At 39.8% G+C, this 72,089-nt stretch overlaps 2 protein-coding genes across 2 annotated transcripts; both read right to left on the bottom strand.

Annotated features, from left to right (window-relative positions):
• Window positions 1-8,921: 8,921 nt before the first annotated feature.
• Window positions 8,922-23,285, bottom strand: LOC149298653 (iron-responsive element-binding protein 2-like). The gene is made up of 21 exons (XM_089487121.1): window positions 23,192-23,285; window positions 21,728-21,893; window positions 19,850-19,987; window positions 19,331-19,546; window positions 19,157-19,226; window positions 18,570-18,753; window positions 18,033-18,172; window positions 17,456-17,627; window positions 17,084-17,181; window positions 16,506-16,622; window positions 15,829-15,988; window positions 15,135-15,270; window positions 14,737-14,821; window positions 14,497-14,653; window positions 14,144-14,268; window positions 13,907-14,011; window positions 12,422-12,564; window positions 12,102-12,249; window positions 11,261-11,383; window positions 10,767-10,952; window positions 8,922-9,032 (listed from the first exon to the last, which is right to left on the bottom strand). The coding sequence occupies exons 1-21, from the start codon at window positions 23,229-23,231 to the stop codon at window positions 8,922-8,924; spliced, it is 2,820 nt and encodes a 939-aa protein (XP_089343247.1). The 5' UTR covers window positions 23,232-23,285.
• Window positions 23,286-33,771: 10,486 nt separating this feature from the next.
• On the bottom strand, window positions 33,772-41,031 carry LOC149298652 (cellular retinoic acid-binding protein 1-like). Its single transcript, XM_089487195.1, has 4 exons — window positions 40,962-41,031; window positions 39,493-39,671; window positions 36,883-36,996; window positions 33,772-33,822 (listed from the first exon to the last, which is right to left on the bottom strand). The coding sequence occupies exons 1-4, from the start codon at window positions 41,029-41,031 to the stop codon at window positions 33,772-33,774; spliced, it is 414 nt and encodes a 137-aa protein (XP_089343321.1).
• Window positions 41,032-72,089: the final 31,058 nt, after the last annotated feature.

The following is a 72,089-nucleotide window of genomic DNA, read 5'->3' as shown; positions in this document are numbered from 1 at the left end:
TGTGCAGGTCAGGGGGCATCTAGGAAATAGTGATCACAATATGATGCATTATAACTTGTCCTTCAATAAGGGAACTCTTAGAGGAGCCACAAGAACTATGCACTTTAGGAGGGCAAAGTTTGATCAACTAAGAGAAGCCCTTAACACTGTAAATTGGGAAAATGTCCTCAAAAACAAGAGTACAGACGCTCAATGGGAGATTTTTAAGAATATCTTAAATTCTCACTGTGAAAGGTACATACCGTATGGGAATAAAAGAGTCAGGAACAAGAGAAAACCAATGTGGATAAATAAAAATGTAAAGGGGGCAATAAATGGCAAAAAAAAGGCATTTAAGCTACTAAAACAGGAAGGCAGTGAGGAAGCACTAAAAAGCTATCGGGGAAAAAATAAAATATGTAAAAATCAGATAAAAGCAGCAAAATTGGAGACAGAAAGACTCATTGCCAAAGAGAGTAAAACAAACCCCAAAATGTTCTTTAACTATATAAATAGTAAAAAGGTTAACAATGAAAGCGTTGGCCCCTTAAAAAGTAATGAGGGAGAAGTTATAGACGGGGATCAGGAAAAAGCTAATCTATTAAATATATTCTTCTCTGCTGTATTCACAGAGGAAAATGAAATGCCAGGTAATATACAGCAGGATGAGATAACTGCCCCAGTACATGTCGCCTGTCTAACCCAGGAAGAAGTGCAGTGCCGCCTAAAAAAAATCAAAATAGACAAATCACCAGGTCCAGATGGCATTCACCCCCGCGTTCTAAGGGAGTTAAGTAATGTAATAGACAGACCCCTATTTCTAATATTCAAGGACTCTATAGTGACAGGGTCTGTTCCCCAGGACTGGCGCATAGCAAATGTTGTGCCAATATTCAAAAAGGGGGCAAAAAGTGACCCGGGGAATTATAGGCCTGTTAGTTTAACTTCTGTTGTGTGTAAACTGTTTGAGGGTTTCCTAAGAGATGCTATTTTGGAGTATCTCAATGAAAATAAGTGTATGACTCCATATCAGCATGGGTTTACAAGGGATCGGTCCTGTCAAACTAACCTGATCAGCTTTTATGAGGAGGTGAGCTCAAGACTGGATCGGGGTGAATCGCTGGATGTCGTATATCTTGATTTTTCCAAAGCATTTGATACGGTGCCACATAAAAGGCTCGTACATAAAATGAGACTGCTTGGGCTGGGGGAGAATGTGTGTATGTGGGTAAGTAACTGGCTCAGTGATAGGAAACAGAGGGTGGTTATTAATGGTACATACTCTGAGTGGGTGACTGTTGCTAGTGGGGTACCACAGGGGTCAGTTTTGGGTCCTATTCTTTTTAATATATTTATTAATGACCTTGTAGAGGGATTGCATAGTAAAGTATCAATCTTTGCAGACGATACTAAGCTCTGTAACGTGGTTAACACAATAGAGGACAGCGCACGATTACAAATGGATCTGCATAGGTTGGAGGCTTGGGCTGGGATGTGGCAGATGAGGTTCAACACAGATAAATGTAAGGTTATGCACATGGGGAAGAAAAATCCAGGCTGGGAATATGTATTAAATGGGAAAACACTGGGGACGACTGACATGGAAAAGGACTTAGGAGTTTTAGTTAACAGTAAATTTACCTGTAGCGACCAGTGTCAGGCAGCTGCTGCTAAGGCAAATAAAATCATGGGGTGCATCAAAAGGGGCATAGATGCCCACGACAAGGAAATAATTCTACCCCTGTACAAGTCACTAGTCAGACCACACATGGAATACTGTGTACAGTACTGGGCACCAGTGTACAAGAAAGATATAGTGGAGCTGGAGAGGGTTCAAAGACGGGCAACCAGAGTAATAAGGGGAATGGGAGGACTACAGTACCCAGAAAGATTATCAGAATTGGGGTTATTTAGTTTGGAAAAAAGACGGCTTAGGGGGGACTTAATAACTATGTATAAATATATAAGGGGACAGTACAGAGATCACTCCCAGGACCTATTTATACCCAGGACTGTATCTATAACAAGGGGACATCCTCTACGGTTGGAGGAAAGAAGGTTTCTACACCAGCACAGACGGGGGGTTCTTTACAGTAAGAGCGGTGAGATTATGGAACTCTCTGCCAGAGGAAGTGGTAATGGTAAACTCAATAAAAGAGTTCAAAAGGAGCCTGGACGTGTTTCTTGAAAGCAATAATATTACAAGTTATGGATATTAGATTAATAGGGACAGAACGTTGATCCAGGGATTTATTCTGATTGCCATATTTGGAGTCGGGAAGGAATTTTCCCCCTGGTATGGGGCAATTGGCATCTGCTTCATAAGGGTTTTTTGCCTTCCTCTGGATCAACACAGTAGGGACACAATATGTATATAGGTTGAACTTGATGGACTTTGGTCTTTTTTCAACCTTATGAACTATGTTACTATGTTACTATATACACATACCGTATTTGCTTGAATATAAGATGCCCCCCGCCCCAGAGAAAATGCTCTGAAAAATCTCTCGTCTTAAATTCAAGGTTGTCTCAATCCAACCTCGAATAGAGGTCTGACTATAAGACTAAGCTCCAGATCCCCCACAGCACTGCAGGGGACCTGGACCCTCCTCTCTGGTAGCCGGTGACCATCTGTGCATGCTGCCCAGTACTTGCACTGGCGTGACAGGACCTTCCAGCACTGCATCATAGAAGCCCGGCAGAAGTGCCAGGCAGCAGCATAGGTTGTCTACACGCATTGCGAAGACGTCTACGGGCAAGTCTGGGGATGTATTAGTAAGTCTGGAGGGGCAGAGTGGCAAGCCTGGGGTCAGATGTGCATAACTGGGGGGCAGATTGGCAAATAAAAGGAAATAAAAACAAGAAATGCATTTTTCTCATAGTTTTTATTAAATATAAAAAAAAGTTTACATGTGTATGAGTATTTATTAGTAAAACATTTTCCTATAGGGTAGTCTTATATTCAGGCTTTTTCCCCCTAAATATTCAATTTTTGCGGGGTCGTATTATAATCAGGGTCATCCTATAATCGAGCAAATACTGTGTATATACACACATTTTTATTACACTAAATCTAAACCTTCCAGTCTTTATTTGCTTGGTGGATGTATTTCACACTTAATTCTTAATTATCCCTTCCTGGGAAGTACCAATAAATATCTTGTTTCAGTGCCTTCAGACTTTACCAAGAAAGCCCATTTTTGAACTAGCTGGCAGACATGAAATTAACTCTGCTATTAATCTCTGCTCCAACAATACAGGCTGTAAATTAATCTCAGCTAAGCCATATTATCAATTTAATGTTTAATGGAACTGAAAACTTGGCAGTAGTGGAAGGCACAGCAATAGAAGCAGTGAAATTTTTGTGTGAGGTAGTCGTTAAGATCTGTGGCCGTTAGGATGAGCAGATAGCTCCTCTCACTTAGAAAACTACATAGGGGAGGTCATGATAGCGATTCCTTTCTCTCTCGCTATCCCTCTCTCTCCTTAAAGAGTAATCTAGTCATAGTGCTTTTAGTAATTTGGGTACACCAGCCCACACAGTTCTCAAAGTTGGTACACAAGGTAGGCGTTTGAGGATACAAGCTACAGAGCTGAGGGAGCAATGGTGTAAAACTCCTGGAGTGCCAGGCAAGATGTGTTGAGGGGCCCCTCTTGTTTTGGGTTGAAAAGTTTTTAACTTGTATGCACTTATATAATACAGGCACAATGTAAAACACCTTGTCAATGGTCAGTAATAAAATATTACACATCATTAACAGCAGATTAGGGACTGTTTCAAAGCACCGACTTCTGCACCGAGGAACTTTGGGGGGCCCTGCAGGGTACTTTTTAAATTGTTGGTGCTGAAACTTTGTAAGCCCTTTCGTAGACCCTCTCCTACATTGTTCTGGTACCGCCCAGTGTTGCAAAATATAATTATAGCTACAAAATGCGGCTCCAAACAACCACAGCAAAAACTACCTCACCACTGCTACCTGTTTTGTCCTTTTTAAAGAATTTCATCCCATATATCACACCATACCCATACCTAGAATTAAATAAGGAGATATAAAATAAATAGTTGTGAATGGTTTCATGCTGTTAAAATCTTATGGTGCTATGTAAGCTGAATCTACACAGATCACCACCTGGAATCACACTTGTGCTATACTTCTTTCAAAAGACAACTTGCTACTTTTGAAGGAAACAATTAAGCACTATATCTATAGCAATCTTTACCGACAATCATAGAACATCACACTTATTTATTATCGTATGGAACGCGATATGTAACACTGGAAAGCAAACTAAAAAAGAAGTCATTAACATCCTTGTAGCTTTTTATGTATTTAACACAAAACAAAAAACAACCCATTTTGATTTTCATCATGATCCAAACACACTGCTCATAGATTAAATTCTAGGGAACATGTACAGTATTAAAAATACACTAAACGCAAGGCATGTACTCACGTCCTGGGTGTAGGTGAGGACTCCATCATGCTGCCTCTGTGAGGTGTAAGGTGTGTCTGCAAACGGCTTCCAACCAGGTGAGAACAGAAGGACGGGCATCATGTTAATAGTCAAGAACAAATAAGCAGTGTTTCACAATGAATGGCAGTAAATGGGGAGTTTTCTTAGATATGCTGGCCCAACAAAGAGGATAGTTTTACAGTCGGTACTAGGATCAATCTTTAGAAGCACTCACTGTTGAACATTTACATCTATACAATATTTTTCATATCCTAAAATAGCCATGTGAGAAAACAGAGGTGGTGTTGGATGGACATTTTATTTGCTACACAAGTAGGTTTAAACATGAAATCATAAAACCTGACGGCAGATAAGAATTATTCAGCTCATATAGTCTGTCCCTTATTTCTGCTGTAAAGACTCACATTTTAACCAGTCATTGGTCTTCTTACATTTAGGCTAGCCATATGCCTAAACCATATATATTTAAATTCCCCCACTGTGGTAACCTATAACACTTCTGCCAGGAGGCTCTTCCACCCATCCACCACCCAACTCAGTAAAGGAAAACTTCATTACACTGCATCTATGCTTTTTACTCTCTAGTTTCAGACTAGAATACTCTTGCGTCCTCATGTTTATCATTTAAAATACCGTATTTGCTCTGAAAAATACCCCTCGTCTTATAATCGGGGTCGTCTTATAATCAGACCTCAAATAGGTCTGACTATGAGACGACTAAGATCCAGATCCCCCGCAGCTGCAGGGGACCTGGATTCTCCTGGCTCTAACCCCCCCCCCCCAGTCTAACCGGTGCTTCTGAGACCCCGGTGTGTAGCCGGGGCAGTGTGTAGATGTCTACGCGATTCACGTAGACAACTTACGCTGCAGCCGGAAGGAGCAGACCTTCCCCAGCTGTCAGAGATCAGAGTTCCCCGCACCGGTACCGCGTAGACATCTACACGCTGCCCCGGCTGCATGACAGGGGAGTCAGAAGCACCGGTAAGTTTGGGAGGGGGCAGGGGAGTGTTAAATGGGGGGCATAGGGCATTTCTGGAGGAAGAGTGTTCTATGAAATGCCTTTTAACCCCCCCTAATGCCACTCTGCCTCCAGAAATGCCTTTTTAACTCTCTATACGCCACTCTGCCTCCTGAAATGCCTTAAAACCTCCCTATATGCCACTCTGCCCCATAATATGCCTTTTAACCCCCTTAATGCCAGAGTGACATATAGGGGTATAAGGCATTTCTGGAGGCAGAGTGGCACATAGGGGGTCAAAAGGCATATCATGGGGCACAGTGGCATTTAGGGTTAAAAGGCATATCATGGAGCACAGCGGCATATAGGGGGTATAAGGCATTTCTGGGGCAGATGTGCATAACTGGGGGGGCAGGTTGGAAAATAGAAGGAAATAAAACAAAAATATTTTTCTCAATCATAGCTTTTATTAAAAAAATTGTTTACATGAATTAACATTTACTGGTAAAACTTTTCCTATATGGTCGTCTTATATTCAGGCTTTTTCTTTTTTTCCTAAATTACCATATTTGCTCGATTATAAGACGACCCTGATTATAAGACGACCCCCCAAAATCTGAATATTAACTTAGGAAAAAAAGAAAAAGCCTGAATATAAGACGACCCTAAAGGAAAAAAGTTTTACCAGTAAATGTTAATTCATGTAAACTATTTTTTTAAATAAAAGCTATGATTGAGAAAAATATTTTTTTTGTTTTTATTTCCTTGTATTTTCCAACCTGTCCCCCAGTTACGCACATCTGCCCCCAGGCTTGCCACACCAATATGGCACTGTGGCCCATGATATGCCTTTTAACCCTCTATATGCCACTGTGCCCCATGGTATGCCTTTTGACCCCCTATGTGCCACTCTGCCTCCAGAAATGCCTTATACCCCTATATCCCATTCTGGCATTTAGGGGGTTAAAATGCATATTATGGGGCAGAGTGGCATATAGGGAGGTATAAGGCATTTCAGAAGGCAGAGTGCTCTATTAAATGCCCCCTTAACGCCACTCTGCCTCCTGAAATGCCTTATACCTCCCTATATGCCACTCTGCCCCATAATATGCATTTTAACCCCCTAAGTGCCAGAGTGGCATATAGGGGTATAAGGCATTCCAGAAATGCCCTATGCCCCCATTTAACACACACACACACACTTACCGGTGCTTCCAATTTCCTGCTGTAGTGCCAGGGCAGCGGGTTGACGTCTCCTTCCGCTGCAGCCGGAAGGAGGTGGAGTTGGCAGCGGGGTTTGTCTGCGTCCGTCGCGCATACCTTCCCCGGTGCGGGGAACTCTGATCTCTGACAGCCGGGGAAGGTATGCGCGACGGACGCAGACAACCCCCGCTGCTAGCCACACCTTCCGGCTGCAGCGGACGTTGTCTACGCGGATCGCGTAGACGTCAACCCGCTGCCCCGGCAATACAGCAGGAAGCACCGGTAAGTGTGTGTGGGGGGGTGTTAAATGGGGTGGGGGGGGGAACAGGAGGATCCAGGTCCCCTGCAGCGGTGCGGGGGATCTGGATCTTAGTCTCATAATCAGACCTCTATTTGAGGTCTGATTAGAAGACGACCCCGATTAGAAGACGAGGGGTATTTTTCAGAGAAAAAACCTCGTCTTATAATCGAGCAAATACGGTAATATTCAGATTTGGGGGGGTCGTCTTATAATCGAGCAAATACGGTAAATCATAAGCCCTCAATCTCTTCTGTCCTGCAAGATGTGCATGCTAATTAATACATAGGTTTAATTGAGTTGTTGTTCCAACAAAAGGAACTGCTACTTCATCAATCTTCTTGACTAAGTGGTTTTAGTAGTTGGGCTAGGTAAAGTACACCTCTAATTACTGAAAGGGTTAACCTTACCCTGCTCTGGTTAGGCTGCCAGTTTTCTTATCTCAAGGAGACATTGTATGACATTTCAGCAAGCTGTATTTGTTAAAGTACTTATCAGAAAAGACTATGTGGTCTATAAGGAAAGATCAGACAGATGCATAGTTTTAGAGAGCAGCATTACTCTTGCTGCTTTGTTGACATTACCGATGAGGGAAGAAAGCACAGGATTCCGCTACTGTTTGACTTAGTAAATGGCTTAAAAGCCACAATCAAATTGTCAAAGAAAACCCTGATAAATGAACAAATAATACAGCTGAAATACCTCACACCTCTCAGGAGAGAAATGTAGCTAATTGCTTTACAGAATAAATGATTATCCAAGCTTCCTGGAAGGCCAGAATTCAAACTAAGTGACACAACAGCCTTTTAAATAAAGGCTAAAGGTACACTCCAGCCCTCACATGCACTGTAATGTACACAATAGGTGGGTGTCTAAATGAACCCCATTTCCCATTACTCGTGACTTTATGAAACCTGCAGAATAATAACAAAAAACATACAGGTTTATTCACTCTGAATAACCAACACCAACATGTTTCCCCAGGAAGAGGAGCTGTAATGACCATGTATAATGCATTACTATACATTACACAGGGCCAACCAACCTCTTCCTGCAGCAAAGGCTCACTGGGGTTGGACCTTCATGGTGTTTAGTAAAGGCTAGACACTGAAATAACGCTCCTTTTGATATAACAGACCTCAATTTGGTGGATAGGGCACATTTTCACGTCTTGGGTGACACTTAACATAATAAAACCAGTGGAGGACCAAGGGAGCGTTCTGTCAACTGAGCGACTGATCTGCAGCCTTACTACCTACAGCTAGGGCAAAGTCATGTTGGTTAGCGACGCTTGCGGAGATCCTAGAGTGCGAGATACGATTGGCATTTCAGCCATGTATTTTCTTAAGCTATAGTCTCACCTTTGTATTTTTAATTAGTTAGAATCAATCCTTTTCCACTTACTTTGGTCACAGTATCAATATATCATGCCACAGACACTACAAATGTATCTTATCATTCACCTTGAAGCATTTAGATTTGCAAGAGTACAAAGAAATAATAAGATTTTCATTATCTTTATTTTATTACATAACATCCCGAACATCGAGTTCTTTTAGCAGAACAAAAGTAAATAAATCAAATCATTCCATAGGCAGCTTAGGAGTCAGAAAATTCATGAACCTGCAAGCTTTGCGGAAGAATCAGATTCAGTTCTTTTTCTTTCATAAAATACCACCTCTCGCGATAAAAAATAGCTAACAGAATTCCATGAAATTGCCATTTTGGGATATTATGTATAAGCAGTGCATGAGCGTCAATTGATGTGGGTTCATTCAGCATCTCCACTGGCAAAAGTATCTGTGATAAGTTCATGTAGACGGACAAACATCCTTCACCACTCCAGTGGGCTTACAGAGGACATGCCTGCAGCACCAGTCTTACCCTGAAAGCAGTGGAAGAAGGTTACTGCTTTCCCCAAAATCCTTTGTCTCCTGGAAGTTTAGTAAAGGGGAGCGGGAGGCAGCAATACCACCATGTGCTGACATTTGCATCCTTGGTATGGGATTATAAATATTTCCTGGCCACATAATTTAATATTCCTCCATGTTGATAGAACGTGACTTCTACTTCTTTGTCAAAGGCTGCAATCACACGGAACACCTTCCCACTGTTTGTCTGAAGAAAGAATATATTCATTAGCATGTTTTAATGTATTCAATATAAATTACACAATGTCAAGATGCAGCCTGTTCGACACAACTATTTTTTTTTTTTAATAACAAGGCTATGTTTAAAATAAAAAAGCCTCATACTAAAAACAGTGTAATTACCGTAATTGCTCGATTATAAGACGACCCCCAAAATCTGAATATTAATTTATGAAAAAAAGAAAAAGGCTGAATATAAGACGACCCTATAGGAAAAAAGTTACCAGTAAATGTTAATTCATGTAAACTATGTGAACAATTGTTTGCTAATAAAAGCTACGATTGAGAAAAATATTTTGTTTTTATTTCCTTTTTTTCAACCTGCCCCCACAGTTATGCACATCTGCCCCTGGCCTGCCACTCTGCCCCAGAAATGCCTTATACCCCATATATGCCACTGTGCCCCATGATATGCCTTTTAACCCTCTAAATGCCACTGTGCCCCATGATATACCTTTTAACCCTCTATGTGCCACTCTGCCTCCAGAAATGCCTTATACTCCTATATGCCAGTCTGGCACTTAGAGGGTTAAAAGGCATATTATGGGGCAGAGTGGCATATAGGGAGGTATAAGGCATTTCAGGAGGCAGAGTGGCATATAGAGGGTTAAAAGGCATTTCTGGAGGCAGAGTGGCATTAAGGGGGTTAAAAGGCATTTCACAGAGCACTCTGCCTCCAGAAATGCCTTATGCCCCCCATTTAACACTCCCTCCCCTCCCTCCTCCAAACTTACCGGTGCTTCTGAGTCCCCTGTTGCTTAGTCCGCGCAGCGTGTAGAGCTTTACGCGCTTGAGCGGAAGTTGTCTACCCGAATCGCGTAGAGCTCTACACTCTGCCTGGACTAAGCACCGGGGACTCAGAAGCACCGGTAAGTTGGGGGGGCATAACACAGGATGATCCAGGTTCCCTGCATCTGAGTCCCCGGTGCTTAGTCCGGGCAGCGCGTAGAGCTCTACGCGAATCGCATAAAGCTCTACATGCTGCCCGGACTAAGCATCGGGGACTCAGAAGCACCGGTAAGCTGGGGGGGGGGGGAAATAACACAGGAGGATCCAGGTCCCCTGCATCGCTGCAGGGGATCTGGATCTTAGTCTCACAGTCAGACCTATTTGAGGTCTGATTATAAGACGACCCCGATTATAAGACGAGGGGGATTTTTCAGAGCATTTGCTCTGGAAAAAACTTCGTCTTATAATCGAGCAAATACGGTACCATATAAGGGCCTGGTATAATGTATAAAATGAAGAGCAAATGTGAAGAAATTGGCTTTTTAATGCATTCTGTCTAGCGTTTTATTCTTCACTACTTTAGTGACATGATTTTTTATGTATAACTCTCGCTATGCTTAATTATGCACTATTTTTGTCCACGGTTATCAATACCCAAGTTATTTCCCTAAAATCTGCTAATATGCTTAAAAAGTAAACAAAAAAATAAAAACCTCCTTGTATATTTACTAATAAGTCTTTGAGCACTTATTTTAACAATTGTTTTTTCGTACTATAACATTTTAGTACTATATCATTTCCATGTTTGCTAACCTAAATGGATATTTTAATATACCCTCAGGTTGACCAATATATGATTGGGTATCTTATTTGCATAAGTGATGAAACATCGAATTCAGGAACACAATTTTTCTAACAGCACCTTATTTGTGATGATATGATGATTCTCTAAAAAGGATGTAGAATTACATACCTTGACCTCCAGTGTATCTTTTGGTGACAACTCCACTGGAATTGATATAGAATACTGTTCTTTCCCTGAAAGGTCCAGGGATTCTGCATTTTCTCCAGGAAAAAACTGAAGAGGAACAATGCCCATACCCACTAAGTGGTCTTTGTGGATTTTCTCATAACTTTCAGCTATTATAGCTTTGACACCCTAGAAATAGAAACATACCACCTTTACAGCCATTACAAATTATAACAAGGCACTGTCTTTCCCACAAGCTGAGGATTCCCAGACCAAACTAAGGCCTTCCTGGGCTAAGCCTAACCCCCAACCAGGTTCAGCCTTCACAGACCAAGCCTAACTCAAAGCCCAGCCTCCCCAGATCATACACTCTAAAACACAACCTGCATTTACTCAACATGAATGTACGACAACCTCAGCCGTTACTACATGTAAAACTTTGGAACAAAGCATGTGCATATTTTAGACATAAAGCAGTTTAGTTATTGTGCACTTACCAGTAAATAGGGTCCTTTAGCAGCCCAGTCTCTTGAGCTTCCTGAACCATATTTTTTACCTGCTATAATGATAAGTGGGATGTCTGCTTTTTGATATAGTTCTGCAGCATCAAATACATCCATCTGCAACACAGCAAAAAACACAGTAGTTTAGGCATCTATATTTTTTCAAATCTCTGTGTTAATGTTTAATCATGGACAGGGCCGGCCCGACAATAGAGCCGAGTGGGGCAAGCCCTTTTTTTTTTTTTTTTTTTAAAGCGAAAGAGAGAGAAAGGTGCCCCTCGCTCTCTCCTCTGCGGCGAGTCTTCCTGTTCGGTCTCGGTGCCGGCTTGTAATGCTGAGTGCCGGAAGATTGATATGCCAGCATTACATTCTGGCATATCAAGGTAGGGACATCAGTTTAACCTTGCCCATGTACACAATCGAGATGCCAGCCTCCACAGCACACATCCTTCTGAGCAACGTGCTGCCATATGACATCTTATCCCATCACCGATGCAACATAAATACACCAGTGACTAGGAATTGCATTCTTGCGCTTAGAGTATCACCTGCAGGACACACAAACCGGTTCCATACAGGGATGGTTAGTTCGTCCAGCAGACGTCTCTATACATAGCCGTCTTTTCTTTTTCTGCTTTGCTGGGAGACAGGAGCTCAGTGGGGTCGCATGTCCCCGCATCAGTAAGCTCAGCAGCTTCTGGTGCTTCCATTTTGTGGCTGGCTCCTGTGGTGGGCTCAGAATTTGCCAAGCCCTGGGTTAGGGAGGAATCATCTTAATATGAAATATTTTATACTACACTTTTATTAACAACATATTGTGCTGGCTATTACTTACAGTTTGTCCAGAAGGGAAATGGATGGTTTTTGGCCCCATTTTGCCAATGAGTTTATTAAAAAGCTTCATGTTTGCAAAGGTCCCCCGAGTCATCACAGCGTCGTTACCTCTTCGGGCTCCATATGAATTAAACTCCCGTGGTGCTAGGCTGCAAAGCAAATAAGACACAAATATTTCAAAAACATAGCTAAATATTGCCTGTGTTTCACATGTAACATTATGAATTTCATGTTGAAATTGGCCACCAAAATTGTCAAGGAAGTTTATTGACAGAGCTCTGGTGTAGGTATATAACTGCCTTTGCCTAAAACAAAACTCACTTCTTCTGGATCAGGTACTTGGCAGCTGGGCTTGTACGAGGGATGCTTCCTGCGGGCGAAACGTGGTCTGTGGTCACTGAATCTCCTAAATAAAGCAATACATGTGCTTTCTCGATGGGCTGCTGAGGTGAGGGGAATTTATCCTGTAAGAGACAGAAGTGGGCTAAGACATAAAGCAGCAATACTACAATGTGACAGGGATAACATTTCAAAGATGACGCCATAAATGAAGGCAAAAGGCATACAGAGATATCTAAGGAATTCAACAGCATTTATATTGAAAAAAAGCAAACAATAAAACTCCATCCATATTCTTTCTTCCACATGAACAAAAAACTACGGAACGATGCCGTTCAAGATAATACTTAAACCTACGTGCTCTGCAAACAATAGAGGTATCAGCTGAAGGCCTCTGAAGCATTCTGCATACTAATACACTTATTGTTGGCTGGGGATAAGACATACTGCTTAAAGAGCCACAGTTTACCATACCCGAGTCAAATCAGCTACTGTAAATACAAGCAAGGAAACAGATTTAACATATATTTTATAGAAAAATAGACTGATGACAGATAAGAACCATTACACCAATCTAGTCTAGCCATGTCTTGCAGCTGCCACAGGGTCGGGGCCTCTAGGCGACCCATGCGACCTGCGGTCCAGATCAGAAGAATCCTTTCTAAACAATTTTGAACAAGTACGAGGAGACAGGAACATGACGAGACCCCGCAGTGTGCAAGCAGACAGACAGGAAGCTGCTGGAGAGAGGAGAGGTAAGCGGGGCATGTATGTATTTTTTATATATTATATATGTGTGTATATATATATTATATATATATATACACACACACCGTATTGGCCCGAATATAGGCCACACTTTCCCCCGGGTGCGGCCTATATTCGGGGTCTAGCGTCCGACGCCCGGGACATGCAGTTCCTGTCGCCGGGCAGGCAGCAGGGTTAGGATACAGATTCCCCCGCAGCGGTGCAGGGGACCCGTATCCTACTCTCTGATACGCTCAGACAGCCTCCCCTGCCGGCACTTTCCACGAGGGGAGTCCCGGCAAGGGAGATTGTTAAAGCACATCGTGCAGACGTGCCGGCAGCGGAGGTTGTTTACGTGCATCGTCACAGCCGGTGAACGTCCGCACGGTGCTTTTTACCTCTGCCCCCAAGACTTACCAGAGCAGACTCCCGGGTGTCTTGCAGGGCCGGAGGGGGACATCTACGCAATACGCGTATACAACTCCCGGTGCCGGCACTCAGCGGAAGCAAATAAGGCCCTTGATCCCAATGTGTTATATTCAGTAAAGCGTTCACCTATCCCATGCACGTTTAAATAGCTCAATGTAAACAACTCTACAACTGCTGGGTGGCTGTTCTACTTATCTACGATCCAGTCAGTGAAGGCTATGTGTTTGGACAGTGAGGCACAAAAGGATGAATACAGAAAATACAACATAGACACTCTTTGCGTACACTTACTAATTTGTAGAAAAAGGGAGGGCTCCTGATATAAGTCGATCTGAGATCCCAAGGAAATAAAGGGCTTTCTGGAGCATCTAGTAAGTTCCACCTTGTACTTTGCTTCTGGAAAAAATGGAGATTGGAAAGGTAATTAACTGCAGATGTAGGTATGAATAGATCTGGTGGCTAGATAATTTCCTGTGAGAAATTAGATCACACAATATTCTAATGTCAGTATATACATCAGGATTCTACCTCTATTTTCACTTTTAGCTCTTTGAACATGGACGGTATCACAAGGTTCTCCTCCACCTGCAAAACTTCCTCACGACTTGGCCATATATCTCGCAGAAAGACCTGCTCGCCTTTAGCATTTATGCCTGCGAAAAAAGTTATTTTACAAACAGAAAATCCCATATACTCCATAAGAAACCAGATGCAATATAGTGGCAGCAAGAAAGCATGTTTCACATTGATATGAAATGTGGCTCATGTGCCTATGTTTTTCGCCACAAAAAAAACAAAAACAGGAAGCTACACAGTAATGCTGCAGTTTAATACCACCAATACGTTCCTGTTCCTGTTCTACAGTATGTATTCTCACTCACCTAATGCTTCTGTCTGCAGATCAGTGTTCACAGTACCAGCCAGAGCATACGCCACAACTAGAGGTGGTGAAGCCAAGTAATTTGCTCGGACGCAACTACATCGAAGTCCCTCAAAGTGTTTGCTTCCAGAGTAAACGCCACATGCCACCAACTCACCCTGAAAATAAAATCCAAGTTAAACATGTCACAAATTACCAGTACCTAAATACATATATAAAAACACACAAACTGTCCACTTACCTCTTTAATAGCCGTGACAATTTCCTCTGGTAAAGGGTTTGTGTTCCCCACACAACGCGAGCAGCCATATCCAATTATATCAAACCTGGACCAGGCACACACAGCAGTGCATTAGAAATATACACCCAGTTTAGCAAAAAAATTGTAATGGCTGAATAACTGGCAATATAAGCAACGGGATACCACAACTTCTAATATCTGTTGTTTCTTGTTTGACACTTTGGAAACTTTGAGGACGAAATTTACTCAGTAGGTTAGACACAATCAAGGAACAGCAAATGAATAGCATGCTGGAGAGAAAGCAAGGGCAAGTACGTCTCATGCAGTTCAAATAAACTGATATGAACAATGGTTCTTGCATGATTATTTGAAAATATTACCCATAATCCTCCACTTACCCCAGCTGGCTAAGGTATGGCAGCACTCCACTGGCAGTGAGGTAGTGTGTGACAGTTCCACTCCCAGGAGACAGACTAGTTTTTATGTACGGCTTCACTGTGAGTCCAGCTTCCACAGCTTTCTTAGCTAACAAGCCTGTAACCAAAAGATCATAAAGGTTACAGAATCGTGAAGCATATATTTTTATTCACTCCCAAATATAGTTTGATGGCAGTCACTAACTGTTCTTATAAACTGTATGTCTCTAAAATATCATCTTTTAGTATGAATTTTTCACACTTATATTTAGCCAAAGTGTGCCGATTTTAACATCATTGAAACTGTATTAAATGCAATTAATCAATTGCCAACATGAGAACAAATGTGCTCAATCACTAATAACCCAACTGAAGCATTCAATCTATCCTCACAACCTGCAATCTGGTTTTCCTCGTCTTTGAGATTTCCTGGCCAACGATTTATCTACGTGACCTTAACTACAATCAAATTATCCACGCACAAGAAGCCCCTTACTTTGTGTCTTATTCCTCCTCAACCACCTAATAGATTGTAAGCTCTCGAGAGCAGAGCCCTCTTCTCCATATGTCCCAGTAGGCATTCACTGTGTCAATCTTGTGTTCTTCCTCATCGTAATATACAATGGATTCTGTTGGTGCTCTATAAATAAAATGTTATAATAATTCACGCACTTACCTGCAGTCAGCATGACTGAGGGATTACAGTTGTTAGTGCAGCTGATCACAGCAGCAATAAGAACAGATCCATGTCCCAAACAGTACTCTGAACCTCCAAATGTCACAGGTACCACCAGGTTTTGTTTTTCTACTGGAATCTGGAAGCCTCTTAATACAGCCTGGGTAAAAAAAAAACCAAAAAAAACATTTCAGTTTTTGCATGATCTAATTGTAAGGAATCGCCAGCAAAACACAATGGTATCCTTAGTGGTGAAAAAGAACTTAGGAAGACAGTCACCGATTTGACCTCTAAAAAGCGTGTGACCCATGAAGTTGGATAAATAGAAAAAAATGGCAAAACAGATGAACTCTTGTAAATACACTTCACCAGTAAAAGTCAGTATGTCCCATGCAAGTGTAGCATACAATAACAAATTACTGTATTTTAAAGGGAACTACAACATATGATACGTGAAGATATCAAACGATGAACACAGCTAAGGTGAGGGAGCAGCGAGAAGGCAGCCTTGCGGGACTGCGCAGGAACTCTGCAGTTCAGGTAAGGAGGTGGGCGTGATTGGCGGGATTGGAACACCCACATTGCGGGAGCGGGCAAAAAATCAGCGCACAGGGCTCTACACAGGCTCAGCCCAGGTGTGCCAGCATAGAATAAAATCTGAATCTAGAATTACTAACCTTTTCATTCAGACAATTTCCAAAATCTTTCTTCATGTCTGCCACAGATACTCTGTCCTGAGGTTTCTTAGGTCCGCTCACATATGGGACAATGGAGTTCAGGTTAATCTCTAAAACCTTAACAGGGAAAATTATTTACCGATGTAGCAGTTTATAATTAAACCCTTCTGGTCTAACATTGTTACGTTACAAATTATAAACAAGGTTCTTTAAAAGCACAGCTCTTAATGAAACATACGGACCCCAGAACAGGAATTTGGCTTTAAATAAGCAAAATGCAACTGAATGAAATAACTATGAATTAAATAAAGATATTAAATTCTCTTTTTGTCTGTACATATTTAGGTGTTTTTCTCAAATATGTTCATTTTTTTCACACACTTAAATTTTTTAAGCACCAGTAGTCAAGATAATTTAATTTTATAGGTAATTCAAAAGTTCAGATCTTTAAGACCTGAGCGTCGGAGTACTTTTGTTGGCTAATGTGGCAGTGTTTTTCGCTAATGTGACTAAAAAGACTATGGGAGGGATACAAAAGTACATTCTGAAAATACAATTGCTGTTCTCTTAGGCAATACCTTAGAATATTCTGGATATTTGGAAGTATCCTCGTGTCTTAGCAACTTCACAGCTTTCAAATAACCTTCAAATATTTTGAGATTCTGTGGATCAAAACCTACAAAGGAAATAAACAAAGCAATCAAAATGACAAATCCCTGGATGCATACACACACACACATTATATATATATATATATATATATATATATATATATATATATAATCTCCATATGTATACATACATAAGAAGATCACAAAACCAGAAACATACATTTGTAATTCAAAGTCTCGCCACTTGCTTTACAGTATTACTGCAGTCCAGAACATGGTTTATTGTGTACAATGTAAATTCACTTTTAAATTAAAATTTGAAATCTATACAATATTTACCAGTCTGCTTCAGGTGACAAAGGGTTACAGTATCCACAGGGAAGAAGGCAACAGTGGCCCCATATTCTGGACACATGTTGGCTATGGTTGTGCGGTCAGCTACTGAGAGTTGGGAGATCCCTTCCCCAAAGAACTCCACAAATTTGCCAGCTACACCAGACTGTCTTAAGTGCTGTATGAAAGAAGAAGACAGGATTGGTGACCATTAACCACTTATATTATTACAGAAATTAAAAAGGTACCATAATACAACGTAAAAATAACGTTTGCAGCCACAACAACATGCACACAGATACGCATACAAAACAAGGCAGAAATCCTGTTTACAAATACAGGCAAAAACTAATGAATACGTAATATAAATAAATGAAATATTAAAGACGCTGCTCCCTAAAGCAAGAAGTGCAATTCAGCTCTGGAGTTGCAGCTTCTCTTAAAAGGTAAGCAAGTTTTTGTTGTTTTTTTTAACAGATTTCTTTTTGGTGGTGCTGTATAGGACACTGCATTGTCACTTTAATAAAAATAACAACATAAATCACTCTTTTCATGTGGACAATAGATTTACGTGTCAGTTCACCTTTGTGATGCTTAAAACAACATCTATGGAAGTAGCAAAGGGGCTAGCGGTGCCTGTTAGTTTACATCCAATGACATCCGGCAAGGTCAGTGTAACTGGCATTCCCAGCATGGCGGCTTCAGACTCTATTCCTCCCACACCTGTACGAGAAAGATAGTTTAAATACACATGAGAAGGAGTCTGGTTGCTATAAGAGAAAAACTCACTGATTGGTCAACTAAAATGCATTTACCATCGTGCTTACAATAATTGTGCATGACAACAATGATCAAAGGTCAACAAAGATTGCAAAGGTCCAAGGAACCCTAGGCTATTCCTTCACAACAGAAGAGACAATTGAGGAAGATTTGCAATATCATAGGAATACACAAAGAGAACAGGTTGAAACAAGTCACGCAAAAACAGAAAAGTTGGAGAAATTTAAAAAATGAAATGAAATGTAGTTCTTACAGCAGATTAGCCAAAAAGAAAATTTACTAAACAAAACCAAGTAACATCGCCTTCAATTAACACCAAAGAGTCTTAGCAAGTACTCACCCAACCCCAGGATTCCAAGGCCATTTACCATGGTGGTGTGGGAGTCTGTGCCCAGTACACTGTCTGGATAGATAAGACCCTTCTCCTCCATTACCACACGGGATAGGTACTCAAGGTTCACCTGGTGCACTGTTCCAGTTTCTGGAGGGATCACAGTCACATTTTGGAAAGCCTTGGAGCACCACTGAGCACAAAGAGAAGGATAGTTTATAGAGTTGCATTTAGTCCACAGAGAAAGATAAACTGGAACTCAGGCTCTTGCACTGAATTAAGTGGACAATACGCTATCAGTTATTATATATGGTGGCACACTATACACTTATAATAAGCAGAAGCCTACCTTAAATAAAACACAAAACATATTTTAAATCATACAGAGAAAAAGCAGCTAATGTAATATGACCTCAAATTTGTGGTACATAATGAAATCTCACAGCTCTATGGTAAAAGGGCACCTCCAAGATAAAGCATTCCTAAATCTCCTGATGTTATCAAATATTTAATCCCAGATTTATCTCATGTCAACCCCCTTTTGATGAAGGAAAATAAGCATCTGTGTATGTACACTCAGGCCTTCTGCACGGTACCTTGAAAAACTGAAGCCTTTCTTTATTCCGGTTGAACTCCGTCTCAAGACTTTTTAATGCAGCTTCCGGCCTGATAAGAAGAATAATTCTGTATTTACAATATAGACCATATGAAAAGTCATTTCATTGTTAAATAACGTACGATTTAAGCCATATTCATATTGTGTATCTTACTCTGGAATTGGTTGCAAGTGGAAAGGACACAGCATAGGTGTGTTCTCAATTTGCTCCTTAGAGTTCTTGCTTGAAGATCCTGAATCACACGCTCCTTTGCATCCATTCGGACTTCTGCAGTGGGGTTTACGTCCAGGCATTTTTGCAGGTGAAAGTTTGGTGGCTGGTTTGCTTGTTTCAATTGGTGAAGCAGTAGGGACAGTTTGTGCCGTATTGCTGGGGTAAATAAAGAAAATTCATACTTCTCACATGAAAATGTTTTCATAGGCTTATATAGATTTAGCATCTTGGATGCTGTATTGTGGCTTAAAGCTGCCCAGCATATCTGATTTAAGGGTATTTTCAAATACAGGTGTACTTGTTAGAGAAACTTTACATGAAAGGAAACCCTAGTTTCCCATTTAACGGCCACACATCTGTACCACAGTTCTAACAGATGTACTAGAATTCCACAACTACACAGCTGAAAATGATTTATACTGAATATCATTGTGTGGACAATTCTAAAGATTGATATACCATTTAGTGACATCCAGCAGCAGAGAGTGGTCTACAATGAGGTTTGTAGGACAGACTGGATTGACTTGCTTGTAATCTCTCCCCAATTTCTTCACTGCATCTCTCATTGCAGCAAAATCCACCATTGCAGGAATCCCTCTAGATAATGAAAACAAGTTTGTAGTTCAGCTGAAATAATGGTTCTTGCAATGTATTTTTACATTCACTGCAGTCAAGGCTCGCTCTCATGCTCAGCCAAGATCATCACAACCAGATATACGGTAGCAAGAAAAAGTAAATGTACCCTTTGGAATTACCTGGTTGCCTACATCCAAGTCAAAAATATAGGCAAACACAATGTGCTTAAGCTACTATCACACAAACAATAATAATATTTCATGTCTTTATTGAACACACTCATTAAAACATTAACAGTGCTAGTGGAAAAAGTAAGTGAACCCTTGGATTTAATAACCGGTAGCACCTCCTTTAGCAGAAGTAACCACAAACAAGTGCGTTCGGGAGGAATTTTAGACCGTTCTTTACAGAACCGCTTACGCTCATCCATATTCTTAGGAAGTCTGGTAGGAACATATAATGGGTTGGGCTCTGACTGGGTCACGCTAAAAGGTGGATTTAAAAAAAAAATGTAGTAAATGTATTTTGATGTTTAGGGTCATTGTCCTGCTGCATTACCAAACTTCTACAGAACTTCAGTTGGTGGACAGTCACCCTGACAATGATGGGACGCTGTCTAGGCTCTGAGGTAGCAAAGCAGCCCCAAATCACGATGCTGCCTCCACCGTACTTCATTGTTAGGATGATGTTTTCATGTTGGTATGCAATGCCCTTTTTATGCCATATGCAGTGCTGCGTCTTCTTGCTAAACAAGTTAACCTTAGTTTCATCAGCCTACAAAACATTTTCCCAGTAATGTTGTGGAGTGCTCTTTGACTGTATTTAGAGAGCACCAGCTTCTTTCTGTGGTGTCAAGCCATGGACACTATGCCTGTTCAATGTTTTGCGTATGTTAGACTCATGAACAGAGCATTAATCAGTTCCAATGATTTCTTCAAGCCTTTAGCTGTTACACTAGGTTTTTTGGTTTTTTTTGTTTGTTTTTTAAACTCCTTGAGCATTCTGCATTGTACCCTTGGAGTCATCTTGGTTGGTCATCCGCTTCCAGGGAGCGTAGCCGGCGTACTAAATTGTTTCCATTTATAAACAAATTGTCTGAGGACTAAAGAATATGTAAACTCTTTAAAATGACTTTGTAACCCTTTCCACTTTATGCAAATCAAAAATTCTTTATCGTAAGTCTTCTGAGATTTCTTTTTTTGCGAGGCATGGTTCACATAAGCAAACACTTCTTGTGAATAGCAAACTTAAAATGTTAGTGGTTTTTTAAAGTCAAAATAGCCCTAAAACACACCTCCAATTAACTTTTGTTGAAGTTATTAGCCTAGATGTTCTTTTTCCAACCCATACTGTGAATGTTTGAATGATGTATTCAATATTTTGTGTATCAGTTAAAACAGCCCATGTTTGTCCAAATTTTAACCAAGAACAAGATCAGACCATAGTTTAAGAAAAATCTACACATTTAATTCCAAAGGGTTCACTTAATTTTTCTTGTCACTGTACATAGGTAACTTTGGAGTGCTTTAGAGGCAATCAATGCACTGTTATTCTATTACAGCACACAGTTCAGTTGCCAATAAAAGGTTGGATTTTGTGACTTAAATTAGAATATAACTTTAATATCATATAAAAATATGCCAATCGTTAATATCTGATGTATGATAGGAAGAAAATTACACAATGGGTCTTTACAGTCACATGCACCTTCTGACACAGGCAAAATTTTTATTTATTCATTTAACAGAAGTTGATGCTCACGTAAAATCCTGCAAGAGGACACGGCCTGGCAAGAAGGGGACTTCTCTACTTTCACATTTTGTTTTCCAATTCAGAATGTTCATGGCATCCTGTGGCTTTATCAGGACTCCATCGCAGTTGCGCACTACAGCTTCCAGCACCACACGCATACAGTAAGGCAAGGAGTCTGCCATAACAAGATACATATTAGGCTTTAAGCTATCAGATATGTCACAGGTGTAAAGAATGAAACAGGTGGCCAAAGGTGCATAAGAAAAATATGTGCAGATGTTCATTGTTTTATGTTGTATCATGGAGAGGTGCGGAATCATAATATTTAGATAATTTAAGTAGAATCCAGTGTTGTGTTTATTTCTAACTTTGGTAGACTATAGAGTTCCTAAAGAGTATCAATAAAGCAATCCATATAACTCATAAAAAAAAAAAAAAAAAAAAAGCACGTACCTCCTCTGGGCTGAGGAGTCTCAACGCCGATAGGGTGCGTGACGCAGCCAATCGTTGGTAGTGCACTGCTCTCATTAAAATTAATAGAAGTGTTTTCCACCCATGCAGATGGTGCATCTCATTAGACCTTGCCCCCAAGACTTCTGCAGAGTCAGCACTGGAGCTGACTGGCGGTGAGTGTATCATGTGCCAGATGTGTTATACATATTGGTGGTAAATTGATGATATACAAAAAGGTGTTTACCTAATTGTTTCCATTCCCATTGCGACGAGATATTTTTTCCCCCATTATTTTGTCATGTAATGAATAAACGTATTTGTTGTTATTGCTCTTCGTGGTCCTAAGTCCAAGTTTTGTGTAAAAGTGTATCATTGCTTTACATACTTTTATACATCATTCACATGCCTTTTGTACAGAACCAAGAGTAAAATATGTAGCATTATGTCACAGTGTATTAATAAACTTAAAAGGAAGCTGGTTACGCCAAAGTTAAATTGTAAAACAAGGTCCAAGTTTCTTAAACAAACACTTCCTAAGAAAGTTTATATGTCATTCTCCATTTCCCAATTGCTGCATGGGCATGCGCTAACAATAAAACAGGTTGTCGTTCTGCAATAAACCATGTGCCCAGGAACAGTTGATATAGATCTGCATGGTAGTGCAACACGTGCATAGAGCGAGTCCACAGCAGAACACAACCAGAGGGAGAAAAGCAAATATGATCCCAGATAAGCAATACAACATGGATCTTAAAAGGTAAAAACCCTCAGCACTTTAATACTACAGACAGATTACCAGATTTAATTTTCTACATTTTACAAGAATAAAAAGTGTTTTTAATTCTTTCAAACTGGGAATGTCCTAGTTTGGAATCTCAAGGAACCAAATGTCCTGTAGAAGGGCATGCTTACAAAGTGTATCCAGTGCTATGTAAACCCCTTCAGATAGATGTAGCTACACTGGATCTAGATGGTTAAGCTACATTTAGTTGATTTACTAGTTCTTTACAGATCACTCACCATACTCAGCAGCCTGGAGCTTAGACACATTGAAAAACATCTTGTCAGAACTGCCAGGGAGAGGCTCCAATAGATACTGAAAAGGATTTTCTGAGGATGGGAAAAAGCACACATTTTCAAATAAAACTCAAAATCACATGTGCAAGTTAATAGACAAAAGTATTATATATTAAAAAGAGGGATATACACACAGTGCCAGCTGTATATTCAGCAGCGTGACACACCTCTCAATCTAAAGAAGTACCAATATACAGCACAGCGGTACGGTGCGCTACCAGATTGGGGATCATCCTATGCGGTTCAGTAATATGTATGTAAGAAAAATGAAAAACAGAGGATCTCGTGGCACAATAAAAGTATGTGTATATCCGTGTATAAGGAAATTCAGATGTTCAGTTTTTAGGGCAGCTTACTGTTTTTGTTGCTCCATTGTGCCATTCATTTTTTTTTTCCATATATATGACTGAACTGCATTGGATACTCCCCTGCCATGTACATGAGTTTTAAGTATAATGCACCTTTGGTGTGATTATAAGGTGCAATCTGGTAGTACACCATAGCACTCTGTTTGTAGTATTATATTAGCAGGGTCTTACTAATATTTAATTTTAAGTAAACTGCAATGCTTGTCAATTTGATGGTAATCAGGGAGGACCTCCCTCCAACGTCAGGGGGCAGTCCTGGCCGCGTCCCGCAAGGGAAGGCTCCGAGTAGCCGGAGCCCAGAAATTCCCAGTTATGGATATCTAGCATTTGCGTTTAGTAAGTTATTGTATGCTCCAAGGCTCTAGAATGATGTAAGCAGTGCTATCTCACACTGAACAGCTACAGCTACTCTGTAACTACACACGCAGATATCATGCACTTATTAAGTACCTGCCATGCTGGTGTGTCTTATCCTTGGCTTGTCTGTAGGATCTTCAGTCTCACACGCCTGAGCAAAAATAAAATGCGAAACAAGGTGAGTTTGAGTTTTTGGGTCTTTTCAGCCATCACTACTGCAAGATAGGATACAGAATAAAACAGCAACAGAACACAAATGTTAACTATAAAGAAAGGTGTACTTTATTAGCGGCACAAGAAAACTCTAGTGATAGGTGTAGATTGCGCTCCAACGGCAGATCTTTATTGTGGCTTCAAGCAGCCAATGAGTGGCCTCTGATTTCCCAGATTTTCCCTAAGGTATGTACTTATTACTTCTATATGCATTTATCATTCAGAGGACTTCCTAGCACACTGGATTTTCCCTTAATTTGTATATTATATTTTTTTCTTTTACCTGAATACCGGTTATATTTTTTTTTGTAAGAAATAGGCAGACCAACTTTTTAAAACGTGAACTGCCTCATACCCTAAAGCATTGTCTGGGGACAAAAAGGTGGTGTTTTTTTTGTTGTTTTTTTAAACCATTTTAGAATACATTCTAAAAAAAAAAAAAAAAAAAAAAAAAAAAGAGAAAAGAAAAATGTGTAATCCCTTAATCTGATTATATACTGGGAGGATATTGTAAAATCCCTCACGCTGCTGCAAGATCTCTGTAAAAAACACATTCCACAAACTGTTTTGCTTGCAGCCTTGAGAATCTGGCATGTTTCCCAAACTGATTTTGAAGCATCCATAATGCTTTCACGACTGGTATTTTATTACATATACATATAGCTGCACTGTATGTCAGGCTTGCATTTGGAACAGAAAGGATGTAGGCGAAAACAAGCACATAAATGTATTTCTTCATAACAATCTATACATACTGTCATAAACTTCCATGGGAAGGATTTGGACCCTGTTGGCATGATAGTACATTTTATTATCTGTGTAAAACTACAGAGCCTAAAATATTCTACATTAAGATACAACAAAAGGGGATGAGGCACGGCAAACAAACCCTGTGTGAATAAAATAAAGTGCTAAGTATTGGGGATGCATGAGTTGCAAATACTCATTCATTCAGTCACACTTATCCCCCCCAGCAGCATTCATAACAATTACACCTAATACACTCAAACCAACACTGCTAAGGGGTGACAATGTTAAACATTAAGGAGTTCCCAAGGAGGGTAATGTAATAAATGCGCTGTTTATGGAGCAAGAGATGCCATAAAGAACAGCAGCAACAAGACTAACCAAGCTTCCTCATACTGCTGTGCTAGGACATTTAGACAATGTCAAAACATAGCAACACACAAACACTCAAGGTAAGTGAAGTATGTTACATATGTTCATTGTTTGTTGTGTACGACTGACTATTATAGAGCATTTACCTTAAGTAACTTATAATTGTCCCGGTATCATTAATCAGTAGTCTACATGTTTTAATGAGAGCAACATTAAAGTAAATCCGGTGCTAAATGGAAACTAGTCTTATAGTAATGGATTGTACTGGATACTATACAATGTTTAACCAAATAGCTGATGTACATTGAGTATTTGAGAGGACCCAAATACATTAATTGCTTATTTCTGCAGAATATAACAAGCATTCCTTATATGATTTTTTTTTTAAAATGACATGACATTTAAGATATCAGTTAAGATGTTTAGTTTTCGTACATATAAATATTTCAGCAAAAAATGTCTGGACTCTGTTGGCATGACAGGGTCATTCTAGATGTACAGAACTAGAAAGCACAGGATTTGAAAACACGGCAGATTAAAACACACACACAAGAAGTTTTTGACTGATCGGTTGCCAGTTTAAACGATAGGCTATTTGGCAAATTCAGACTATTCAAAACATGCATAAAAGGGCACATGAAAAGTCTATTTTGGTCTTACTTACACCATGCGCAATTAAGGCAAAAAGGTAAAATTAGATTTGTCGAGATACCGACTAGACACACTATGAGCTTAATAATAAAGAAATAATGGTTTTATATCCGATTAAAAAAAAAAAAAAACTATTAATATGTATACCTGTAATTCTAACAACTAAACCCGGAGAAAAATCTTTCCTTCAGCTCAGTTGGCTTGACATCCAACTAAACTACACGCAAATATACCTCAACAGGTTGAACGTTATCAGCATCTCCTGGGATGTAGTAGCAATAACCATTCAACTTACTGACAACGCAGCAAACAAAAATGAATCAAGGCCACATTCTATTTACATAGAGGAATTATTTGCATAAATTAAGTTAGATCTTTGACAAACAGTGTTCTCCACCAATTGTGTGGTGGAGCCAATGAACCTGAACACTTTGGGCCGGACACTAGCCTCCTAGTCTATCAGTGTTAAAATGGTCCAACATTACAGGTCAGCAAACAGAGTAATGAAGCACTGAGGATCAAAGGCGGCAAAGAACATGCAATGGAGCAAGGAACAAGTGGCCATCTGGGCAAGTCAATGTTAAATAGAGTGGGGGTACACGGGGGTCGTAAAGAAACACATTTGGCGGAGAAGGGGGTCCATGTGACATATGGTATATTGCCCATGGGATAAAAAATTATAAAAGGGACAAGAGAGATCATCACACGGAGCCAAGCAAAGACTGGGAAGCGGATGGAGAAAAGCAATACATAACGGGGCAGTGATACGTGACAGCAGGCCAAGAAAGCAAAAACATCGGTAAAACACCAAAGCAGTAAAGAAATAGCGGGCCACAGCAAATAACATAAAGAGTAACTGCCATTACGAAGCCATTTCTCACCAGACGAGCAGGCGATGCCCCCGTCTCCTCGTCACCTGCGGTAGCCATGTTGACACCACAGCCGCAGCCTGTCACCGATGACGTGAGGAGCAACCCCTTTTTTCCAATAACTTTATTGAAAACGGCAACTGAACAACTCCCTACAAACAACTTTATTGTAAAAAAAACAACAAGATCTTGGCTTTGTAAACGTACGGAAGTGTCGAGGTTCAATGCTTTCTTATTTGCACGCAAGCATTTGGTAAATATATATTATAGCTGTCCAGAATATGGTACTATTGCTACAGTTTTAACTTATGTATGTGAATATGTATATAATGTGTTAATTGGCTGAAATCCAAAATACACAAACATACTTGTAATCACAATAATATTCAAATATTCCATTTTGATATAGCAAATTAGGGTTTTCATATTATATATAATAACATGAAATCAATGGAAAAATATGGGGCTTTAGACTTTAGTATCCCTTAAAAGGCATTTTATTTGGCAATCACTGTAAATATTTGGGATCCTTTAGCATAATAATGATCTTGTACATACCTTGCTAGATATCTCCTCCGCTGATAATCACACATAATGTGATCAAGAATGAACGGCTAAATATCCTTTCCCCCTGATCACTGTGATCAGCAGGCAAGGACATCAGAGTGAGATGATGGAGAATCCTTCCTCTCCGAAAATGAATACATTTTGCATAAATAAATAAAACTAATACCTATTGAAAGGGACACCAATGATGCCACAATGAAATAATCAGGGTTACCGTCTACATACAGGAGAGATCCAACAAAGATCCCAATGGGATCTCAAGTCCGGTGAAGAGCAGTTCAAAATAAACTCAATATTAAAAAAGAAAGAAACAAAACTCCTTTCAAGTAGAAAGAAATACAAATTTAAAAATTAAACCTTCCCTTCCCACCAACTCAAAACTATTAGTGTGTAATGAGGCGTGTAGTATCTAAGGAAACATTTTCACACTCTAAAACATAAAAAGTTTCATTCAGTTTCCATCCACTTTTAATATGTTAGTCCAAATAATTATTGTGGAATATGCATACCTTGGAACTTAGCTACCAGGTGCTCCAACTGGAAGGATGGTGCTAACTGGCTGTGTAGGCAGCGCTAGGCCTGCATAAGCTAAGGCTGGCTAGTCATGGTGGCAGAGTGGACCCTGACATTCTTCAGTAGGAGGGAAAGTGAGCTGGGACTGGTTGTGGCTGAATACCGCTTCTCAACTGAAGAAAAGGTAAAATGTCTATGACTATGGGAAGCAGGGCTTCACTTGGAGGCTCCAAGTCAAAAATGTGGAGTTCCCAGGTATGGTAACATGTAGGAATATGGTTTCAGATTAGAGTTAGTACACTCACATTCACCTAATGGAAGCCGAAATTACATTTTTATCTATAGCTGTGTGGTCTGTTTACATTTTTGTGTGGTCTAATTTGCAAGTCCCACTTTCCCAACCCCCAATAAAATACTGTGCAGGAGATGTGTTAGGCCAAACACATCCTCGTGCATGCAATATACTCACCTTCAGTCAGCTCCAGCACTGGCTCTGGTGGACTCTGCATGCTGGGGTCCGTTCAGACTCACATACAGGGATGTATCCTTGCCTAGGGTGGCATGTCCAGGTAGCCGCCAGTCCCCCTGGTACAAAACAGGGAAGTTGATCGCACTCTTGAAAGATCAAGCCCCCCCAGTGTTCCACTGCACAATAGCCCAGTTAAATATAGAGATCTTTGCTCTCCCAAGCCTGCCTAATTAGGCACAGCCACCATAGACTTAATTAAAATGCTCTGTGTGCCTTTAATGCATAGGGGGAAATTCTGATAAATAATTGGATTGGAAGGGAGAAAATAGGTACGGGGGAACAGTGTGAGAGAACTGGTTATAGTAGACTACAGAAGGTGGGAAAGAGAGGTTAAAAAGGCTGGTAGGCTCACATGCATGTATATAAACAAAATTACATACAGACACACTTAGGCTTAGACAGGAACATACATATATAATAGCAGCTACACAGAAAACAGAGAACGTGTTTTTTTTTTGTATCAATGTAGCTAATGTATTAGGTTTCCCTAATATCAGTACACAAGCCGCATGGTCATTCACATATGGTTGCCCTGGTAGCAGCAGATAAACAGTGGGGTTTCTGGGGAACCCCCAGGTTCGTCCTGCTTACTACTGTTCCATTTACATATTTGTCTGTACTGGTGCTTGTTGTGCAGGGTCCACTTGGTGCATGGCTCGTCTGGGTCTGGGGTATTTGCAGAGATATCTTTAAGAAGCTACTTTTATAGTCATGCGTTGGAGGCCCTTTACTTGACTAGGCCCAGAGTTCTTGTGGCCTGACCCCTTGTCAACAGTCATAAACTGTGCAGGTGGGCTCTTGGATCCACATGCATGTGTTTAAGTTGGGATATCTCTGAATAAAGACTTGTGTTTAAGTGGCTGCGTATGCAGTGGCGCATTCCGGCCTAGGTCTAGGGCGGCAGTTCCAGGGGGTCGGCAGTTCCACTGTCGCTACTACTCGGTGGGCCTGTTCCAAGGATCTCCCCAACTGGGAGAGGGCTATGCCAAGTCAGAACGATCCTCCATAGTTTCCTTTTGCAATGTGATTCCTTTAACAGTAGAGCGCTGGGATATGATGTCATAACCCAATTCCCAGGAGAAAGGTTATCGATAAGAGTGTATTTTGAATGAGGTGCCAAGAGCAGCTGGAAAAGCAATCCATAGCTCCCAACATTTCCTTTTCTGCAGGACAGTCCCGATATTCAAGCACTGTCCCACTGTCCTGGGTAGCTGCCCCACTATCCTGCTTTTGTGTGCAGTGGGGAACATGGGCTGCTTGTGGAGATTCTCTGAGCAGTCCAGGGTGGTGAAAAAGCAGTCAAGCTCTGTCCCACCAAGCTCTAGAGCTCAGCGGGATTTGGGGCCAGAATCCCGTGGTCCTGATGTAATTCACTGGTGTCTGGGGAACTGTAGAATTCATATTGTGCATGCGCAGGATTGTGTGCAGTAGCGCTACCTCCTAAGCCCCGTCCCCCAGGCATCCCGATTCGCCGAGGATAGAATTTGGGAGGTATGCCCTCACAGATGTGCCAATATGAACACCTAAAATATTTGCAGGTATGGCAAACCCAGCTAATCAAAAGTGATGATGAGGTTACTCATAAAGTACAAAGTTTCATATCTTTAAAAACAGTCCTACTTATGCAGTAACCAATGTAATGTGCATGCTGGCTGGGCCATTGCATAGGCTGCTCTTCTGAAAACATAATTTAAAAAAAAAAAGTTTTTTAATAGAATTGCTTGTTGAGAATAACTTCATTTTAAAACACAAAGGCTAAAGTATATACTATTTCACCAAAATGAACCGTGCATTCTGGGCTTCTGGGTTCCCAACAGGAAGTGTTTGAAACATCAACTATGTCAAATTAGTAATACTACTAAGAAGCACGCAGTGTGTGTTTCTCTCATACTAGAGCTGCTTTGGCTGTATTCTCAAATTTACCCAGCAGATGGTACTCGGAGCATTTTACTAAATTCAGGCTAATGGCAAATTAAATTATACAATGGAAGGTACACTCCAGCCATCATATGAACTTAGATGTCTTAGATGTATGATACCTGAGTGTCGCCTTATATTCCAGGTCCAGCGTTTGTTTGAATGAGACCTCCCATGCACATGCTTTGGAAATGATCTTGTTGATTCATGCTAGTGATGGGCAACTTCTAGCTGCCAAAACTGGCACAAATCTCGAAGGGAGGAGGGGATGGTGTGCATTTAAGAAGTTTTAGGCACGTAAAGAAAGCATGTTAAGGTACTTACTAAATGTGTTTAAGATGATAATGATGAGTAATAAGGATTAAAGGACCATTGTGTCTGTTCCTTGGTTTGGTATAATAAGATTCTAAATAACTCAGAACTACATATCTCAGACTTGCAAACTGATTACGAAAAGGTAGGGGCTCTTATGAAAACAGATCATTTTGTACATGTTAGACTCATAAGATAATGATTCATATTTGATAACTAATCAATAATATACTGTTTTTGACTTGATTCAAGTTTAGAAGATATATTTTCTGTATTATCCTATGCACTGCATGACTTATATAGGTATCTTGTAGATTGTGGTTTTTTTTACAATAAATAATATTGTGATTAACTATCGTGATGGTATAATATCTCATTTTGAATTATAGTTTTTGGCAGGATCTGAAAGGATTTAGGATCAGAGATAAAATATAGGGTATCTCTTTATATTAATATTGTGGTTGTGGTCCTACAATAATTAATAGTGTCAGCATTTTGTGTACGTGATAGAATATTGGTTTTGCCTATTTTATTTCATTAATATTCCTAACAACTACGGGGCCCGAAGTGTGCCAAGAAAATGTCCCCTACACCATTACACTACCATCACCAGCCTGAACTGTTGATACAAGGCAGGATGGATCCATCCATGGATCCATAATTTTTTTTACCCCAAAGTTTGACCCTGCCATCTGAATGTCTCAGCTGGTATCGAGACTCATCAGACCAGGCAACATTCTTCCAGTCTTCCATTGTCCACTTTTGGTGAGCCTGTGCGATTGGTAGCTGTTCTTAGCTGACAGGAGTAGCACCCGGTGTGGTCTTCTGCTGCTGTAGCCCATCTGCTTCAAGGTTCAACGTGTTGTGCATTCAGAGATGGTATTCTGCATACCTTGGTTGTAACGAGTGGTTATTTGAGTTACTGTTGCCTTTCTGTCATCTCAAACCCGTCTGCCCGTTCTCCTCTGACCTCTGCTATCAACAAGGCATTTTCGTACACACAACTGCCACTCACTGGATATTTTCTTTTTTTGGACCATTCTCTGTAAACCCTAGAGATGGTTGTGCGTGAAAATCCCAGTAGATCAGCAGTTTCTGAAATACTCAGACCAGCCCGTGTGGCACCAACAACCATGCCACGTTTAAAGTCGCTTAAATTCCCTTTCTTCCGCATTCTGTTGCCCGGTTTGAACTTCAGCATGCCTAAATCCATTGAGTTGCTGCCATGTGATTGGCTGATTAGCTATTTGTGTTTACAAGCAATTGAACAGGTATATCTAATAATGTGGCCAGTGAGTGGGTGTTGTTTGCACAGCAATTAGAAAATGCTTTTATGAAACACATGTCAAAGGATGTAAGTAAGATGACTTCAACCTTATGATTGACACTAATTTTACTCAGAGTCGGCTTTTTATGTAATAGAGCCTGGGGCAAGCTTCTTCTCCATGGGTCCCCAGAAATAATCTCCAGAAATGATTTGTCCGTTGTGTACCTGCTGCTTGGAGCTTGGACAGAACATCACGTCTTGGTGCTGAAAAAGTCTGTGGTGGTGATAGCACATATTTGTATCTCCAGTCTGTGATGGCTGTCGAAGGCCCAAAGCTGCAGCCTCAATGGGTCAGTAAAGTCATCTTTGGGCTCAGGGCGTCTGCAACGTTTTCCATGTGTTAAAGACCATCCTGATTTTATTGATTATCACACCCGAAGTTACTGCAAAAGCTATATTTGCAAGTGATACTACTTACTCCACTTTTGTATCACTGGTTATCACTGATCAAAAAAAAGGATTTATATTGAAATAACTTTATTGAAACACAAAGTACATGTCATGGAAATGATTCACCAATCAAAGGCGCGGTACACAATACAAATAACTTTCTGCAAGGAATGGATTTTGACATTGTTGGGATCTTGCTGTGATCTCAAGATCTTTCTGTTACAGAGTGGATAAAAGGCAAACTGTGTATTAAATGAAACCTTGGTTCTGACAGGTGGGTCAAGTATAACGGTAACATACTCCATGATCATTTAAGCCTTTTGTCAACCTGATAAGCAAAATTCACAGCCCTGATCGCAATTCTTTATTCACTGATCTGTGATGTCTTCACTTCATCATGTTCACCAATTCATCTGCTTTACATTCTATATGTGAATTAAGTTGTCTGATACTTCTATTTGAGGCTATATACCCATTGCATAAAAAACTAACTTATATTAGTCATGAACTTGCTTATTTGAAGAATTCATTTTATTTCCATTACTCCCACTAAGGATCTTAGAACTGTATAAAATAAAGTTGATTTATTAAAAATTAGAATTATATTTTAATGAACCAACAAAATCGTTTTCCTGTATCTTCATTCCGCTTCATGTCTGAGAGGCTTCATTTTTAATGAATGCAAAGTTCAATGTAAGTTTTAGGTTGCAAGAATCGCTAAACAGTTTATGGACCTCAAGAGTATGTGAAGATATTAAAAAGGTTACCATTTTTAATGGAATTGTTAAAAAGACATATGTTCTGGCTAAGCTCTTAAAACTCATACGATTTCAGAAGATGGCAATGCTCTCATTACTATGGGGTCTTGGGGTCTACATACTGCTTCTTATACAAGCGGGTTTACTAAATAAAGGAACTCATTTAGATGCCTCAAGAAGGTCTTATCTGGTGTCTGTTGTCTTTAGGTTATTTTGGCCTTTGAAAAAGAACTACGGATATCTACGTATACTTTATATACCAGTATCAGACAACTTGGAAAATGTCAGTCCTTGGCAGGAAACATATTCACTGGCTTTATAATGCAAAGCAGTGCCTTGCAGTATTACATTGATCCATAGCACCATTATACAATGCAGAAGCTGATGAGCTGTCAAGAGGGTAGAGAAAAACTTCATTGCTGTTTCCCAAAATTGTCAGAATATGAGTCAACATCCTATTATTACAGAGACAACATGTTTTAAGACTGCAGTCTGATCACTAGAGAATGGAAGTACCGGTATTTTTCTTTATCCTAAAACATACAACGAGTGGGTCGGTGTGACAGGAAGATAATCCCTAAATTACTGGAGGAAACCATAATTCCTTTTTTTGTGTCTGGATGAGCTTTTGCTTCATGCCCTCACGTATATTCTTGTACAGACCACATCATCAGCTCCAAATGTCTGCAACACACAAGATACATTATTTTGCAGGAGTGTAAACAAACATTTATTATGACATGAGGTATAAATGGCGGATATGTTTTTGTTTTGTAAAAGTTATCTCCCCATGTAGAGTTGGTTGGAGTGTATATAGTCAATGCATTTTTTTACTAAGCCATTAACTGCAGTTAGATGTCTGTTTGTAATGTAATTTTCTTAATATGCGAGCATGGAATTGGAAACAGTTGTGGAAAGTACTAAGGGTTTTAAATGCTAACTTACTAATAGGAAATAAAATTAGGTGCCTAGAACTATAGATCATCAAATCCCACGTTGGTACTGAGAAATACATTAAAATGTATATGGTTAGTGTGGGTTTTAGTTGTTTAGTTGCTGTCATCCCAAAGTAAAATCATGAAGTCATAAAACACCTTGCAAAGCCCAAATATTAGATGTTAAATTCTAGTTGATGCAATGCATTGTTTTAGATTATTTTTCTACAATAATAAAAATTGTTCTTTCTGCTGATGTATGATGTAAAAAAATACCATAGATAATAGGTTATATTATCATAATCTGATCCCTAAGACTGTCAGGTTGACAGGATATTGAGTACAAATACATGTTTAACAACAATGGCTAATACTGTAGTTATTCCACCGTATGGAGTCATATTGTTAAAGTAGGGAACCTGCTATGGGGCAAAAACTGTAAGACATAAGAGACAGTGTTCTCACTTTTTAGAACAGATGGAAGCGATATTCACATTAATATAGTTTCTAATATTTTGCTGAAATTATGCTTACCCACAGGTATAATAAATATAATGTTGTAGAATATGTCAGGATATCCCAAAAGAGTGATACCCAACAGGAACTATTCCAACTGTTGCTAAACTGTACTTTTCATGATCCTTAGCTAGCATGTGGCATCCCAAAGACTATTTGAGAGCTTTGGGAGTCGCAGGACAATGATTCAAAGACAAGGGATTCCAAATCATAGAGACACTAGGCTATCATAAGTCCATCCTAAATTCAACCATTCTACCTATTCTTTTTTATTCTTTTTGCTTTTGATACAAAAAAACCCAAATTAACCCACCTGTATGTTCTGCTATTGTGAAAACAAATCCAGACCCTTTTTAAAGGCATCCATTGCATTTGATAATACCACCTCTCTTGGCAGTGAATTCCATAATTTTATTGTTCTTACTGTAAAGAATCCCTTCCTTTGTTGTATTTGAAATCTTTGCTCTTCCAGTCAATTGTTCTTTGTACATTTCTGTTAATGAGCAGGTCACTGCAGGGCTCTTTATATCGGGTTTGCACATATTTATACAATGTTATTCATCTTGCAGATTCCTTATGCAGTTAAATAAATGGCTATTAATAGGTGATAAAGTCTTTGTTATGCCTTGATGCGAGTCACTCCTCTAACTATAACTACCAAAACCCAGCTATCCATCATTTATAGTTTTAAATGTTGCATGACAGCATTCTGTTTTATGAAAGTATCAAAAATTATTTTTAGAAGGAGCAGAAAAACTAGTTTTATATCAGGGATTAGGTATTTTGATGAAATGTAAGGAAGTTTTTACTTTACTGAGAGGGTGATGGATAAGTGGATCAGCCTCCTAGCAGAAGACAGAGATTTAACAGAAAAAGGGAACTTTAACACGCATAAAATTGTGGCATATGGCTATCCTGAATCTAAGACGAGACCAAGTACTGAGTAAGGTGAGTAAGGAATAAATGTGTAGTCTGGCCAAATGGTCCTTATCTGCCATTAGATTATATGTTTCTATTCTTATAATGTTATTTTATTCATATTATTTAAAGCCCATACGGTTTTGTTGTTCTTTAGAAGGACCTGCCTTATATTTATTATTTTTAAACCAAAAATAATAACAGTGTGTGTGTGAAACAAATGTATTCATTTTATCTATTACAACTAGAGAAAGAACCCATTCTCCTCATTAATGACATTATCAAGATTCCTGGTTTAACATCGGATTGCTGCCTGACATGGAAGGTTTAGAGGAACACAAATATTTTTTTTGAATAATTTTTGTGAGAAGGGTAAAAAAGATAATCAAGGCAATTTTTGAAAGGAAAAGGTTTTTTTAATGAGCACAAAAACAATGACCTATTTGCGCGTGGATAATGTTAATGAGTGTTTGGTCAGTCAACAAAGACCTCCTTGTGTTAATGTGATGTTCTTGATGACCTGGCTGTCTGGTCATTTATGAAGTAAATACTAATGAGAAGCATTAATATCCTGAGTGCAAATGCAGGCATGTGATTTAATGAACTCTTTGCCACAAATGGCCACAGAGGTGTAAGACTGCACTGGATGCGCTAATTCAGCAGAGCAAACTTACAAAACCAGTGATATACACACTGATGAGAATTGCACTTTAACATGATGTGAGGCTTTTAGTAATAGGAAATTGAGTTTAGAAATATGTACCATTAGACCAAAAGGTCAAGTACATATCTGTCATTTTTGTAGGACCATCCCTGTTCAGAATGCCATTGAGCTACAAGTGTGTTACCTTTGGTTAGTTTCTCGGTAGCTTAGGAACATATTCCGGGGTAGTAGTTAAGGAACATATTCCAGTTCTGCAACCTATGGTCCTCTGTCTCCCTGTAGACATTTCTCCAGAGAAACTTCTCTGAAAGTTGAGCCTCTTTCAGCTCTACTGAAAGCACATATCTAAGGGCTCTCAAGCTATTATGGTCCCTGTTGCACTAATGAATAATTTGTTGACACATTGTCACTGGCTACATATGTATTTGCGCTCTTAATACTGGTGTCCTGTTAATGTCATGGGTTCAAACAATGAGGGTCCCAGGTCTGAAACATTAGTTACTGATTTCAGTAAATGTGGTATATTGTAAAATTTTGTTTTGATGTCTTTTTTTTTTACTTTTCTATTATAAAGTGTAGTTAACTTCTTTAATCCAATCTGCAAACCTGTCACGTTGGCATACATGCACACACAGTAGCAGACTGAAACAGTTTAGCAGGCATATGCCCTTGATTGATGGGCCAATTTGGGAAATCAATAAGATGCCTCACCAGAATGAGCTCATCTCCCAGCAGTTCCCGGGTCCAGTATGTCCTGGGGCCTGTTCCCTCCACAAGTGTCTGCTTACAGTAGATCTTATTTTCCTTCTCCCAAACAGGAGAACTCTATGGAAGAAAAAATGATACTGGGAAACATAAATGGACATACCAGCCATAAGCTGCAAGAATAAGGTATAGTTAAAATGAGAACATTACACATTTCTGTCATTTTCTAACTGATTCAAATAAAAAAGAAATATGATAAATGATGATCTATTTTTTTAAAGTAACTTTACTACTGTAAACGCCTGAGTATAATATGCACATGTAATTTACAATTAATTTAGCATAATATGCAGTTTCCTAAAAAAAAGGTACAATTTTATACATGAGATTGTACAAACAGTAATGGTACCTGTAAACCATATATAAAAGGTGATTTGGTATATTAGTTCTGTGGTTATGGCACATTGAGGTTGAAAGGGTTCCCCATTTATATACCCTCTAGGGGATTTCTGGGCTTAATAAATGATGCATTATGTGCCCACCCCTCCCCGAGTGTTGCGGCCTGGGGGCTCATATAATACCCTCGTGCCTTTGTGTGCCTTGGATTGGATCAGAGAACAGTCAGGAGGAAGCCATATAAATCAAATGGTCATGCAGTGCAGTGTCAGGATTAATAAATGGTAAAATGACTGGAGTGTGTAATGTCTGTGCCGTGATCATAAAACTAATTCATGTTCCAAATGACAGCCGGAGGAACATACTCAACACCGTAACCCACATGTGCTCAATCTATTAATCTAATGTACTTGCCCTTGTACTTCATCCAAATGATGCGCTCATCCTGCTATTAATGCGTGTAGTATTAATTCACTGATGTAGCTCCTAATGTGTGTGTCACGTTAATGGAGGACTGCTACCAATATATATATATTACGTTAATGCACTGAAGCATTACACCGCTACACAAATTACAAATCTACACAACTCTCAATTTATGCTGTATTCGTTCACCACTCTTGAGGTGTGTATAAGCATTTTTGTAGCTTGGTTATAGACCGTCCACTATGTACATTATTGGGGTTAAAAAAGTGATTTTGGTGCAAAGTCTAAAAAAAAAGTCTTATTACCCTAGCAAGTAATGTAATGGCCCAATCAGCAGGGATTACTACGGGGCTAAGACCACTTTTCCAATTTCGCATTAGAATCAGTTTTCTTTATATATATTGTAACAAGGTGCGGGGTGTTGTCGTGGAAGGGGTATACATTCCCCCTCGATTTTGCAGGGTTTTATACGACATATAGGGCAGGCTGGTGCTCCACCCCGCAGTTTACATGCACCTGGACTGACACGGGTTCCAGGCCGGGAGTTTAAGCTGACTCCAATGCACTGGTCAGCTGCAGGTAATTAGCTGCACTGACTGCAATATAACCTGACCTGTTGGCCAGAGGGGGAGAGAGAGTTTGTTTGGAAGCAGCAGAGCTTGCTATGCACAAAAGAGACCATCAAAGAGGTTGGTGGGATTATGTTTTGTTTTAGTTTAGACCCTTAGTAGTGAGGGAGTTATATGTTAGTAAGCGCTCAGACGAGCTAGGCTTTTGTTTGTAGGGAATTTGTGTTCTATGTAATCCTGTAAATAACTTCATACGTGGACTACAAATAAATCGTGGGTGATTACCTAACTGAGATGTGGCGTTAATACCCTAGAGGACCGTGCTGTTTGGTACCCTGTGTGGGTGCAGGATCACAATATATATATATATATATATCTATAACCCTGGCGGTCAATATGTTTATCTGAACCCTTCTGAGCCATCGGCATACTAGCCTGCTGAACAGTTCTCTAGTGCTCCCAGTAATGTGAAGCAAAGCTCTCTGTTTCTTCCTATACATCATACTTATTAAGTGACGTGAGTATTATATGATTTCATCTATATTACTTTACTCTGTTTAGTAAAAAGTTTATACTCTGAGGAAGCCTGGTTAGCCCTCCATAATGCATGCTTTTTCCTGTTGAATATCCTGAAGGTGGTTGCGCGTCCCCTGGCATGCAACAACTCCCTTGTCTTTTTTATTTACGTGGAGTAGTTACCAGGGTTATTGATTCCTGGAAGGTTGCCATGTAACTAACTAATATTTATCTGTGTTCGTTTAATGAATATATAGTGCTATTACTTTATGTGCGAGATAATCATGTTTGCTGGTACACATTTGTGCATGACAGTAGTAAATCGCATTAGTAACACAGCAGATGTATAAATCTTGGCAGGGAATGTACAGGATCAAGCATTTCTTACTGCCGTACATATTAAATATGCAGACCTGCAGGTAATCTGATTTCTTGAGCCTCCAGGTAAAATCTGCAGAGTACACAGGTACGATTAGGCAAAGTAGGAACGTGCCTTGATGTCACGTTTTGGGGATTTTTATAGGATATCAACAGATTTGGTGTTACAGGTGTGCACACCTACTCCAAATAATCCTTGCCTCCCCTGTTTCTTTCACATATTCTGTGCCATACAGAATACTTATCTGATATTTGATACATATTAGTGATTGTCTGTATAGCTGGTTTTACAAACTAGCCCTGAATTATTGTAGATTAGAAGCAAATTTACCTTGCATTTCCTACCGTCTACAGTCTCTTCTTCAAACTCTTCCCCTACGGTGAAACGGATTTCTGTTGTCCGAACTGTGGTGGATGTCTTGATGTAGAACTGATCTCCATTTTGACGAATCTCGACGTGGGGTTTAGAAGCCGCAGCTACTGCTACCTTTCTGAGCATAGCATTTACTCCTGAACAGATATGACAAGGTTAGCTTAATTCCAGTTTCATCCTAATGTGCCTTCTTCTGTAGCCAGAATTTGCTTTTCAACAGCATTGTTACTTGATGATATATCAGTTATTTCCATTAGTAGGCAAATATCTACTGCCAAAGATATAATTAACAGAAAGAACTGTACTTTATGTTTAGGAATACCACAATTTACCAAAAATTATGTATATCATCATCACAGTCTGGGCCTTAAAGACCATAATATGGCAATAAATCATTCTCACTGTTTCTCATCAGCAGATCTGTTTACAGTTACTTATATATATCTTTTTTCTTTATACTTTTAATATTACAACTCTTGCACCTCCCATGCAGGTTATGCAAGCTTCTTGGGTCGCTGTATTATCCTAGCAATAATCAGCTCCAGCATTTCTTAAAAGCTGTGTCTGTTCCTCCTTGTATCTCACATTGCTGGTCCTCTGCACCTCGCATGTTCTCATTCCATACCCTTCCCGTATTGTGTTCTGATCTCTGTTACCATGTTTTTCCAGGACTGGGCATCAGTGTGGTCATGCCAGTCCCTTTTCACATTGTTCACTATGGCTAAATATCTGACTCTTAAAAGCTGAAGCTATCTGCTTCTACATAGTTTTGTATAGCTCTGTGTTGCAAACGAATGACCCCATCTTATAGCTTTTTCAACAGTTGAGACTTATTTGCAACACCCTGTTTATATTCTCTAGCATGTTACACATTTGCGCTTTTTTTGTATTAAATCCTCGTAGGTATAGCTATAATGCCGATGCTAATATCATTTTCCCATGCTACACCCTTGCCGTATAACTAAATCAAATTCTACCATAAACTCCACACGTCCACTACTAATGTAATTGGCTCTACATAGCCATTAACATATCTAGGCTTACTTGTCACCTATATACTACTCATTTACAAAATAGGTGTGCCAACGACTATAATTAACAATTTTTAGTGCTTTCTTTCTTTGCCAAGTGAACTATCATATATTGTCTTTACTTTAAACAAATGTGTAAGACTTCATAATGATTACAACACAAAGGGAGATCCTGTGTTTCTATAATATTTGTGTTATAGAATGTATATTCCATAATATTTCATATTATACAGACTAAAATTAATATCTCATTGATATCTATCTTTTATTTAGCTATCTATCATATGTATCATTCATGTATTGATACATACCTTTTGCTCCTGTAACAATTATGACATACAATGATGCAATCACATGCTCAGGTGCTATGTAATTAAAATTATTTGCCCGACTTACCAAGAGCTTTTAGAAGTTCATCAAAATTCTCACTGCTTTTCATTTTCCAAATTCCTGCAAAATCTGGCATGGCGTCTGCTAATTCCACGGAAGATGTTAACGAGAATCAAAGCAGAAATAGCAGGGACACAGGCAGGTTCACCCTGAGCGGACGCTCTGATTCCAGGCAGACGCCTAAATGAGTCCTGTCGTATTCTCTCATCTGTCTCATCTTGATAGAGGAGAGAGTTGATGCCCCTCCTTCTGTCCCCTCCATTGCCCCCCTCCTCGAATGTCAGATTTTTATTTGGAATCTAACCACCTCACTTGGGCAGATTCAAACTACAAACTGTGTAAGATTTCATCTTAGCAACCACGTCATCTTCTCAGGTTTATTGATTGTGGAATCACAGAGCGCTAGTAAATATTGCTGCTTGGTACTTGGCAGCTGATAATTGGTTGAGAGCATATATATATATATATATATATATATATATATATATATAATTATTTGACAGCAGATGAAAACCATTTTGACCATCTAGTCTGTCCACTTTTTTCTATTGTAAAAATCTCAAACATTATTCAGCTCTTGGTCTTATCTTATATCCAGGGTAGCCGTATGCCTGCCCTATTCATACTAAATTCCCCCATTGTATTAACATCTAGCATTTCTGTCTGCAGAGAGGAACATACAAAGATATACATTTTCTGTTCTCTAACCTTTTAGAGCAGACAACAGGCACCCCACATCCCTGCAACTACTTTGACTACAACACCCATTATTCTGGGTTAAGTGCCATTAAGGCTTCCAGTCATGATAGAAAGTTTTGCTAGATCCCATCTCCCATGTTTTCAATCTATTTTGTGGACTTTTCCTGTTTATGTAATTGATGTGCTAAATGTTCACAGACCATCTACAAAAGTATAGAAACAGCTTATCATAATACCCAAAGTTCCCAGCTTATTACCAAGAAAATTAAGGTTTAATGTATGTCACTGGTGCAGTTTTCGGCTGATAGACCGTCCCAGCTGCTATACGGGTGAGAGGCATTGGGGACCAGATGTAGACATTGAGGCGTCATAAATTTAGGCCCCTTCTGGCTTTAATGACATAAATTTGAATAAAGTGCCTCACCCTTCTTCCCTCCTGTGGTGCATGTTTGAGAATTGTAGTCTCAATCTCTTGTACGATCAAAGTGGTCTGATGTTGGTAATATGGGCAATGATAAAGGGGCAGAAGTAATCTATGCCTAAACAAATATGTTAACCCTTTAATATGTGTTGTCTTTTGTCTGTTCTCCTTTCCCATGTCATTGCTCAGCAGATGTGATGTGATTCATCACGTCTCTAAAGACTAAGAGAGTCACTAATGGTCTTTTGTCAGCAATAATCATTTGAGATGTAGCAGTCATATTATACAGATTGCATAATTCACACTTTCTCATGAGGGGTGACTTTAACGTACACGTAATGCCCCACTAGTGCTCTTTGTTAACGTATGTATAGCGATAGACCAGTTTCAATGGCTGCTCCAGCTATTGTTAATTTTGTCAACTGAATTGCAAAGATTCATAGGAATTGCAGTCCAGATGCAAAATGTGTGCCCTTTTGACTGTCCACATCAGCTATTTTTCTAGAAAACGTACAAATTTCTTGTGTTGCTGACAAGCACATGTAAACTCACAAAAGGGTCTCATCACTCATTTAAGCATTCAACACACCATAGGGCAATACTTTACAGGAACTGCTCAGCAATATGGGAAACACATGTGTCATGGAAAATAAATGGCTGATATGGGTACACGAGTGGCCCCAATATCAAGCTTAGGTAGTATTGCCAAATTCTAAACTGAAGAAAACAGGTCCTGACATGGCCCATTTGTAATAGCTGCCCAATGCCTTGCATCACAGTGTATGTGCACATGGGCAAAGCCATGCTGGAACAGGAAAGAGCCTTCCCCGAACTGGTTCCACGAAGTTGGAGACATATAATTGTCAAAAATGTCTTTGTATGCTGTAGCAATAACATTATCCACCACCAGCAATTTATTTCCTTTTTCCAAACCATGAAAAACATCCCCAGAACATTATGCCTTCTCCTCCACCAGACTTTACAGCAGGCAGTTTGCATTCAGGTAGGAAGCTTTCTCTGCCACACCTGATTCATCTATCAAACTTTCAGTGGAGCATGACTCACCAATCCAGGGGGAAGTTTCCACTGCTAACACAGCAGTGGAGACTTGCACTCTGAATTGGTGAATCCAGTGGTATAAAGTGGCATGATTTACACCACTCCAGTCTACACAACTGGAGTGGTGTAAAGCCTGCCTCTTTATACCTCTTTGTCTGACAAATGGCATTGCAATCTTCAGCTTGTGTGCTAATGAAACTCCCGACGCACAGTGTGTTGATGTTGAAACTCTGTAGTGAATGATGCTACAAAGGACAGGCAATTTTTACTCACTACTGCTTCAGCACTTGGCAGTTCCACTCTGTGAGTGTGCATCGTCTACTGTTTTGTTGCTGAGTTGTTGTTGCACCTAGACACTTCCACTTCACAATAATAGCACTTACTATGGACTGGGGTTGATCTAGCATGACATTTCAGGAATTGACTTCTGGCAATGGTGACATCCTATGACACTGTCACATTTAAACTCACGAGCTCTTCAGTACAACCATTCTGCTGCCAATGTTTTCTATGGAGGTGGCTGAAATACCTAAAACTTTATTTAGTCCACAGACTTTGGGTCAAATAGTGTATATGGCTGAGATATGTATGTTTGAGAGTGTTATTGTATTGTGAATACTGTATGTGTTAGCTTTAGTTGAGTGATATGTCATTGTGGCTCAGATTGGCTGTGGATCGATGTCATAAAATGGCCATCCTTTGGGAGATTATTTGTAATTAAAAATAATATGTAAATTTCAAATACAATATACTAATTGTCAACTGAATCTGCAATGACATATTATTCTTTTTAGGACTAAAATATAATAAGCTGTTATTCAAACTAAAACATATAAGTGATGTCTGCTTAAAGTATTTGCTGTGAAACATTAAGCATTTACACAAGCATAGATAAAATGATTATTACCAGGTAAAAAAAAACCAGTATGTCAGCACAGCATCACCAAAATCGAAAATATATCTGGTTATCATACCCCACCAACACTTCAGGTGTCCAAATTAAGACACCTGTGTCGGGGTGTGTGGTTAGAGGCTGGCCACCTGTCTGCCTTGTAGTGCTCATCTGCAAAACGCACAAGGTTGCCATGTATTATCAAGGTTTTAACTGTGCCACAACCTACTATGCATGTGCAGTACTTAAAGAAAAAGAACTGACTCTCTATAAAGCTGGTTTGTATAGCTTAGCAGCAAACTTGACCTTTGAAAAAAATATGGTCAAACTGATCAAACAATTCAAAGGGTGAAACGCTGGCACTCCATGAGGCTGAAGTAATTAAACAGTGACCAATAATAAGTCCTTTATTTCGAGTCTTGAACCAATATTAAACATTCAAAAAGTATAACAAGAAAAAAGAAATAATGCAAAAAAAAAGAACATAGCAGGTTAAGAAAGTCCACCTAAACCGTTAATCTGGCAACTCTAGGTCTAGGTAAAGGAGTGGAGTCCAAAACACAAAAAGAGAGGCCAACAGAATAATGTGCACTAATCTAGAACTGGTGCAAACAACTTTAATTGAGCATGCCATTTATCTCCTGAGGACCCTTAGTTATATTAGAGAAACACACACACTTCTCTAGTGCTCAAGCACAAAATCACAAGGCTGCTATAGCAGCAAGAGAACACGAAAAGAAATGTGGATGTGCACAGAGAAAATAACCATAACACACAGTCCATGTAACCTTTCTACTTTGTGTGTTTCTTTCCCTAGCAAGTGCTTTTATGTGACTTTTTAACCTTTTATGTGAAAGAGAAACCAGATTTGTGATCATTGACATTTACATATCTCATAGTAACTAAGTTCCCCCTCCAGGTTTTTATGTATTTGCCTTCATTTTCTTCTTAATTGTGATCAATGGCCATGTTAACCAAATAGTTTGATACATGAGCCCTATCATGGTGCTTTAAAGTACTGGAAGAAATCTCTGGGGAAATTAGAAAATATATAGCAAAAGGTAACTAATTCTGTGACTGCAGAGAAAGTCTTGTGCATGATAACAAGGAGAAGTAAATAACAATCAATTTACATTAATAACTTTATTTTGTCATCAGCAATGAGGTTAGTAAAGTAAACTTTATTAATAATTTTTACTAAATATTATGATCTTACAATTTGTGTTAAATAGTAGAGATTTTTGAATGATAAATTCCAACCCACAATGGCATTCTTTAGACAGTTGGCACTGCAGCTTTTGGCATAACCATACTTTCCATTATTCCACAATTGCGTACCCTCGATTAGTGGTGTGTTCTGCCCTAGGCTGACTAGCTGTCCAGAGGTTAAGAGGGGTGGCACAGCTAGCCTCTGACACCACTGCTCAATGCCGGTTAAACGGCAGATCACTGATCTACCCAATCTGTCCATTATCACCGTGACTGACAGTGTCAAACTGGCACAGCCTACATGAATTACTTTCAACTGGTAGCACATGTCAATAAATGGCGAAGCTCCAAGATATTATTTCCTATCCCAGCACTAACAAGAAGGACATGGAAAGGCAGCTAGTGGTACCGCCATGTTTTAGGCCTAGGGCAGTGCTGAAGATTAATATCACAGGCCTTGATACAGCCACATCTGGAATAAATTGTCATATAGTGTTGCATATGTTTGCAGAAACCGATAAAATTTCATACTTTACTTTGATCTTGCCATATTTAGATGAACCTTATGCTTATCCCATGCATGCTTAAGTTCCTTCATTCTATTATCATCAATCTTATTTTATACTATTTCCTGAAAAGATGGAGATACGGTCTTCAGTACTCTACACAATATTCTGTGTGGTCTATTTACTAAAGGGAGAATTTGCAGGAGACTTGTGTTTCAAGGCCTTAACTTCACTGTACACGATGAAGAGTAAATACCAATGATGCAGGCACAGCTTAGTCTTTTTCACCCATAGAACTGTGCATTATGCAATGTCAGTGAAGTGACGGAGCTGAAACTGCAATTTTAAGGCAAGACAGGAGGCTTCCTATTTTGCATATTCTTCCTTTACTCTCACAGTAGCAGCAAAGAAAGAGTTAACAACATAAGTGGAACAACCACTAGAAAAACACTACATAGGAGCTATATAAACCCCTAAGCCATCCTCCTCTTCCTCTTTCTTTGCTGCTCACCGTAGCTGCAGGTCAGTCCTCTTCCATTTATCAATTATTTTACCTTTTAAACCCTTTATCCTATTTTTACTGTTTCCATACGGTATATTTCGGATATTTTGTACTATTACTGTTTCTCGTGGTGTGTTTTTGCTTGGTTAACGGACTCTCTGGTTCCGTTTCTGGGGAGGTTTTTTCCTTCCCTCCCTCCCCGGTCTCCGGATTTCCCCGATCTGAGGTCCTCTGATTTCCTCTTTCCCGTTCCCATACCTTCTCCGCCGGTTTACTCGGCTTCCCCACCTTTCTCCCTTCTGCTTTACCTACTTCTTACCTTTCCGGTTCCCCTGCTAACCTTTTGTCCCTTTCCCGGACGTTTCTCTTTCTCTCCCGCGGTTCGCGGGCTTTTTCGTTACCTCAGGTGGTTCAGCCGCCATTTTGGTTTGGCGGCGAGACCTCGCGTCGCGAGATTTAGCTGCCATATTGTTGCTCTCTTTCCTCTCGCGTGCGGTGGCCATGTTGCTACTCTCTTAGTGCAACTCAGCTCTCGGCCGTTTTTTCGATATTGCGGCCGGGTCTCACAAGGTTCTGGTGAGTTCCAGTCGCCATTTCTGTTCGTTTTCCTTTATTTTAGCGTTTTGTTCATACACAGGGACGATTTCAGTGTTGCTTGCTCTCCACTTCGGATGAGCTTCCTTATCTGATTGTCTTTTCTAGGTTTTTATTTCTTTTCAGGTATTTTTAGCAGGCTAAGCCCTGTTTATGTGCTTTGCTACTGTTGGGGGATTAAAAATCGGCTATTAAGATCCCAGGCTGAGCCCCTGTGGATGATCTACAATATATATATATATATATATATATATACACACAGTGCCTTGTTTGATTTCATATACCTGCCCCTTACACTTCCCTCTCTCTTTCTCTACAGACAATATGTCTCAGGAAAACATGCCCTCCCAAGATGCCTTTATGGCCTGGTTGGATGCTAAATTCTCTACTTCGGTAGAGTCCTCCTTCTCTAAATTGTCCGCGAATCTACCTAACCAAGGGAAACCTCCTGTCCCGTCCGGTCCTACTAATATTCCATCGGAAGGGGAGGCTTCCGGATCTAAACGCCCCTGGAAGGGCAGCAGTATATCTGCGGGCAAGGGCAAAGCACCATCTAACCGCCCTAAAACCTCCTGGCACTCCTAATAATGATCCGCTGTCCATTGTGGACGAATGGCGTGCAGATTCCTCCAATGGATCTGATATATCAGTTAATCTGGCCTCGCCCAGAGATATTGACTCCGGGTTCGTCCGTGAGTATTTGGTGGATGAGCCTCACCTTGCCGATCCCCCTCAATCCCATTCGGCCTCCACGTCCAACGACCTCCCAGTTCTCGACCCTACTGGGTCTTCTATGTTTGACCTCACCACCATGCGCCATCCCAGGGCCACTGAGTGGGCTCCCCCTGAGCATATCGCTCTATACCTCCATAAATGGCTCAGAAAGCCGCTTCTAGACTTCTACAGTTGGCTTCCGGACCCAGAGGCTCTGGCGATGGACGCCTTCATGCAGGTGTGGCCGCCCTTGGGTGCATACGCGTTTCCCCCTTTCGCCCTCATTTCAAGAGTCATCCACCACTTACGTCGCAGCGGTGGCTCTCTGGTCCTGGTGACCCCCCTCTGGCATGCGCAGCCGTGGTTCCCAGCTCTGTTACAGCTGTTGGTTCGGGACCCTCTGGCACTTCCGTCTTTTCCTTCTCTCCTGTCGGGCTCGGATGGCCAACTTCACCCCCTCATTCAGGAGGGTCGTCTTCTCCTGGTAGCGTGGACGATTTCGGGGGACCCCGAACGGGCTCGGGCCTATCGGAGACGGCTCAATCCTTGCTGCGCGAATCTTGGGCTCCAGGTACCCGAAAGTCGTACCGGTCAGCTTGGCGAAGTTGGGCTGCTTGGTGTGTGGGACGGCAAGTGGATCCCCATTCAGCCCCTTTAGATTATGTACTTAATTTTCTGGCGGAGATGTTTTCCTTGGGAAAATCTTACCGTACCATTAATGTTTTCCGCTCTGCCATTTCAGGCGGTCATGTGGGTATCTCGGGCGAGCCGGTTGGTAAGGCTCCTCTGGTCTGCTGCTTGCTCCGCGGCATTCGTTTATCTCGGCCCCCGGCACCTCGCTATACTTCGCTGTGGGATGTCGCTTTGGTGCTCGATTTTCTGCGTTCCTGGCCGGACAACGAGTCCCTTTCTCTGCGTCAATTGTCGGCGAAACTTACCTTCCTGTTGTGTCTTTCTTTTCGTAGGGTTTCTGACGTCAAGGCTCTCGATACTCACGCCATTTCTTTCTCCCCGGAGGGTCTGGTGTTCCAGATCCACAGGAGGACTAAGACTTTTTCCTCGTCTGTCTCCTATCCTTATTTCCTTGATGACTCTAAGATCTGTGTGGCCAGATGTGTTCGGTCGTACTTGTCTCGCTCTGCTATGGTACGTCCTTCTTCGGTTTCACAGCTTCTCATCTCTTATGTTAAGCCGTTTAAGGCCGTCTCTTCCCCAACATTAGCCCGTTGGATTCGTTGGCTCCTCTCTCTGGCGGGAGTGGATGCTAGTTTTGGGGCTCATTCGGTTCGGGGGCCGCTGCATCTTGCTCCCTTCGGTCCGGGGCAGTGCTGGACGATATTCTCAAGGCAGCGGATTGGTCCCGGGCCTCCACTTTCAGGGAATTTTACTTTCGCCCGGTATCTTCCGCGGCGGTGGCTTTGATTTCAGGCGTTAAAAATGCAAAATAGGAAGCCTCCTGTCTTGCCTTAAAATCGGCAATTATTCTAGCCTTGGTGCACGAATAATTATAATTTTAATAAAGACAGTAGGCGAGTATTTTCCCTCCCATCCCTCCCGTATTTGGGTAAGTTGTTTGGGTTTCTTTTGCATGTTTTTCTATAATTATGTATGCTCATTTTATCTTTATCTGGGCGGTTCCGATGGCCCTTATTGATATTTGTGTGACTTTCTTCTGTGTTGAAGGAATCTGGTCCTGTTACGTGTTTTCTCTTTCTTTCAGCGTGAACTCACTGCGGCGTGCTAACGCTTAGGCTACCCGTGTTTGGACTCTGTTGGCTCCGTTTGGGATGATGCCACTTGTTCCCGGAGGATTCTGGTTCCAGTTTCCAGTTCAGCTCGATGTTCGCGTCAGTTTTTTGGACTATCTGCTGGTTTGGAGGACGTTTCTTCAGTCCGGTTCTCAGCGACGAAAGAGGAAGAGGAGGATGGCTTAGGGGTTTATATAGCTCCTATGTAGTGTTTTTCTATTGGTTGTTCCACTTATGTTGTTAACTCTTTCTTTGCTGCTACTGTGAGAGTAAAGGAAGAATATGCAAAATACTCGCCTCCTGTCTTTATTAAAATTATAATTATTCGTGCACCAAGGCTAGAATAATTGCCAATTCTCCTGCAAACTTTCCTGTCAACTTGTCCTTTCATGAATAAACCACCATGTGAGATTACCACTTTTGGGAAGATGGTAGCTGTTGGTTCCAAAATATTATTTAAACTGAAACTTACACACAACAAATACACATTTGATTTATTTTTAGCAAAATCTATCTGTGCTGTATTAAAATTTTTAAATATATCTGGACAAGCCTCTTGGTAAGCATAATGATCCATAAATATGCTACCCAGGACTTTTAGACAATGTGGGGTAATTAGATAATTCCATCTTGACTTTTGTATGTCTAGCTACTGGTTTGTCCAGTTCTATATTTGATCGGTTATGTATTTTTTAAGGTTTGTAGATACAACTAAGTTTTTCTTCTGTTAGTACGTGGGGAAAATTGGGCCATCATTTACTTAGGGAGATAGACAAAGCTTGAGGTACTAGGGCTTTCTTGTGAAGTGGCAATAAAACAATGATATAATTACTTATTTTTATTTATTGTTTTATATAACGTCATCAGATTCTGCAGTGCCATACAAAGGGTAGAAAGGACAAAACAATCAGACATACAGAATAACGAGATGACCATACCTGGGAACTTCTGGTCTCCAGCTAACTGGAGACTTCCCTTGCGGGATGCGGCCAGGACTGCCCACTGAGTTCCCGCTGATGTCGGGGGCGGTCCTGCTGATGTTAGGGGTGTTCCCGCTGACAGCAGCGGGAAACGCCCCCTTTTAAAAGGAAAAACGGCGGGGAACGGGGAGTGTCAATACCACACATATTTACCAAAACTGAAGTTTTGTTGAAACCACAAGACTTCCTCTTGAAAACATAAGATTATCTCAGGAGCCTACCCTGCACTACAGAAAGAATTCCATTAGCAAACATGGAGAAGAGACCCTAGAGTGTCACGATGCAGATGGCTCCTGGGGTCCACCTTGCTTACATATGTTGTTGGCACTGAAAGGGTTAAAGCCAAAATCCTCTCTTTGTTTGCCAGGCCTCTCGGTGATCAGTTCTGTGTGTTCCTTATAACACGTCTTATGCCAGGGCTGAGAATCCCTCAGGTTTTGTCTTTCCAGCTCATTTCAGTGGAAATGACTAGAGTCGTCCCCAGACTATTATACAACTTTCTGGTTTATTAATAATTGTATCTTAATGTTGGAAATTTCCCAGAAATAATGGCCTTTCTTGCAATAAATTGCATACACTCAGTTACTGGACCATTTTGTGAAGTGGAAAAAAACCCTCTCTGTTCTTTACCATTGATATCTGCGTATCCAAATAAATGTGACAGGTTTCAGCACCACCATGGCTGTCTAAGTCGGTTGTGTAAAATGTCCACGTTTACCTCAACTGCTCTCGTGAGTTGGGAGGGGAGTGCCCTGCGGCCTGTCTCCTTCTGCCAAGTCCGCCGGACGCTCTAAAAATGTATCCAGACAGAGCAGCTGAGCCCACCCTAATTTTTGACCTACTTGCATTTCTATCACGAAAAATAAAAAGTAGGTCAAAGATGTTTGTTTAATGTGGAAATGTTCAGCCAAGGGTCTGGTGCACATACAGGATCAGCTGTACTTTGCTGGATAAATATGTATGCCAAGTATGGTTCTCAAAAAAACAATACTACATTTATTGGCATGATTTATCTGTTAGCAAATGTTTCATCAATAAATAACCAATGTCAACAAAGTAGAGTATATATCTGTTGAAATGTATCTAGAAAGTCACCAAAATGAGCTGGTGTCTATCATATACTGTATACAGATGGACAGGGAACAGATTTTATTGAGGGGTATTTATGCTTGAGTGGCGAGAGAAGCTATGTTTACACAGAGAGATGACTATAGAAAGCAAATATAATTAATAGAGGATATCCACCCTTAGATTTATGAATTCTTTGCTACAGAGGTAACCCAGATAAGGCCACAAAGGAAAGGTATCCAGGAACTCAAAACAATGGCTTCAGACACGAAAATTATTTAACAAGATGGATATTTGTGCCAAGTGCCTAATATTCAGTTCACCGGGATAGTGTTCAGTTGTGAAATTGGGCAATGTATGCTATGGACATACAGCTGTGGTTCTGTCCTGAGCTATTTTGCTTAGCATGGGTTTTACAGGTTGGAAGGGGCTAATCTAAACTCCAGGTGTCACAGCTGCCTGCCTGGGGTGTCTAAATCAGGGGGTGCTGGTTAGTGCCATGTCCATTCTAGGAAGACAGGTCTGAAGTGACGGCAGCTCCTAGGCTGCTTTATAAGGCGGCAAATTGCCCTATTGAGACCTAAATCCTTTTGGCCCTCTTTCCTCCCCTGATATTTGCAGAGGCCCTGACATTGAAACAGTAAAAAATTTCATCATGCAATAATTGCGTTGTTTACTGACTAATGAATACCTACTTTTTTACTGAACGAAATCCACTAGCTCAATGCTATGTATCGCATGTTACGGTAGCAGATAACTTAAAGCGAACAGCTTTTTTTTCCCCTTTTTTGGCATCAGAATAAACATGGATTTTCTTCTACCCTTATAAGCTTTGAGTTTATAGAGCAGAGTAAGAACATGTGGCAGTTGCTGAATTTATTGGTTGTCATATGCAGAAGATTGCTATATGGCGTGTTGAAGCACCCTCTCACACCCATGATTTGGGCCCAGGGCTGGGCCGGCCATCTGGTGCACCAGGTGAATACCCGGTGCGTTGGCCACTGGCCAACAGAAGTAAAATGCCAGGGCCACTAAAGATTCTACAGGCATCGGTGAACATAATAATGAGTTTCTATCATTGTCACAAAATACAGGTTTGTAGATATACCCTTGGGTCGTAATGTAAATTATATTGGCCCAATAGGTTTTGCTGGATTGAGCTGTGAAAGGTTGTAGTGCAAGACGTTCTTTCTGTATGTAAACTAAGACATTGAACTAAGCTGGCATTGTTAACCTTTAGACTGTGTAGCAGCTAGAGGTAGCTTTCATTGTGCCATACATAAGTACAGTGTTCTGATATTTAACTAAAATCACAGGGGTACATACATGTACAGAATACACAGTGTTGCTGCCTGCCAGGAAAAAAGCAGTAGTTGCAGATAAATTAAAAAAAGATGATGTTTCTTACTAAAGTAAGCAATTACTGCTTCATTAAAACAGGATGGAATTCCCCATACTAAACCAAGTGGGTAAAAGGAATATGACTTTTTGTGCATCAGCAACTTGTATCAAATAAATGACAAAAATGATTTGTATTAAAGGTATGTGCCTTGCATTTTCATGTCATCATTTATCCAAAATCAATTGTAGATCATATATGAATTCACCAAGTGCTTAGATATTTTTCAGCTGTATACGAAACACAAGAATTATATACCGGCGTATAGTTTACACCCATAATGTTTTTCACCTTGGCATGTGTGAATGATGCTCTGCACTAGCATGAGTTTTAGCATGAGTTTTATTGTTAGCTTACACTGATGCTGCTGCTCAGTAATGGGATTTCTTCTGGCTCCAAGCCCATGGCAGTTAAATCAATGGCAAGATTTATGGGATAATTACTTGACAGATAGATTTCCAGCAAAACAAAGGAAACGAAGAAAAGGCTGTTGTAGATGAAGACGTATGATGTGGTGTTATGAGGCTATGAATGACAGATGGCTGATCTAAATGTAGGGTAGAGGGAACTGGAGTATTAAACAGGATTTTATGTTCAGTGATAACAATGTTACAATCTGGTAATGAACTGGCTTCAGTGCATAATGATGCCAATTATCTCCGTATTGTCTACAAAGCTTCAAATGGAGATAATCCTACAAATCTTCAAAAGGCCTGTAGCTACCCTCAATAAACAGCAAGCAGTTTTACTAACTTTCCTTTATTGTTAGCCACACTATCAAACACTTAAGTGGCCCACTGCACAGATCATGGGTATAGCGTTAACCTCAATTAGAAGGTAACTGCCATATCTGATATGAAACCATAAGCGAACCCAACACTGAAAACCACTATCACTTGTGTTATTAATATTTTATTTCAATGTTGTCATTAGCTGTAGTCCTGTATTCTCCACCTCTGATTTTATAGAAAGCACGCTTTTCTTAATTTACCATGATCCCTTAGGGAAGAGTAGATACTAAATTGGGGATGATACCTATAAATAATCTCAACATCCACAGATTTACTGGTTTATGGAAAGTGCATCTTGGGTCTGGACAAAGAGAATGTGCAGTGCATTCTATTGTAATGGTATCCATGAACATGCCTTAAGTATATGTTGCATATTTTAAACAATGGTTTAATGCATATCATAGTTGCCTATTGACTTACCGAAACAACAGGTGAGGAGGGCCCTGCCACTGATAAAGCGTGGGGTACACTGCAGTTTGTGTTTCACATTTTGATTAGGAGCAAAGCAGCGGGAAGACTCTTGATCTGTGATCTCCAGCTCTTTTTTGAAGGAGCCTGACAGTTCTAGTTTTCAGTATTTATATATAATATATATATATATATATATATATATATATATATATATATATAACAACAGGGCATTCGTCTCCTTCTATACCAGTATGTGTTAAAATGTGCTCATTTTGTATATTGTCTATTTTAATGTTATTGTTAATTTTAACTCTCCTCTTATTTAATAGCATTAAGAAATTTGCTGGTGCGCTAAACAATAAATGTCATTTAATTTAAAATGAGCTCAGGCAGTTTAATCAGTCACTCAGTCTGACATACCCCACTGTGCTAATGAAAGAGCAAAAAGGGAATTTGGGATTATATACTCAAAAACCTGCACTGGCACACTGCCATGTTGACTGGACTTGGGAAATTTTACTCCTCGTAAAATAACCTAAAACATTACAACACCAGTCAATGTACCACTAATCGTGAAAGCACAAGAACAATTTACTTAATGAGATTTGCCAGCGCACGTAATGTGTCAATATTCGCACAACAGTAAACTGGAAAGCAAAGAAAAAAAACTGGGCATAAACCACCAGAAAATCTTGCTGCTCTTCTAATGAGTCTGAGTTAATGAAGCTTGTCCAACTTGCCAACTCTTCTATCTAGAGGGAAGACATTAAGTTAATGTATTTGAATGCACTTTCTGTGTCCATGTCCCCTCCCTTCACTCCATCAACAACCATGGAAACAAATGACCCTGGCAACTCATACACTGCTGCCAAATGTGCCCTATTAATTCCTGCCACCGTATAGCTGAGGGCAATGTTTATGACACAGAAGCTGAACCCTGTATGTTGTAGATCAGGAATGCAGGGAAGATGGTTTTAGAGATCAGATCAGCACATGTGCACAGTCATAGCAGCAGAATATCATACATATGCAATTCTGTATATGTCACTATAGTCTGTTTATTTTTTATTACCTGAATGGTTAAATGACCCCATACCCACCATATAATATCTTGTTATTTACATAGTGGCAGTTGGAAGAAATGTAATACAATGAGTACCTATTTTCCCCAGATGTTGCTGTTGTCTTTGAGCTCGGAATGAAGTATACTTAAAGCTGCAACAATGTGTATGGCAACAACGGATAATGTGTTTGTTAACTTAAATGTGAACATGAAAAACATTTTCTTTATTTAGATGTCTGAGTTAAATAAATATCGGTAGCTATTCCAAAAGTCAAATAAAAAGTCTTAATAAAGCCACGGCACACATCTCCAACACAAAACTGCAACTCAAAATACAGTGTCCCCAATTTATTCCAGACCTGGCTGCCCTTCAACAGTATATGAGATAATCCTTAAAATTAGCAGAATTTTATGGATTACTCCCATAATGCACAGCTCCCATAATAGATTGAAAGAAGTTCCATGTTTAAGAGAAGATAATTATGTTTGCAATTTAAGTAGGGTCTGAGTCATTCTTCAGCTTTCCAATTCTATTCTACAAAAATATGTGTGTCTAACGGTGACTCCTTATGAATTGTGGTGCTCTCGTCAGAAAATGACCTTTGTACGTTTGACTTAGATCTTTCAAAATGTTACATCACTATACAACTTGGGTTAAAACAAAGATTGGGTTTTTGTGTGGGGTTCCTTGATAAATTAATAGTGTGGGGTTATGTCTTGTTTAGGTTTCCAGCAGCAGCTGTGTGAGTGGAATACTGGACACAAATTTTCAGACATAAGGAATCATAACACCAACACAGGATATGATGTTGTGTATATATGATTTTAATTTGACATATAATATTATGTTCTCATGATTTCCATTTCTTCTTGTACAAGTTGATGTCAGTTCTCTTGTATTAGTGTGTACAAATAGAACATTGCTATGGAAAATGAGCAGATGGAACCCAGATTGTCTTAATATTAATGCTTACCTCAAGATCACCAAAAGACTGCAGGATATTGAAGATCATTCACAATATGCACAGTTTTTCTTATTTTAACCTCTGATTTTGGTTGTTTTTTTCTTAAATAATGTAAAATAAAAATGTATTTATGTCACCAGATGTATTGGAAAATATGTGTTTTTATGTATGTATGTGTGAGTACATACTGACTAACCTTATCTGTGGATTTATGCCAACTTTTAATTTTGAGTGCAATATATGCTGCTCATTCGTTTATAAAACAGATATAGTTTCCTCCAATCTTCTTCCTAGGCCAGAGTGGTAGAACCTTAATGTGAATGTGATAGATAAGTCGAACAGTCTCTCAGCAGAAGTGGTAGAGGTTAACACAGTAAGGAATTACATAACTAACCCAAATACATAATACTAATCTGTGCATCCAAACATTCCCAAACCATTGATTTGTAAGAAAGTTTTTCTATGTTATTGATCTTACCTTTTTTTCCAACAAAGAGGTCTTCTTTGTTACAGTTATAGCTGTAACCTTTGCCATTAAAAACTTGACATTTATGAATTCTATATGGAGCAGGTGTGTCTAAAAATTGCCACCCAGCAGTATTTAAAAGTTATATCCTTCACACATTGAATGCGGCATATGTTATACATACTGCTGGTCAGACTTGAAATGGCCGAGATGGCAACTCTATTAATATTATCTAATATTTAATGAAGACATAACTGGAGCCACATTTATCATTCTTGACATTTAACTATTACCCACCATTCTTTATTATACATTTATATTAACATGATGGTGGGAAAGTATGAATAGGTTTTCAAAAAACATACATTTATCTATGTTCACATTATATACACACAATTTTTCTTGTAGAAATTAATGTGTGTAATGGTAAGTATATAAGTCTGTATCTTTGTTGGTTTGTACCAGTAATAGTTGCAACCACTGATTATAAAATAAACAAATACCAAAAAAAAAAAGAAATTTCAAAATGTGTTTATATAACACTGGCATTGATGGGTTAATGTATTAACATCATTAGGGACCCTATATCAAAGCCAAGCTCTTGATCAAAAATCTTTGGATAAACATACGTGATTAGATATTTACACATAGGGTAAAGTCCACAAAGTTTCTACATAGAACACATTTAAATGAAAAGACTGTCTGTCAGGGTGCCCATAGGGACTGGACCTGTTACTTGACATTGTCTGCGGCTGGGAATAAATCGGCTCACAGTCTGCAGACTCTGTCAGGTCAGACAACACATCCCACAGTTCAGAGAGAATAGGAGAACACAGGGAATCCGATCTTCAGCCAATGTCTGCAACTCATAAAGCTTTGATGCCAAAGCTTTGAAGCTGAAGCACATTGATCTTCATATGTGCCCATATTAAACCAAATTAACCTAATGACTGTGACAAGTTTAGCAGGTTAAAGACACATTTCTCCTTCTGAAGCAAAGCTATCAAGGGAAATAATATGTTTAAGTATACCTTTGATGACTAACTAGCACCCTAGTCAAGAAGTGCCCGCTCTCACATCCTTAGGGGTGCAACCGACAAAGGTTTTCCAATCCCAGACTGGATACGTCCTTTAAAGACACATTTAACTATCTTATGTAATCAAAAATGTAGGTATATTACAGGAAGATTGTTTGCCACTCTCCAAATATTTTTTTATTCCTTTATCTTTCTATTTTATTCACTAGGCTTTCTCCTGAATACTAAAGGAGCAAAAAAAAGATTTGAATCATACGAAAGTCGGAGTTAGATGGATTGTTTGAGCTAGCAGATATGTCATAGTGGGACCTTAGGAGAGCCTGATAACCCTCCACCACCACCAAAATCTATAACAATTAAATATATATATATATTTAATAGGTAAAGGCATATAAGGGAACTGTGATACTCTGTGCTAGTCATATTTAAAGGGCATTTCCTGTTGAGAGCAAGCTATATACAATGGGCCATCCTAACTTATAAGTACAATGTTAATCAGCTATGGTCTCATGGATCTTCAACATCTTCAGTACTCATTTCACACCTTTGCATTCAGGACTGTAGATTGGGTCGCCACCCATCCCGAAATCTCAACAACTTTACACTGCTTAGTGCCGTCATCCCCAGGGAGTTCTTCATCATTTCATGATCCAACTCATACAAGAGTTGACCATCCACCTGTGCTCTTTTAAAGGTGGCAGTGTACTGCTTCATATTGAGCAGCTCTAGACATTCACACACCTGATTCACAGTTAGAGGTCGAAGATCTACTGGAATATCACAGATTTTTGTGAAGGTTGTAGCTTGTTGGGTCTCTGCCTCTTCATTTGGTTCCACAGTCAATTTGCCTGAGTTTGGCAGATGTTCTATAGTGTTTTGCTGCAGCACACTGATATCGATGTATATTGGCTCAATAGTGCTATATTCTGTCACTTGTGAAGAAAGGTCTTTTTTATCTAGTAGAAATATTTCTGAGAAAGAAGAGTTTGAGATATTTCTCATTAGTTTGCATGTTATTACTTAATTTAATCTGCAATCATACATAATTTATTACACACAATGCATTTAATGTATAAATATATTGGAACCGTTAGGACTGGGCAAAACCTGGGTTCTTAAGAAAAAATATTGGGAAACCATACTATTTTGGATTTATGTCTGCATTATTGGTTGGAAAGTAAGAAGGGAGTAAAGCACATGGCCACAGCCATGTTGCCATCACTAGAATTGATGAAAACAAACCAATAGATTAGTTAGAGAGGGCATGGCTCACAAGCTTGGTGGTCACACCAAATATTGAGTTGATTTTGTTTTTTCTTCTGTTTACCTCCTTTCTGATAGGAGGTTTTCTTGCCCTTAGTGACATATTTGCCATTAATACTATACATTTATTCATTCATGATTCACCTTTTTTATGTTTAGTGTACACACACAATTTATTTTTTTCAAGGACATAATTGACTTTTGGTGAAACTAAATACATACTCTATACCCACGCATTGCTGATCGCAACACCCGCAACCTCATCAGTGAGGTCTAGATAAACCCTCTGGGAACTCTTTTACTGAATTTCGGCATTCTTTGTTATTTAAGTATCATCAGTGCTCCACACAAGCATAGTTTAACCAGATCTGTCAGCACAGAGCCAGCATGTACAATTCTAGTCTCCACAGCGAACAATAGATCTGTGCAATAAAACATTTACATGAAAGTAATTCATGGTTGCCACAGTCAGAGGCATTGACTTAAAAATGTTACTGCAAAGGCTTTGTGAATATTGTTACCTTAATCTTGAGATGGATTTTGCTTTGTTTTAGTGAAACCATACTTAGGGTAGGAAATGTTTTGTTTGTACCTTGCTCAAAATATAGTGCAATATGATATATAGGTCAATCAGTAAGCTAATTTCGTAAATTTGATTATATTAAGTGACATTCTAAGATGTAGCTGCATTAAAGTTTTATAATTTAATTGAATTTGAGAAAATGAGACTTAGATTCAAGCCAATAAGGAATATTTTTCTTGATGTGCTTCCTAATGTATGTAATACTGAGCCTAACACAAGTGCATTTTAAAAGTATGCCGCATGTCCAGAAAAGGGGCCCCTTGGACTGTTAATCAAGGGGGAAAATTTACTGCTGTCCTAGGCAGGCAGTTAAAGACATGTTAGCTGTTGGTGTTGCAAACTTGGGGATTTAATGTTAGATGCCGTGGAAGGCCCTGTTCTCCCTAGATCTCTTAGGACAGGATGTTTCTGTGTAAAAAAAAAAAGGTCACGGTTAGAGAATGGGTAGGTTGACCCAGCTCGTAGGCTGGTGCAAGAGCATGTTGGCTCTTGTTGGATCTCCTGGGGAGGGCATAGGCAATCTCCAGGAAGTAGTTCCCTGTGCAGGGAGCAGGGGAAGACAACAATGGCCAGCAGAAGTAGGGCAGAGAGATTGATGTTTCCAGCTGGGCTACGGCCCAATCCAGCGCTAGGTATAGATGGTGGCTGAATACCTGGTGGGCATGCAGCTTCAATATTTTTATAATATGTGCTTGCCATGGGTTGCTGAATTTCTTGGTATTATTTTGATGTTTTGTCTACATTTCAGGAATTGGCGGAAGCTCAAAGATCATCCTCTGTTCTGCATTACATAGATGACTTCCTGTTTGTGCTAAGCTGCTTGTGACTTTTGGTGAGGTGGCTAGGGAATTTAGGTTAAGGAGTAAGGGGGTGAAGAGACTCAGATTTAAAGGTCTTCCGTCTCCCTGAGACTTGAGGCGCAGTTGTTGGGTCATCTTCAGGAACTAGGAAGGCATGGCCGAAGTTGATTTAGTCACTGCTTGGTACCTGAACTTTGCTTGCAGAGCCATGCCTGTGGGCAGAGATTTTTGCAGATGCCTCTTATTGACAACGGTTTGGGTGAGTTGTTTCACATGTTACATCATGATCAAACGGAGGATTTGGAAATATTGGAAATATAGCATCAATTCTTGAAGCAATCTAAAGCTGATTTGGAACTTCTTACTGATGCACCTGGATCCATCGGGGTGGTGGCTTACTTAAAAAGTCACACCTGTGCGGATCAGTGGCTGTAGGGACTGAAGCTTTATCGGAACATGGCATTTCTAGAGATTTTCCCAATTTTGTTTTGAGTCTAGATTTGGAGTGTGTCGTCTTCCGTATGGATAACATGAGAGTGGTACATATTATCAATAACCTGACGTTAGCTTCGTAATAGGAATCAGTGGAACTGGGGGGGGCTGTGTCCTGGCCACTCCTTCCACAGTCCTCGTTGCGAACGTCGACTACTAGATCGGTAGCCTTCTGATTCTCAGAGTAAAGCTGCTCCTCTAGGTAAAAGGGTCTTCCAAAGAACCTTACACAAATCATGACATGACATACCAACCAGGGTGCAAAAGAACACATTTCTGCTGGGACCTGGCATAGTTTATATAGCCACTTTACCAGAGGAAGGGGAATTGACATTATACAGGAAAGGATTTACATAATTAATAGCATAGCACAATAGGATCAGATTACACAGACAACTTCAGCACCAGATGAATCTCCTCACTCATTCAACAATAGGTAATACATACAGAGGTGCAAAGGATTAGAGAAGTAACACTTAAACGTAGACTAGATGGTGAATCTTTCTTAATACACGTACAAATGGCAACAAGAGGTAAAAATACAAAATATTACAGTGTAACCCCTGTAAATGCAAAAATGCAATCCCCATCTTTTTTATAAAATGGGGGTCCAACATCTGTTACAGGGTTCATTAGTATTACTCATCTTGGTGTTACTTAATTGATTTTATCATAATATCTGTATTAGGATTAGGCATGTACCAGGAGTGCACAACTTCATAGCTAATGCTTTGTTTTATGTAAAGCTCAAGAAGTTCCAGGCAGCAGCTCCGGGGGCATCCCTCGCTGGTCTTTCTGGCACCCATTATTTAAGGACCCTGGCTTTGCCAACCTGTTAGCCTTACTTCAGGCTTTTTTGTCCGAGAGGTTAATGAGGTTCTATGCGTGAATATGGAGGCACTGGCAGGGCCTGGCAGAGTGAAGTGAGGTTCTGAGGGGATGAAAGACGATGCCAGGCAGTGTTGGTATATCTGGCCGAGTTGCAGAAGTCCGGTGTGTCGGGCTCAGTGGCTAAGCATTCCATCCAATAGTCAGCACATAATGGAGATCTTTGAGGGGGAGATTGTGTCTGAACGCGCTTGGGAAGGCATGTCCAGTGGGCGGCTCATGGCACAAACCCATAATGTTTGCCTTTTTCTTCAGGTGAGGGGGAAGAGTTTGGCCTGGGTGATGTGCAAAAGGCTCTAGACCTAAGCAGTCATGCATAACAGACTTCTGCACACAGACCAAAAAAACAATGTTTTAGATACGTGTTTGGTCCATTTGGTACACTGCATTTTGTTTCCTGCCCTTTGGGTTCAGACAAAATTCAGAGAGCTTTTCAACATGTAAACAAAAATTGTTCTCACTCAGCCTCAATCCCATTCTCACAGTCACTCTCAGGCTCTCAATGTCTCCCAACCTTCTACACCAACTGCTTCCCTCTGCCCATCTCCAATTCCGCTTCTTGTCTTGCCTCTTCTTGTTTGTCTGTCTACTATATTCTTTCTTGATCCAATACTCCCCGCTATCCACTGTGTTGTCCAGGCCTACGGGAGCGTTTCCGCAAAAGGGCAAAACCTTTGCGCACACCCTGCCCCCGATTGGAGGAATGGGGGGTGACTGTCACAGTGGAGCGTGTCGTGGCTCCCCCTTTTGCTGAAGTCCAAAGAGGCAAGAATAATAAGACAGAGAAAGAAATTGCAGAAACACTTCTCTTTCTTCGTGGATCTGTCTGCATTATTCTGGCCGCTTGGAAAACGTCTGCAAAAGGGCCATTAATATAGAAGCAGAGTATCTTTTACTAATCAGCTTACATTCCTGATGGGAAAAGTTCTTATTTTATAGGTCAGCAGCACACTCTAGTGGTGAGAAATTTACAGTACTCTTGTTAATAGACCAATCTAGGCCTGCAACTAATGATTATTTTAATAATTGATTAGTTGGCCGATTATTTTTTCGATTAATTGATCGGATAAAAAAAAAAAAAAAAATGCAAACTTTTCGTTTATTAAAAATTTTATGAACTGGATGTTAAAAAAACAACTTAAACTTTACATTAACATTCTTATTTTGTTATGATGTAATAAAAAACAATACGAGAACCCAAACACAATATTTATCAAACTAGTTTTAATACCTAAACCACTCACTTTGCCCCTTGCCCCGGCACTTTGCACCCTGCACCCATCACTTTGCACCCTGCACCCAGCACTTTGCACCCAGAACTTTGCACCCAGCACCCAACACTTTGCACCCAGCACTTTGCACCCAGCACCCAGTCTCCCACTCTGCCCTGCACCCACACTCACACCCTGCCCTGCACCCAGTCTCCCACTCTGCTCTGCACCCTGCCCTGCACCCAGTCTCCCGCTTTGCTCCGCACCCTGCCCTGCACCCACACTCACACCCTGCCCTGCACCCACACCCCCACCCTGCACCCACACCCCCACCCTGCACCCAGTCTCCCACTCTGCCCTGAACCCAGTCTCCCACTCTGCCCTGAACCCAGCCCTGCACCCACACTCTGCCCTGCACCCACACTCACACTCTGCCCTGCCCTGCATCCCCACTCACACCCAGCCCTGCACCCCGTCTCCCACTCTGACACTCTCACACATAGACATTCACACATAGAGAATCACTTACCTCAGCTATGGACTCGTTCCACTTCCAAGCTTCAAGAAGTTGAAAACTTTATTGGAACGGCAGACCAACATTGAAGCGCGTCACGTAGCTCAAAGAAGGCGGAGACTGCAGCGCGCGTAGCAGAAGCCGGGAAACGCTCGCGGAGGAGGTAAAACGAGCCGAGTTCTCCAACAACTAATCGATCACTCGATTAATCGATAACGGAAATCGTCGACAGCGATTTCCGTTATCCATTATGATCGATTTTATCGATTCGTTGTTTCAGCCCTAGACCAATCCAGTCCAAAGATGAAGACGAGTAACCTCTGGGGCACAGTACGTTTTTGTTATTTCCATTAGTTTTAGATTCTACTTTAACCCCTTGATGACAATTGCTGGTTTGGGCACGTCACCGAAATTCAAGTCGTTAACAACAATTGACGTGCCAGGACCGGCACGTCTTTAAACGGGTGCAGAAAGCGATCTATTTTCGCTTTCTTCACCGAAAAGGCATTGCTGTAATGCCTCGACCATGATCGGCACAAAGGGGCCATTTCTAGCCCCTCCCCGGGGCGTCAACATCCACCATACTTTGTATGGCGGTGGAGGCACGTTTTAAAAGCGTTTAGGAGGCGATCAACGATCGCCTCCTAAACTTAAATGGTGTCGCTGGAATGCTTCGATCAGGAGGCATCCAGCGACACCAAACACTTACCTTGGGATGGACTGTGACCGCTCCGGAGAGCAGTCACAGCCGCAGCTGCCGGTGATCTTCGCCATCAGCAAGATGGCGGCGGCCCGGGAAAAAAAAACAATAAAGACAATAACTGTTCGCTAATTGGTCTCCAGACCCTCTAGAGAACTCTGGCTCCACTTGCAGGTTGAATGCAGGTACTGCATTCAACCATGCAAGTCAATGGAGCTCAGCTTTCTAATCACAGTGTGATTAGTAAAAATAAATTAAAAATAAAATAAAATTTATAATAAGGGGAACCTTCAAGTTGAAAAAAAATGTTAAATTTTTTTTTTAAAAAGGCAAAAAATAAATAAATATATATATAAAAATATATTTTTCTGAGCAAGTCCTAAAATTTGCACATTAGCTTAAAACAATTCTCGCATGGAAAGAGTTAAAATACTGGCATATTAAATGCCCATGGGGTGTCTACTTTAAAAAAATGTATGATTTGATGGGGTAAATTGAATGGGCCGGGTTCAACAAGGTCCCAATTAACACGGGGGAAGGATGGCCACACATCTAATTTCCAATTAGAAAAATGCACACGTACCAAATGTGGCCTTTTAGTTCCCCCAAAAAATGACAAATCCATGCATGTGGGGTATCACTGTACTCAGGAGATGTTGCTGAACACATATTGGGGTGTCGTGTGACAGCGGCATATACCAGGAGCTGTAAATTCATACATAAAGTAGGTGTGTGGGGGAAAAATACACACACAAAAATACTACTGCAAACGTTGAAAAAATGCTGGTGGTAAAATGTGTGCATGCAAAGAGTTAAAATACCAGCATTTAAAATACCCTGTGGTGTCTAGTTTTCAAAAATATATGGTTTTGTTGGGCACACTGAAATGGCCCGGCTCAAAGATGTACCAAATAGGGCATGGGCAGTGGATCCCCAAATGCCAAAGTTCAACATTGAAAAATGTGCATGCCCCAAATGTGGCCCTTTTGCCCCCAAACAGCCAGGCAAAATCATTCATGTGGGGTATCACTGCGCTCAGGAGATGTTGCTGAACACATATTGGGGTGTTTTGTGATAGTGACATATATGAGAACTTTTTAATTCATACCTGAAGTAAAATGTGTGTGACAAAACAAATGCAAAAAAATTACTACCACAAAGTTTGACAAAGACTGGTGGTAGATATGGTACATGGAAAGAGTTAAAATACTAGCATTTGAAATACCCTGGGCTGTCTAGTTTTCAAAAATATATGACTTGATGGGGTAAATTGCATTGGCCGGCTTCAAAGATACCCGAAATGGCACATGGGGGGAAGAATTACCAGATTTGGAAAAAATGGCTTTGAAATAGCAAAACGCTACCTGTACTTATTGCTCCATAACGTGCTGAAAAAAGCAAAAAAACATAAAAACATTGGGTATTTCTAAACTCAGGACAAATAGTAGAATCTATTTAGCAGGTTTTTTTATTACCTTTTATAGATGAGTAAAAGATTTTTCAACTAAAAGTTAGAAACAGTCATTTTTTTCTAAATGTTTCACCATATTTTATACTTTTTGTAATAGTAAATAATATGATACAATCAAAACAATGTCTAAAGAAAGCCCTTCTTGTCCTGAAAAAAACAATATCTAATGTGTGTGGGTTCAGTAAACGGGAAGGAAGAAAATTACAGCTAAACACGAGCAGCGCAGAAATGTTAAAACGGCCATTGTCACGAAGGGTACAAAAAGTAAAATCAGCCTTTGTCACGAAGGGGTTAAAGTAGATCTGTAATACATATGTAATACATACAAAAATATATGTCCCCATAAATCCCTCCCACCACTTATGTCACATATAAAAATGTATCTTGGGTCCAGGAGAACTATCTATTCTTAGGGGCCGAGAGAACTCTGAATGGCACCTGGCTGCAGTCTGAAGTGCTGGCTGACTAAGCTGCACACACTATGGTTATTAGTTGATGTTGGCCATGTATTGCTTTCTATTAAGCAACGTTATAGCTCTGCATGTGCATGGTACAACTTGTGAGAAAGGATAGAGCTTCCACACACAGTCCCATGTATGGTACACGGCATAAGTTAAAATAATCTTTACTTTGTGGTATTGTTTTTTTTCTTTAGTTTCTTATTGCGCATAGGTGTAATTTAATATATTTTATGTTATTATTTGTTTCTTAACATGATAGTTCTGCTAAACATCTCTGTAATAGCTACTGGTCCTATTACTGTGTTAATACTGTTTTTTTTTTTTATTCCTGTTACTGTGTTATATGATTGTTATAATGTGTTTTGTATCATAGCCTGTTGGCAGATGTGTTCTTTGCCCAGCCGCATGCTCCATTAAACCTACCCTACCCAGATTTATTGGCCCTGCTAAATGAACCCTAGCCCACATTTGATGCTCCATTGGTCAGAGAGAACAGCGGACAATTCAATTTGTTCTGTTCTCAAAAACTCAATGTTTTTCCCCAATAAACTATGTGTCTTACTTTGTATGCTGATTCGTGTGTTGTTAGTATGGTATTTTGGGAGAGGAGCATGCTTTACTCCAGGAACTGGCTTATACTAGGATAGAGGAAGCAATGACCTTATTCCCACTACACCTCTTCTTAGATGAAGTCACATGACATGAGCCATGTCACATTGTGAGACATTGTGACAGAAGGACTACATTAGGCATGCATGATGATTGTTGGATGCCCTCTCCTAGCAAATAATATCATATGTTAAAAGAAACCTGATCTTATTTCGTTCCAGGACTTACCCTCAAATGTGGCCTGATTTGTTTTTCCTTTAGTTTTTACTTCATATGTGAACTTTTCACATATCACTTTCCATTTCTCATTGTTTCCTTGCATTAATCCCTTGGCAGCAACCAGCTTGAGCTGTGTCATGTACATTGGAACTATAATGGGGTCTTCTATAATTAGTTTTCCTTTATGAATAAAAATAAATAAATTAATTATATTTAATAATAAGTATCAACAATTTAGCTTTTCTGAAATTACAATGAAAGAATAATTATTTGGGATCTGTACAAATACTGGTAAATAGGGATCCTATGTCCAAACATGCATTGAATAAACCTGCGGCTCTATATTTTGGCAAAAAACATAAGCTCACCTGCCACATCATGGCAAATCCTAATTAAAAAAACAAACACTTTGTGAGCTTTAAATGTGGCTGACAATCCTAATGTAAATATGCTTACAAAGTTAAAAACAAAAGTCACATACTGTCTGTATTTAATCACAATTGCTTTTTATTTTTTTTCTCAAATTATTTTAACCTAATAATTATATTTAGCGTTAGATTATATATACAAAATAAGTATTAAAAAAAGTCTATCTGCCCTTGAAAATACATTATATAAATTGTGTGGGTACACTAAATATAAAAAGGACAATCGTGATTGAACAAAAGTATAGTAAAAATGTCAAAAAAAGCTATATCACAACATTTCCTTTTGTTCTTCTTATCTCCCAGAGGCAGTTAGATTTTACATACCATACAGGAAGAGAGGCAAAAATAGTGCAAGGATGACTTAGAAAAATCCCCACTTTTTGTGTTTCAAGTAGATCTCTTTAACCTTTTTATTTATTTCAGCATACTTTACATTACTTTACCTTGATTTTCTTATAAATACATCTATTTCCTGTCCAAGAAATGTTTGTCTTTTTGTTCCTAGATTGTACACTAAAACTTAATTTGCAGCAGGCTTTTGTCTACTGAATTAAATCACCAACGCAAAACTTGTCCTTCTCCAGCTGGAAATGATAGACATTACGGCAGAAAAAAAAGCTTATTTCTATTAAGGCGCCAACTACTAAGTAACACATTTCACTTCTACATACCCTTATCAATAATATGTCCAATTAAAAATGACTCTTCATAGGTGTCTTTTAATGTGAGGTCGAAAAGCTGTTCATTCTGAGAGTTCAATTCTCCTTTCTCCTTAAAAGAAAGAATCTTGGAAAGATTGACAGTGATAGGTAGGGTATATTTGGCCAATATTTCTTCCAGGGTCAATGGAACTTGTATCTTGAGACCTACACAAAAATAGAAGAAGTTGGATTCCTACTTTTGTTAATTCTATATTAGCCGTTTGTCTTGTGTGGCCTAAATAATGCCATGGAAAAATATTGAAATTACTGCTTTTTCCATTCAGCTTCTATTATTCCAAGTGATGTCTCTCTGGGTCTGTTTCATAGCTTATCTATTCACATACATAATTTTGTATTATTCTGTTAGTGATAAACTATACTCGATGTAAACCAAAATGCAGAAATACTGTGGGTTGTATTTACTTAACTGTAAGTTGCTGGGTTGAGGTGACATCTCCAGGTGTGAGCCTAGGGTTAGCAGCATTCCTGGGTTGAGTAATTATGTACTTGCCCTCTACTAACACACACACATACTAGTACATACACACACTGATGCTAACACCATACACTAACACACTCACTCTAGTACCATATGCCAATACACACACAGATACAGGTACATCTCACTCTTACTTACTTTGCGTGGAGCCCAATCTTCTGCCGCACTACTAGTGACATAACATCACGTTCTGTGACCTTGCTGGTTTCCATGGGCACTGGGGCGCCTGGTTGCTGTGCACTTACATTAACGCACGCCTGGCCAACTCAACTGAATTTCTTACAGGGAAATATCACTAGGGTTAACTTCATAATAGTTAAGTCCTGGGTCTGCTAGGACATTTCTAACAACTGAGCTGTCCAATGTCCTAGCAGACGCCTGCAGATTAGCACTCATGGTGACTGAACTAGGCATTCCGTCTGATGTGAAAGGCAAGGAGAGTTAATCAGTAGAAGGAGCGCCTAGTGACGTGAGTGTAATTTGGCATAATTATACCATCATACATGCAATTATAGCCTAGTATGGGACATTTGAAATGTTGATAAGCAGATAAGCAAGAGCCACACTTACCTTTTGCTGGATCAGCGGCCACTATGAATTTTAAACTTTGCAGATTGAAAGGCAACGAGAATAGCTTTCCTACTTTGGATTCAGCTGTCACTCTTTTCTGGTTGTAAACCGAGTGGACTCTGAGCACCTGCCAATTGGACAAGAAGTATTGGTTACAATTCAAATTGAATAGCTAGGGGAATAACTCTTTGCCGGCAGTTATTTGTTCCTTGGCTTATAGTATTTAAATTATAATATTATATATGTCTTGAAACTGTCTTACCATCAGGCCTGTATTTAATTGTATTCAAGCTACATTCTGTTTGTTTTTCATTTACTGTTTTTGACAGTATTTGTCTCTGTAACTGATGTTGTGATGATGTTATATGTTTAATTCATAATCTGTTTTATATATTCCCCTGTTTGTGTATTAGCCTCCCCTTCCTACATGACTATATTTGGTGAGCAGTCTTCCTTCTTTACGCTCATTTAGGCTGTGTTACCATACCTAAGAATTTATTAGGCACCATAGTATACATAGTTTAAAATTCACATGGCAAGTGAAGGCCAAGGGTCTCCAGGAGCATGCGCAGTACACGGAGTAATACTGGGACAGTTTAAGATGCTCTCTAAGCCTCAACTCGGTCTGAACATGTGTTGAAACTACAATCTAGAGACCTTTTTATTTTTCCCATTGGCCTTTTGGTGCGTGCAGGGGATATTTTATATTGCCAGCTATGGCCTGTAATGGCACACTTGTTTCTAATTCCATTTTATGCATGTAAGCTACAAATTATGCTAACATTTTTTTATTACATTTCTACAAAATATATCTGTATTATAACAAGAACAATAACAAGTAATATAGCTCCAGAATGTTTGCATAATAACTGGATAATCTCTATGGCATTGTTTCTTGCAAATATTTTAGCACAACAATTTACAAATCTATTTTTGTTTTAGTAAATTCAATTTAAATGCCTGCTCAAATTACTTATGCTTTCCTGTCTTTAGTTGTTTGTTCTATATCTTAAATTTTGTGACATTATTTCAATTAATTAATATACCATTATATTAATTCAGTTTTTTACTTCTTTGTCATCAGATGGTTCCTAGTCAATGCAGGTACAGGTTTTGGGAAATATTGTTTCTGAAATTAGCTTGTACCCTCATGTTGTTTAACGCTTTGTACGAGAAGGTGTAGCAGCAGAATAAAAGGTTAGATTATGTACAGTAAATAGATTAGAAACATTTGCGTACCAGGATGTGTTTTTGTAATAATTACAAAAATGTCACCCATCCAGTACAGAAATAGCCACTTCATTAACCATGTTGTTGTTACTGCATTTCTTCCAACAGTCTCGAGTTCTAAACTCCCCTGAACATATCTGAGAACTCTCAGGCTTTAAATACAAATCAATGCAGAGAAGATCAACTGACCAGTGAGTTACAGTTAAAGCTGAACTACAGTATAACAAACCTCTTTTCTGTATAAATGGAATCGACAAAGTATTTGAAAACCATGTATTTACAGTCATCATGAATCGGTGTCAAAGGCGAAGCTTTCACTCTGATCATCAAGTGGTTAAATATTAACCTTATTACCCATTTCGGTCTCAGTCAGTGTCGACACCAAACCTCCCCAAAACCCGCAAGTAGGATGTGTTCATATAAACTGTGGAATACCATAATGTGTATTGAAAAGTAAGTGTAAGTTTCCTCTTAAGGCCATCATTTTGGTTATTAATATTAGACGACCAAATGGAACCAAACATTTTGGTTTTGGCCTCTTAATCAAGGGTAGACTCCAACCAATCCATCTACATGACAAATAATAATAATTTAGAATGTAGTAAGGAAAGGGTGGGTCCTCAAGAATCCATTAATGGAAATTTGCTTTTCTTGACCCTGCAATAAAGAGTCTTGATTTAGTTTTATTTCCAATGTAACAATCATTAATTATGCCCAGAATAAGTTCAGATGAAAGATTAGTAATTGGCAACCCCAACTGATGGTGTAGTGTCACTGTGGCAGACCAAATACTTTGTATGTGAAGACATTGCCAAAGGCAGTTATACTCTGAGTCTCAAAGCTTTTTGCTCCAGATTCAGGGTGAAGGCACAAATTCTAAGGGTCGCATAGTCTGGAGATGACCTCTTCCTATTCTACATTGCTATGACCATATCTAAGGCTCCCAGTTAGTGATTTTGCTACCAGTATGTTATGGTGGATATCTCTGCTTGAATGTATGTAATGCTTTAAATGTATCTTTAAATATTGACAAGTCAAGTTTTCCATGAGGACCAGTATTAGAGTCATTCACTACATAGAATCTTCATGATGGGCTTTTAGAGGGTTAATATTTCAAACGTCTCGTTATCAGCTCCTTTGGAATGTTTCCAGGAATGCCCATGATCAGCTCAGGTAGCTGCAAAATAAATAGAGGTCTGTGTTGCTGCATAGCAGACCTTCATTGCCGCTCACCTCTCCTGCCCGCCCACCTCTAGCATTGACCACACCCCCAACAGAGGTGTCTCAATCCATGCCAATGCTTTATGGCCATGATAATGACGTATATTCCTTTGTAAACTTTCATTAGTCGTAGTGTCCCGCCGGGGGGAGACATTCAAATGTATAGCACAAGCAGTATGACAGAGTGTTTGTCTAGTAGAATGGGCTTTGATAACATATATTCTTTGTCCTTGTTTCATATATCTATAATAGTATTGCCACAGGATCTGCTACCTGGTCTTGATCCACTCTGAAACTAATGTTTGATATAATGTCAGGGGCGTAACTAGAAAAATTACCCTGGGGCCCCCAACCTCACCAAGCAACATGTGCCACAGTGCCACCTTTATCCTAAACAACTTGAGTGCCTTTGCCTCCAATGAACTTATCACTGCCATTCTAACCCCCAAACAGCCTGTCTGTGCCATCTTTGCTCAAGCTTGTCAGTGCTCCCAAACAGCTTATCTATGCAATCTTTGTCCCAAATAGCTTGTAGGTGCCATAATTGGTCCCAAACAACTTGTCTGAGCCTTCTTTGCTTCCACATTCCAACATACACTCACACATATGTAAACACACTTACACAAATTACACACACTTACTCATACTCACTTATACTCACTCTACACACAAATTCACATTATTCTAAGTTTTTCTAACACACACTCCATCACACCCCAGTTACACATTGACACACACACACAATTACAC

This window comes from Sceloporus occidentalis, unplaced genomic scaffold, assembly GCF_023333645.1.
Source record: "Sceloporus occidentalis isolate IW3139 unplaced genomic scaffold, rSceOcc1.0.p SCAF_31, whole genome shotgun sequence".
In the NCBI taxonomy this organism is placed as follows: domain Eukaryota; kingdom Metazoa; phylum Chordata; class Lepidosauria; order Squamata; family Phrynosomatidae; genus Sceloporus; species Sceloporus occidentalis.
Note: the sequence above shows the minus strand (reverse complement) of the source record. Positions and strands in the feature narration are given on the sequence as shown.

What these genes read in the sequence shown, in the direction of transcription:
- LOC149298653 (XM_089487121.1), bottom strand. Translation starts at nt 23,231, where the DNA reads ATGTTTTTCAATGTGTCTAAGCTCCAGGCTGCTGAGTATG. An exon ending in GTCCTCTTGCAGGATTTTAC is followed by an intron (nt 19,988 to 21,727) that starts GTGAGCATCAAC and finishes TTCATTATCTAG; the next exon opens with AGGGATTCCTGCAATGGTGG. An exon ending in CCATACCTTAGCCAGCTGGG is followed by an intron (nt 14,822 to 15,134) that starts GTAAGTGGAGGA and finishes TGCCTGGTCCAG; the next exon opens with GTTTGATATAATTGGATATG.
- LOC149298652 (XM_089487195.1), bottom strand. Translation starts at nt 41,031, where the DNA reads ATGCCAGATTTTGCAGGAATTTGGAAAATGAAAAGCAGTGAGAATTTT. An exon ending in TGAACTTCTAAAAGCTCTTG is followed by an intron (nt 39,672 to 40,961) that starts GTAAGTCGGGCA and finishes ATATCTGTTCAG; the next exon opens with GAGTAAATGCTATGCTCAGA. An exon ending in TGGGAGATGAGCTCATTCTG is followed by an intron (nt 33,823 to 36,882) that starts GTGAGGCATCTT and finishes TGTGTGTTGCAG; the next exon opens with ACATTTGGAGCTGATGATGT.